Below are 72,089 nucleotides of genomic sequence, written 5' to 3' on the forward strand. Positions count from 1 at the left end.
ACACGCGGAGATCGAGGCTCCTGCAGGCTCCCGCCTATCTTGTCCTCCACCCGTTTCCCCACTACTGGAGTCCCAGCCCCTTTCTCCCCCTTCCCTCAGAAGCCCTGGCGGCCCCTCCCAACCCCTCTCCTCCCTCAACGAGCCCCCTCCTTACAGGGGGTCTCCTCCCCCCTTCGCTTCCGGGGATCCAGGCCAGCACCTCCAACAGCACCAGCATCAGGGGGAGCCCAGCGGAGCCCATGGGCGGCGCCCCACAAGCACCCCAAAGAGGGGGGAGGAAGACGGAGGTGCTCCCAGCCCCAGAGACAGAATCAGGGTGGTGGTGGTCTGGATTGGGGGGGGGGGAAACGTTTTCCTCGAACTTTATAATTGGGAGTGTCCATAAGAGCAGAAGGACCAATGGGATTTCTCCCTTCTTGAGTGTCATCGGTCTCTGGGCAGAGTCTCCTTTGATGTCACCCGATGGAGGAGATTGTTCGGCGCAGAGAAAGAAGCAGAGAAAGTGTGTGTGGGGGGATCCCTTCAGTCTTGGGGGAGGGGGCGCAGCTCAAGAGGGTATTTCACGACAGCCCCGGAGGGAGGGTGGACTTCCCTTTGCCCTCCCCCCGGATCCTGTTTGTGGGGGGGCTACAGTGGATGAAAAAGGGGAGGAGCAGCCCCACAGCCAGCGAGGACTTGGAGGGGGGTCTCTTAGGCAGCTGACGGGGGAGTCCTTGGGCGCCTTCACACACACACACACACACACACACACACACACACACACACAATCATGCAGGGTCCTGGGAAGCTTCTGCCTTTTGGGCCCTTCCTGGCAAAGGGGCTGCTGGAGGGGAGGTTTTGCCTCCAGCGCTGTGGGGTTTTCTGACCCACTGCAAATAGGTTGGTTTTGGTTCAAGAATCGCTCCTTCCTTCCTTCCTTCCTTCCTTCCTTCCTTCCTTCCTTCCTTCCTCTGATTTCCATATCCTTTCCTTCCTTCCTCATTCCCATCTCCTTCCTTCCTTCCTTCCTTCCTCTGATTTCCATATCCTTTCCTTCCTTCATCATTCCCATCTCCTTCCTTCCTTCCTTCCTTCCTTCCTTCCTTCCTTCCTTCCTTCCTTCCTTCCTTCCTTCCTTCCTTCCACTTTATTGAACTCCGTGGGAATTGAAGAGGTATAAACTATGACATAAAAAAGAAATAAAATAAAACTGCCCCCCCATAGATGAACTGGACCAGCCCCCGATTCCTGCCTAACCTCCAAACGGCGCTGTTTCTGCCTTTCCGCGGGCCCCTCCCCACCTCGGCCACAACCATCAAAGGGAGGGGTCTCTCTCCGTCCTCCTGGGGGGGGATGTGGGGAGGGAGGGAGGCTCCCGCAATCTCTCTTGCCCTCGACCCCTTTCCCAAAGTCACGTCTGGGGTCCCAGCCCCTTTCTTCCCTCCCCCTCCCCACCCCAGGAGAACTGAGGGCCCCTCGGAGCCCCTCAGCTCCCCCCGCCCAGCCCCTTTCTCTCCCCCTCCCCACAGGAGCACTGGGGGTCCCTCCCAGCCCTTGCCCCCACCCACCCAGACCCTCCTCCCCCTCCTAGCCCCTTCTTCCCCCTTCACTTCCAGGGATCTCGCCCAGCGCCCTCCCCCCAGCAGCAGCAGGGAGACCCAGCAGAGCCCAGGGACGCCCCCAGCCTCAGAGGCGGAATCGGAGGGGGGGATCTGGAGGGTGGGCGGGGGAAGGCGTTTTCCTCGGACTTCAGAACTGGAAGTGCCCTGAAGAAGGGGCGGAACCAATGGGAATTCCCCCTTCTGCAGCGTCATCAGTCTCCGGGCAGAGTCCTTTGTGACTTCACCCACCGGCAGACAAAGTGAGGACGATCCTGGGGTGCCGGGAGGGACCCCCCCCCCTCCATCCCCAGGGAGGCTGCCCTGCTCTCCGCCCTGCCCGGCCCTGGCACCTTTGGTGGGGTGGGTTGATGGACGGGGGGGAGTTTGTCTGAAGGGGAGCAACCGAGGGGATCAGGGCTCCGAAGAGGGAGGGAAGGAGGGAGGGAGGGGGCGCTGGGTGCGAATGGGGCAGGAGGGGCTCAAACCGGCTCCGATCCTGGAGAAAGAGGCCCGGATGAAGCCAGGAGAACCTCCAGCTCCAGCAGCTTCCCAGCCACGGAAGAGGCTCTCCGGGGGAAGCCAGAATAGGGGGTCTCCCAGGGGTCCCCTCCCTCTGGCAGGGCTTGGAGAGATGGAGGAGGAGGAGGGGGTCCTGCCCCTTCCCCTCCCTGGGATTTGCCCACCCTCCTCCCGAACCGGTTCTGGCTTCGGATCTAAACTAGTCTGGATAGTCAATCCAGAGACAGGGGAGGTCTCAATTTGGGGAGGGGGAGGGGAGGAGGGAGCGTCCTCTTGGAGAGGTAAGAAAAAGGAGGCGGAAGAGGAAGGAAGGAAGGAAAGGAAGGAAGGAAGGAAGGAAGGAAGGAAGGAAGGAAGGAAGGGAGGGAGGGAGGGAGGGAGCAGGAATACCAGGGTTTTTCTACAATTTAAATTTTATTCTTTTACAGTGAAGGGAAGGGATTCAGAGGAAGAGTAGTGGAGATGAAGCTGCTGTGGGTTCAAAGCCAGAAGAGATTTGGGCTTCTGGACTGACAGGCAGGCCCAGAGTCCCTGGGGTCAGTTTATAGGGAACGGACCGAAATGGAACGGAACAGACAGAATAGGGAATGGAATGAAACGGAACAGAACAGAACAAAATAAAATATGGAACGGAATAGAACAGAACAGAATAGAATAGAAAATGGAATAGAAAGTGGAATGGAACAGAACAGAACACAATAGAATAGAAAATGGAGTAGAAAATGGAACAGAACAGAACAGAACAGAACAGAATAGAATAGAAAATGAAATAGAAAATGGAATAGAAAATGGAATGGAACAGAACAGAATAGAATAGAAAATGGAATGGAACGGAACAGAACAGAACAGAACATGGAATGGAATGGTTGTGGTCTACCTTGTCAAAGGTCTTACTGAAGTCTAAGTCTACCACGTCCACAGCATTTCGCTGGTCTGCTACCACTTTATTAAAAAATTCAAACGCATTAGCCAACATATCGACTATTTTTAATCTAAAATGCTCCTGATCAAATTAATCATAAAAGGCATAGAAGAACAATGAAAGCCCCAATCGCCCTGGTCACAGCCCTTTATTCCCTGAGGCTTTTCAGCTCAGAATCCACACAAATCTCAGAGAGACTCTGAATACGAGGCTATGGAAAAGAATACAGCTTTATTGTTTGATCAAAGAAGAGCGCGATGTCTCAATTTCTTGTCACACGCACAGCGAGACGGAGGAGAAAAGGCACACACATTATCTTTTTTTTTTTTCACTTTTAAAGCTAGGGCACTTTCTCAGGGTAACAGGCTAAAAGGTTCTCTTTTTTCGTTTGAATACGTGTTTTCTTTATCTATCAGGTTAGGTCAGTTACAGCTTGTCACAGGCTACGCTTCGAGTACACAACTGCTGGCAAGCAGCCCAGAACTTTCTCCTTGGGCGGATACATTTGCAGCAGAAGAATGATACATTGCAAGCTATAACCAATACATTTAAAATTAGAATAGGAAGAGAAGAGAAGAGAAGAGAAGAGAAGAGAAGAGAAGAGAAGAGAAGAGAAGAGAAGAGAAGAGACGAGAAGAGAAGAGAAGAGAAGAGAAGAGACGAGACGGAGCCTTGTGGTGCCCCACTGCTTACTTCTCTCCATGTGGATGTGGTGCCATTGGGGACTACTACATTGAGTACGGCTTGTCAGCCAGCTACAGATCCATCTGATGGTGATGTTGTTTAGCAAGGAGCAGCCCCGCCCACCCCGACTGAAGGGATTGTTCTCCCCTCCCACTTTCTCCGCTTCTCTCTCTGCGCCGAACTATCTCCTCCATCGGGCGAAGTCAAGGGAGGCTCTGCCCGGAGACCGATGACGCTGCAGAAAGGAGATTTCTCATTGGTGCCTCCACTTTCCTGGGCCCGCCCAGGTCCGAAGTTCGAGGGAAACGCCTCTTCCCCCCCCCCCAAGCCAGACCCCCGATTCCGCCTCTGGGGCTGGGAGCCTCCGCGTCTCCGTCTCTTCTCTCTCTGGGGCGCTTGTGGGGCGGCGTCCATGGGCTCCGCTGGGCTCCCCCTGATGCTGCTGCTGCTGCTGGCGGGGGCGCTGGCCCGGATCCCCGGAAGCGAAGGGGGGGAGGAGACCCCCGGTAAGGAGGGGGCTCAGAGGGGGGAGGAGAGGGGCTGGGACCCCATTAGGAGGAAAGGGGGTGGAGGGTGGGAGCCTGCAGAAGCCTCGATCTCCTCGTGGTCTCCGCCCCCTCCCTCAGGAGGACGGAGAGGGGTCGCGAGAAGGCAGCCCAGGTGGGATAAGAGGCAGCTGGGCCCCTCTCTCGCCCCCCCCCCGTGGCTGGGTGGGAGGGGGACCTTGCGCACACCGAATTAGCGCCTGAGCCCCAAAGTTTCTTGCAACGAAAGAGGAAGGAGACGGGAATCGAAAGTGAAAGAGGGAAACTGAGGCATTTTCAGAGCTGAATCCAGAGAAGCCACCAAAAGTATAAGAAAAAGAGGGTTTTTGGCAAAAAGTGTTTTTGCAACTTCAGTTTTTCTTCTGAATCTCCATTTTTTTTAAGGGAAGGGAGGAGTTGAGCTGGATTCCTTCTTGGGGGAGACTCTGAATTTGGGGAGGGGACCCGGAGCCTCCCACCCCATATTCCCCCATTGCTGAATTCGGACTTGGAAGGGAGGGGGAACTGAGGGAGAAGGATATTTGGGGGGGTCTGAATTGCTCCCCAAAACTGTCCCTTTAGTGAAGGGGACTGGAGCCCCTCCCTTTGAGACAGTCTGGGGGGGCTGCAGGGGGGTCTTTTGGGGAGGGGACAGGAAAGAGGCCTCGAAAATCACCCAAAGGCAGCTTGTGGGGATGAAAATGGGGGCGAGGGGGGGAGAGGAAAAGGGAAGGGGGGGCTTGAAGGGTGGGGACAGCCCAGGAGCATGGGTGTGGGTATCCTTATTGTGATTCCCGCCCCTTATGCCCCCGAAAGGAAGAGGGAGAGAGAAGCATGGGTATTATTTTCCCTTCCAGCCCAGAGGGGGGTCTCTTCCCTCCCCCCATATTTCCTGACAGTTTGGGGGGGAAAGAGGCCCCACCGGGATCAAAGGTTCCCTGCAGACACTTAGACCAAGTGCTGGACCAGCTAAACTTCTGCCTGTCTTTTTCCACCCTGGGGAAGATGGGGGGGTCCCTCACTAAGCTCCTCCCCTCCCTCATTTTCCTCCCCCCTCCCGACCCCCACCAAGGGGGAATCCCGCTGGGACCGACGGTTCCCCATCCCTCCTCCAGGGGGCGCCTTCCGTTAGCCTCTCGCGGCAGGTTTCCCTCCCCTCCTCTGACAAGCCTGTGTCTCTCCTCGAGGGGAGGCTGGGAACCATGGGCCCTGGAATCCCTCCTGATCCCCTTCCTCCTCCTCCTCCTCCTCCTCCTCCTCCTCCTCCTCCTCCTCCTCCTCCTCCTCTTCCTCCTCCTCCTCCTCCTCCCTGCAGCCCATTTCCTGCACCAGGGGACGTGCGAGTGCCGCTTCCTCTCCTCTCCGGAGCTGGCATCAAACGCCCCCCTAAAATGCAGCCCCCCCACCCAGACTGAAGGGATCCCCCCCCCCTCCAACTTTCTCCGCTTCTCTCTCGGCTTCGCACTATCTCCTCCTGTGGATGAACTCAAGGGAGGCTCTGCCCGGAGACCGATGACGATGCAGAAGGCAGAATTCCCATTGGTCCTTCCGCTTTTCTGGGCCCTCCCGATTCCGAAGTCCGAGGAAACCGCTTCCTCCCCCCAAGCCAGACCCCCCGATTCCGCCTCTGGGGCTGGGAGCCTTCGCGTCTCTCTCCCCGCTCTCTGGGGGCGCTGGTGGGGCGGCGTCCATGGGCTCCTTTGGGGTCCCTCTTCTGTTGCTGGCGGGGGCCCTGGCCCGGATCCCCGGAAGCGAAGGGGGGGAGGAGACGCCCGGTAAGGAGGGGGCTCGGAGGGGGGCTGGAGGGGCCGTTAGTGTCCCTGGGGAAGGGGGGGAAGGGGCTGCAACCCCAGAAGTGGGAAAAAGGGGTCGAGGGCAAGAGAGGCGTGAGACTGCAGGTGCCTCGATCTCCGCGTGGTCTCCCTCCCTCGCCGCATTTTCCCCCGCAGGACGAAGAGGGAGCCCCCCGTTGCCTAATTATGGCCGAGGTGGGCGAGGGTCACGGGAAGGCAGCCGAGATGGGATAAGAGGCAGCTGGACCCCCTCTCTCTCCGCCCCCCCCCCCGTGGCTGGATGGGAGGGGGACCTCGCGCACGCCGAATTAGCGCCTGGCTCGTTTTTTTTGGCAAAAGTGTTTTTGCAACCTCGGTTTTTCTTCTGAATCTCCATTTTTTTAAGGGGAGGGAAGAGTTGAGCTGGATTCCTTCTTGGGGGAGACTCTCAATTTGGGGAGGAGACCCGGAACCCCCCACCCCACAGTCCCCCATTGCTGAATTGCATCCTGGGGGGGGAGGGGGGAACTGAGGGAGAAGGATATTGGGTGGGGGGTCTGAATTGCTCCCCTACTCAAAACGATATTTTTGTTGAGGGGGGCTGGAGCCCCTCCCTTTGAGATGGTCTTGGGGGGCTGCAGGATGACAGAAAAGAGGGCTGAATCCCCAAATCACGCAAAGGCAGACAGTAGGAGTGAAGTTGATGGGAAAGAAAATTTGGGGGTAACTAGGGAATTTGGGGGTTCCCTTCTCTCCAAGATCCCCAGACCCCCAAGCCATCTAGGTCAAACTTGAGCAGTCCCCCTCAACAGAGTTTCAGCAGCCCCAGGAAGGCTCCCCACCCCTTTGCCCCCCAATTCAGGAGACCCTGAGGGCCCAGATAAACCCCTGGGGGTCCTCAAGGCCCCTCAGAGAACCAGGGACCGGCTTTCAAAATGACCAAATGACCGCAAGGAACATCCGTCCTTCCACCCTCCACCCTTCGGTCAGAACTGAAGAAGCTTCTCGGATAAGAAGCGAAACGTCTTCAAGGAAAGAACCAGGAAAGTCCAGCTGCCTTTCGGAAAAGGCCCTTTGGGCCAAGCGAGACTAGGGGGAGGGAGGGTCTCCGGAGGTACCACCCTGGCTCCCCCCCCCCGCTGGCCTCGGCCCTTCCGTAATCTCCGCTGTCCCAGCCTGGACTCCCCATGGGGGGGGGGTCTTAAGGGAGCTTAAAGGGGCATCTAGTCCACCCCTCCAGGCACATAGAGAAAGGGGGATTGTGGTTCAGATTCATGGGAGGGGGCGAAAAAGGAAGTCCACAACCCCCCCCTGGACACCCCTCTAAAGCTGCAGCCCCCAAGAATGAAAATCTTCCCCTCCCTCACCTTCTCCACCTCTATTGGGAGGGATATGGGGGGTCTGAGTTGCTCCTGCAAACTCCCCCTTTAGTGAAGGGGGCTGGAGCCCCTCCCTTTGAGGTGGTCTTGGGGGCTGCGGGGGGGAGGGGGACGGAAAAGTGGCCTGGAAAAGCACCCAAAGGCAGCTTGTGGGGCTGAAGATGGGGGGAGGGGGGAAAGGAAAGGTGGGGGTTGAAGGGTGGGGAGAGCCCAGGAGCATGGGTGTGGGTATCCTTCTTGTGACCCCCCCTTCCCTTCTGCTCCCAAAAGGGAGAGGGAGAGAGAAGCTTGGATATTATTTCCCCTCCAGCCCAGAGGGGGGGTCTCTTCCCTCCCCCCATATTTCCTGCCGCTTTGGGGGGGGGGATGCAGCGTTCCCTGCAGACGGACGGAGGCCTGGACCGGCTGAACTTCTGCCTGCCTTTTTCCTCCCTGGGGAGATGGAGGGGGGTCCCTCTTTCCCCCTCCCTCATTTTCCTCCCCCCTCCAGATCTCCACCAAGGGGGAATCCCGCTGGGACCGACAGTTCCCCATCCCTCCTCCAGGGGGCGCCTTCCGGCAGTCCCTCGCGGCAGGTCTCCCGTTGCTCCGCCTTCCCGTCGCTCCGCCCCTCCTCTAGGAGCCGCTGGGAACCATGGGCCCTGGAGTCCCTCCTGAGGGCTTTCTTCTTTCTGCTCCACCGCCCCCCCCCATACAGCCCATTTCCTGCTCCAGGCGAAGTCCGAGTGCCATTTCTTCAACGGGACGCAGCGGATGCTACTCCTGTACCGGGTCTTCTACGACCGGCAGGAGATGGACTACTTCGACAGCGACCTCGGGAAATTCGTGGCCGTCACTCCGCTGGGGCAGCCCATTGCGGACCAGTGGAACAGCGATAAAGTCCTCCTCCAGATCAAGAGGGCCGAAGTGGATCGCTTCTGCCGACACAACTACGAGACTCTCCAGGGCGGCCCCGTGGTTGGCCGGAGAGGTGAGTGGGGGAGGGGGAGTTCCATGGGGGGTGGGAATGCAGGGACCCCCCCCTTTTCCTTTCTTTTCTTAGGACTCTCCCGGAGAAAGATTTGCCCCTTTTTTATTCTGTGCTTTCCGATCAATCGAATTTATTCATTGGTATTTATTTATTTATTATAAATTTTTACAATTTTACAATAAAAACCCCTTTCCCAATCCCTCCCCCAAACCCTCCCCCATTCTTCCCAGAGCTGAATACGGGGTTAACCAGAACTTAAAAGAAAAAACTTTTAAACTCAATACACCTCAAACAAATATGATTACATTCAATAAACGAATTGTTAAATACTTTAACTCCATTATATATAAAAAACAGAAAGAGAAAAAGAAGAAAAAAAAGAAAATAAGAAAAATAATGAAAAGAAAAAAAAACTATTCTACACTTCTAAATAATATCTTAAACTTTAAATATAAATTATTCAAAAGCTAAATAATATTTTCTAATATCATACTTATATTGTATAAAATTTATCCATCTTTTCCACACCAAAAGATACTTCTCTTGCGATTGATCTTTCAAAAAAGCCGAAATTTTTGCCATTTCAGATAAGTAAGAAACTTTAAAAAACCATTCCTGCAAAGTAGGCAAAAATTCCTTCTTCCGATATTGTCCTATTAACAACCTTGCCGCTGTAATTAAGTTTAACATTAAAATAATTTCTTTGTCATCACAATCAGAAACAATACCCAACAAAAACAATTGTGGAGTAAATTTTATCCTTTTTAAAAATTCTTTGAATATTCCACCATATCTTAATCCAAAAAGCTTTTATATTTTTACATGACCACCAGATATGATAATACGTTGCATCCAAGCAACCGCATCTCCAACATTTAGGCTGCAAATTTGAATACATACGAGACATTTTTTGTGGATCAAGGTGCCATCTATAAAACATTTTATAGAAATTTTCCCGTAAATTTTGCGCTTGTGTAAATTTAACATTCCTCACCCAAATAATCTCCCATGTATCTAATGAAATCGGTTTATCAAAATTTTGAGCCCATTTAACCGTACAATCTTTAACTAGTTCTGCTTCTGAATCCAATTCCACTAATACACCATAAATTCTTTTTATATGGGTTCGACTTTGATCTCTAATTTGTTTTAGCAAGTTCTCATCCTCTCTAAATAAACCCACTTTATAATCTATCTTCCACCTTTCCAATAATTGTCTGTACTGAAACCATGAATAATTAATATGTTCTTGTGCTAATTCATCTATGGATTTTAATTGCCAATTTTTACCATCCCACTTAAGTAATTGTATATAAGAAATACTATCCATCTTTACTCCTGTCCTTATTCCTTCTATTGCATGCCATGGAATAGCCCATAATGGAATTCTTGAGTCAATTCTATAATATTTCTTCCAAACCCGAAGTAAAGAAGTTCTTAAAATATGAGACTTAAAAACCCTGTCAACCTTTTTATTATAAATTAAATAGGCATGCCATCCATATAATAAATCCCACCCCTCCAAAAGGAGTATATCTACATTTGTTAAATTAACCCAATCACTGATTAATGTTAAAACCACAGCATCATTAAACAATTTCAAATTCGGTACCTTGAGTCCACCTCTCTCTCGTATATCTTGTATAATTTTAAGTTTTACTCTTGGTTTTTTCCCTGCCCAGATAAATTTATTGATACCTTTCTGCCATTCATCTAGATTTGCTTCTTTCTTCAAAATAGGTATCATTTGAAATAAAAAAAGAAACTTTGGCAAGACATTCATTTTAATCGCTGCTATTCTCCCCAATAGGGACAATTGCAGCTTTTTCCAATTATTTAAGTCCTTTTGTATTTTAAACCACAGCCTTTCATAATTATTTTTGTACATTTTTGCATTGGAAGCAGATAAAATAACCCCCAAATATTTTACCTTATTAACAACCTCGAAACCTGTCAGTCTAACTAAGGTCTCCTTATGCAAGTTGGTCATGTTTTTTGACAATATTTTAGTCTTACTGTTATATCTTGAAACCTGAAACTTGTCCAAACTGATTTATCAATTGTAGCAACTCCATTACAGAATAAGTTGGTTGAGACAAAGTAACAACCAGATCATCTGCAAAAGCCCTTAATTTATAATCATTTTTGTTAATTTCTATTCCTTTTATTTTAGGTGATTCACGAATTTTGATCAGTAAAATTTCCAAGGTTAAAACAAACAGCAAAGGCGACAATGGACAACCCTGTCTGGTCCCCTTTTCAATTGGAAGTACCTCTGACAAACCTCCATTAACTATAAGTTGTGCCGTTTGTTTTTGATAAATGGCTTGAAGAGCCTGTAAAATTTTATCTCCAAAATTCATTTCCTCAACCAATCTTAACATAAATTGCCAATTTAACTGATCAAAAGCTTTTTCAGCATCTAGAAATATCAATCCTGCAGAAATCTGGTTGTTCTTATCCAAATATTCTATTAAATTAATAATTTGTCTAACATTGTTCTTCATATATCTTCCAGTTATGAAACCAGTTTGATCCATATGTATTAGTTGATTCAACACAGTCATAAGTCTGTTAGCTAGAATTTTCGAAAAAATCTTGTAATCTACATTCAGAAGAGATATAGGTCTATAATTTTTTGGTAGAGTAAGATCTTGGTCCTCTTTTGGGATCAAGGATATGAAAGCTCTACCCCAAGACAGGGGGGTCTCTGATCCCTGTAATATATTATTAAAAAGTTCCCTTAAAGGTTCTATCATCTCTTCTATCAAAGTCATATAATAAATTGATGTCAGTCCATCAGTACCTGGTGCTTTACCTACTTTTAATTGTTTAATTGCTGTAACAATTTCCTCTATAGTAACCAATCCATTAATTTCTTGTTTCTGATCTTCTGTTAACTTAGGAAAATGAGCATCTTGTAAATAATTATCTATACCTAAAGCCTGTACTTTCCTACCCATATATAATTTTGTATAATAATCTAGAAAAGATTTCTTAATCAATTCCTTCTGATATACCAATTTACCATTATGATTTATTTTATCTATAATTCTCAACTTCTGTTTCTTTCGCAATTGATAAGCCAGCCATCTCCCTGGCTTATTAGCATTACAAAATGTATTATGTTTCATATAAAGTAAATTGGCTGCAGTCTGATCCTCCTTTAACATATTAAATTGCGTTTTAAGCAAATTTATAGATTCCTTAACCTTCTCATCTGTAGGATTCAAAATTAGATCTTTTTCTTTTAATTTAATCTCATCTTCCAACTCCTTACGTTTTTGCACCTGTTTCTGTCTATAAGCCTTATTCATTTGTATCAGAACCCCGCGCATATAAGCTTTACTTGCATCCCATACCGTTGCCATTGAAGTTCCCTTATGCATATTTAAAACAAAATATTCCTTTAAAGACTCTTTAAGTTTCTGAACATTCATTTCTTGTCTAAATAAATTTTCATGCAACCTCCAAAATCTCCTCTCTTCTTTTTCAGTAGCCAATTCCATCCACACTGGGCTGTGATCTGTCAATGTCCTTGGAAATATCTTTGCATTCTTTACCCTAAAATATAAGTCTGTTGTAATAAAAAAAAAGTCAATTCTTGAAAAAGATTGATGTCTATCCGAAAAAAAGGTAAAGTCTCTCTCTTCCATATTATATTCTCGCCAATAATCTCGCAACTCCCAGTCCTCTTTCAAATCAAAAAAGGCCTTAGGTAATTTAGCCTGTTTAAAAGAAGTAGAAAATCCTTTTTTATCTCTATATGTGTCTATAACTCCATTCCAATCTCCCATTAATATAACAGATCTATAATCCAACAGAGTCAGTTTTTGATGTAACAACCTGTAAAATTGTTCTTGTTGTTGATTTGGGGCATACAAACCTACTATAAGTATTTTCTTCCCATACAATCCCACTTCAATCATTACATATCTCCCTTGAGGATCAGAGTCTACTAAACAAACTGATAAATTTTGCTTAACATAGATGACTACACCCCCTTTTTTCCCAAGAGATTAGATACTTCTAATCCCTTCACCTCCCTCCCTCAAAGCAGGGATCTTTATGGCGTAGTAGGCTATAACATCACCCTTAAATAAAAATGTATAAAAAATAAGGTTAAAAATTAAATTACCTTTAAAAAGTTTGAAATTCTACAAGGATGACAATGAAACATGCCAAAGGGAAGAAATAGATGCCTCTCCTTCCCATCCCTCCCATCAACTTCCTTCTCTTCCCAAGGTCCAAAGTTTCCCCTGCCCAGAAAAACTTCTTTCCAGAAAATTATACCAAATATTATATTTTTTGGAGGGGGGAGGAATCCAGCAATGTCTTGCCCTCTATATAGCTATATTTCAATATAATCGATATGCTATATAATATTTTAATATACTATTTATATTAATAAATCAATAATATTTCTTTATTGATTTACTTATCAACTTTTAAAACCGTCTCTCTCTCTAACAGAACGACTTTTCTTGGTGTACACATAAAATATAAAACCACCAAAATCATCTATAGAATTTAAGATTTAAAAGGCAGGAATGATTAAAATCCAGTGATAAAAATTCATGAAAAGGGGAGGGGGGCTTCAGAAGGCTGACCGGCCTCACGGCTGCCTCCTCCTCCTCTCTGCCCCCCCCAACAAAAGCCCCAGAGCCCCCTTTTCCCCCCTTTCCGGAAGGCCAGGAGTGGGGGAGGGGCTCCCTTCACCTCTGGGGCCTTTGGGATTTTAGGATAAAAAGTGAACTTCCAAAGGTCTGGAAAAGGGAATCAGGGAAGGCTCTTTCCTCTGCTGGGCCCTGTCCCTCTTTTAGTTCTTTTTATCCTTTATTCAGAGTCATTTCTTCATCCAATGTTGGGGGTCTGGGAGAAAAGCCCCCCCCTGAAACCCCCTTTTTGGTCAGAGACTCGGCTTCACCTGCAGCTGAATCGCTTCCCTCTTCGTATCTGGGAAGGTTCCTCATTTGGGGGCAAGGATTCAAAAAACCCCCACAAACATTAAAACTGAATTTCAGGCATTCATTCAGCCCTGAAGCCTCAGATTGTTTAGTTCCCTGTTCCAGATTCCTGGCAAATTGCCTACGTTTGTTGGTCTAGTTTTATTTGTTTATATTAAAAAACCTTATTTATTTCTATCAACCGATAAGGTTTCATTGTGCAAAACAAGTGTTTCATCTGCAGTTGTTGCCATTTGTTGTTGCCAGGGTCTCCCAAAATAATAGGCTACCAAAGAATTAAATAAGATCTTTCTTCCACAAGAGAAAAACCGCCAGATCCTAAGAGAAAAAGGCATTTTACCAGGTGAAGCTGGGCATCTGCTCCTTCCGGAAATTATGGAATATTTAAGGGGAACCGACACAGATTTTGTTCTCCGCATATTCAGTCTGGAATTTATTTTTACTCCTAAATTCTTCCCTGCAAACCTAGGAGGATAATTAATTGTTCATAAAAAAATCCTGACCGGATCCCAGGATTCAATTACAAATAACCAAACCTTTAAAAATTGCAGGTTCTTAAACTTTATATAATGAGCTGTTCATCAGAGAATCCCTGAACGGAGAGAAACGTTGCTAGCAAAAGTTCTCTGATCTGGAGTGGATCTAAGAAGGACCCTCTTGGGGGGGTCACTCAGCCCACCTCCCCATTAATCCACCCAAGAGTTGTGCCATTTGCTGAAGGAGGAGATCAAGAGGGATCCCTTCCAAGCCTCTTCTGTAATCCTGGGATCTGCCTGATCTCCTCAGCCACCAACTGCCCCCACCTTCCCTTTCCCCAAGATCCCCCCCAGATCATTTTCCCCCTCCCTGTCCGGAATGGGGCAATTCACTGCAGGACAATTCAACAATTTTATTTAATTATTTAAAATAATTTTAAAAATGTTTTTTAAATTTTTGTCCTTCACATTTCATTTCTTTCCTCCCTAGGCCTCCCTTTTTTTTTTTCCTGATTCTCTTTCTCCATTTCTTCCATATTGTGTAACTTTTGTGCTGTGTTGAGTTGGCTGAGTTGTCCTAGACCCCTCCCTGCCCCCCATCCCAGGCAGGAGGGTCGGACCCCTCCCCACCTCCTTCCCCAGGGGAAATGGGGCTGGGAGGGAGGCCGGAAGCTGCAGGGAGAGGTTGGGGGGGGAAAAACTGGGCAGAAAAAACCAAAGGTTCAAGTACAGATTAGGCGAAATCTGGCTCAAAATCAGGGGGTCCCAATGGGGAGCCTCACACTGGAGGTGGTTGTTGAATTCAGAGGCAATCCCCCCTCCCCCCTCACACCTCTTGTTCCTCCCCATCTTTTAACTATAATTTTATCTTGACTGGGAATTCCATTTTGATTGCTATAGAAATATTTATCTGTTAGGATTTTAATGTTTTAATGCTGTAAGTCAGGGCTTTTCAACCTATTGATGACTGATTGTACCACTTTTAGGATATATGGCAAGATTCGAGTACCACCTAGCAAGGTGTCAAAAACTTGATGACCAAAAAAAAATCCCCGTGTTCAAAGTTGCAATTGCACTGAAATGACTTATGACCATTTTTGACACTTATGGCCATTGCAGCATGCCCAGGGTCATGTAATTTATATTTGGATGCTTGGCAACGGATTCATATTTATGATAGCCACAGTGTCCCAGGGTCATGTGATCCCCTTCTGCAACCTTTTGACAAGCAAAGTCATTGGCAGGGCTGCTGGTGGCCAAGTGCTAAGGCGGGACTTCCTTCCCTCCCTCCCTCCCTCCTTCCCTCCCTCCCTCTTTCTCATTCCCATCTCCTTCTGAAGGACGAATTTGACCCCCCCAATTTCCCTTCTTCCATATATTCATTGAACAAGGAAAAGCCGCCAGAGACAGAAAAGACAAGCCATTGAGGGAACTAGCTTAAAAAGGTGTATTCCCCTTTAAGAATTAGCTACTGGCTAAAAAGGAAAGTTAAGGAGTGCAGTTGGTACTTAAGGAAGAAAAAAATGTAGTAAGTATGGCTGCTGGCTAAGGCAGCCTCCCCAAATGTCTCCATTTGTAAGTACAGGCAAAATCCATTCAGGAGAAAAATACTTCAAAATCCCTTGCAGCAAATCTTACACCTAAGAATAGCAGAGCAGTAGAAGCTAACATGAGACATCAGCCATCAGCCAAATAGAAATTGCCAAACACTCCTTAAGAACACAAAATCCCCAATGCACAAATCCCAGAACTTCAAAGTCACAAAAGGACAAAAGAATCCTTCCACTCTCCATCTCCCTCCTTGCCTCACCTCTACCCGTGCTGCCTTTCTTCATTGCTGCCTTTCTTCATTGCTGCCTTTCTTCATTCCTCGTGGAGAGCAACCCTCCTCCCTATGTTCCTTGCCTCTTGGTTGCTCCCAGCACAGGTGGCTGCCACAGAAGTTGTAGATCCACTTGTGGCCAGCCTGCTTGATCTCCTCTCCTCTCCCCCCACCCTCCTCCTTCTTTCCATTCTGTGCAGCTAGAGCTGACTCCACCTCCTCCCAAGGCTGCTTGTTTTTCTCTCTCTCCTTCTCCCGACCCAAACTGCCTCCTTTTATAGCCTCTCCTGTCTCCGCACCCTCCTCTTCCTTTCTCATGGGGGAGGGGGGTGAGCCAGAAGTGAGCCTGGGACCTTTGCCTCACCCCAGCCACTCTGCAGCTCCAGAGGACTCTCTCATAGTAAGTCCTTCCCTGTGCTGGCCCGTTCCCTCCCCCACTACACTTGACTGGGCAGGGCAGCATACCATCTGTCATGTGCTCATGTACCACAGGTGATACACATACCACCAGTTGAAAAGCCCTGCTGTAAGCTGCCTAGAGTCATTTTATCATGAGATGGTGGCAAACAAATTTAATAAATAAATAAATGTTCCGGTATTCTACCTATTTTTTAAAAAATGTGGTTTTCTTTTGAATGGGATCCCTGCAATTCTCCAAAACATGCTGTGTGTCTTCCCTGTCTTCTGGGTCTCTTTCCGTCTCCCCCAAATCTGGCAGGAAATTCCTTCCGTTCCGGAGCGTTTCCAGTATTTATTTCTGTTGGACTTGTGCAATTTGATGATGGAAACTGATCCCAACCAGGAACGATTTATGTTTTTCCATCTTTCAGGATCCCATTTAACTTCTTGCTGCAATTTGCTTTGGAAATGACTTAAAACAAATACTATTTTCAGGACTGAAAAGGGCTCTTGGCCTGAATTAACCAACTTGGTCTCCTGTTCTGGTCCCTCCTGTGTCTCCCCCCCATGTCCCTTCTCCTCCTCCCCCTCCTACCCTCCAGCCAAGCCCACCGTCTCCATCTCCCCCACCAAGCTGGACCCCGCTTCCCCCCACACCATCCTCCTCTGCATCGCGAGGGGCTTCTACCCTGTGGAGATTGAGGTCCGGTGGCTGAAGAACGGGCGGCCAGAGGAGGAGGGCGTGGCCTTCGGGGAGGAGCTCCAGAATGGAGACTGGACCTACCAGCTCCAGGTGATGCTGGAGACCCAGCCCCAGCGAGGGGACGTCTACACCTGCCAGGTGGAGCATGCCAGCCTGGAAGCCCCAATCACCGTCCAGTGGGGTGAGCCACTCCCCTCCCCCTCTGGGGACCTCCTCCTGTCCTGAGAAGGGGGGAGAGACCCTCTCTGTCGGGGGAGCTGGGATGGACCCTCCTGGGGGGCGGGGGAGCTGGCCCTGATCTTCCTACTCAGTGAAGCTCCTTCTCCTTCCCCAGAGCCCCGATCCTCCAATTCTGCCAAGAGCAAACTCTGGACGGGGATCGTGGCAGCCGTGATCGGGGTGATCTTCTTTGCCATGGGGCTCTCCCTCTACCTGAAGAGCAAGAAAGGTGAGTCTGGGGAGGCTGGATAAGAGATTGTGGGGAGGGGACCATCCAGGGGAGGCCTCTCAGCAAGCTTAGCAGATGGCAAGGAGGCCCCCCCTGGAAATTTGCTTAGGAAATTCTGTTCTTTGAGGGTCTATTGTATAAGTGAGCATCCTGCAAACTATTATGGGCTATCGATAGGGAGCCCCCCCTGAGTCCTCCATCCCACAAAGGGTCCTGATTGGGTCTTTTTCTCATTCCAGCAATTCCCATCCAGCCTCCTGCAGGTGAGTTTCTCGTCAAGTTATAGATGTTTCTTTAATATTTGTTAATTGTTCCTTTAAAAGAAAAATGTGCCCGAACAAAACCTCCTACCTGTGGATAACACAAATTTTTGAAATTTTGGGCAGCTTTTCATTACAGAGACCTGAAAACAGTGCAATGAAAAACAAGCACACACACATAAACACTAAAATCTGGCCCAGGAGATTTCCAGGTTTTGGGAAATTGCAAAAGAGAAGGGAAGTCTCCTTGTGACATTTCACACAATTTCTGGCAAAGCGACACCCAGGTTTTCTACTACTCCCCATCCTGGCCCCATCTTCTTTGTTAATATGAAACGTCTGAGGGGAGGGAGACCTCCTTTCTTGATTAACCCCCCAGCTAAGTCAATTGGGGTAAATTCCATAAGCCTCTGAAAATGAATTGTTGATCCTTTGCATCCTTTTCCTCTCTGAAAAAAAAGGGGGTGGAAACTCCCTCACTTTGTTCCTACCCATCAACCACCCCCCTGCAATGTGGGCCTGTCTGGGGGGGGTGGCTGAAAGAGAGGAATAATAAGCTATTTACACTGGTTTCACTTTATTTTCTAATTTTCTCCCCATCTCTTTTTTTCTACAGCACTCATGAATTAATTCTGCCATCCTTCCTGCTTCCTTGTGGGAAAGGAAGGGGCTTTTTTCCATTAGCTGATGAATTTCTGTCTCTTTTTTGCAACCTCTGAAAAATGGAGGGTCAAGATTTTAGATTGGGGGGAGGAGGAGAATGGCAGCCTGGAGCTTTTCCTGCTGAGACCACTCTGGCTTTCTTGTGAGGGAGAGGTGGAGTCCATCTAGACTGACCCCAGGGACTCTGGAACTGCCTGTCAGTCCAGACACCCAAATCTCTCCTGACTTTAAATCCACAGCAGCTTCATCTTCATTACTCTTCGTCCGAATCCCTTCCCTTCGCTTTGCTATAAAAGAATAAACATTGTAGGAAAAATCCTGGAATTCGTCCTTCCTTCCTTTCTTTTCCTCCTCCTCTTTCCTCCCTCTTCCCCGCAGGAGGGTTGTTGCTTCTCCCCTTCCCCTCCCCAGATTGACACCTCCCCTGCCTCTGATCAACCATCCCAACTACTTCAGGTCTGAAGTCAAAACTGGTTTGGGAGGAGGGTGGGCAGATCCAGGGAGGGGAAGGGGCAGGAATCCCCTCCTGCTCAGGGCCCCCTTTCTGTGCTTCTCTTCAACCCTACATTTGAGGACCATGATGCCTGGAGGCAGGGTCCCCTTCAACCATTTGTGGGGAGCCATTGGGGGACACCCGTGACTCCCCCTATACTCACCCAGCCATTTCTGCCATTTTTCTCCTTCACAATTGGAGGGTCCTGCCCCATTTTGGCACCCAACGCCTCCCTCCCTCCACCTGAGACCCCAGAGGCCTTTTCCAGGACTGCCCACCTATCGCCACTGCTGCCCCACAGCCCTTCCTGCCTTCGGGTCTGAAGCCCCCTCCCTCTGGGCAGAGGGTCTCCAACAGAGAGAGTCCTGGGTGAGTCTTGTGTAGCCCCCAACCGGAGCTCATCTGAGACCCCCCCCACAAAAAAGGCCCTGAGTGGTCTTGTGGCCAATGGCCTTGATCTCTGGGAAGGTCGCCCTGATGTCCATCTCCCTGGTCTGAGGGCTCCTGGGCAGGGGGTGTTGGGAAGGGTGTCTTCCCCAGGGCCTCTTGGGGCCAGAGCAGAAAGTCCAGCCGAAGTCATTCCTGGTGTAGGAGACATTTGCCATCGGGGGGGGGGGGAGGGAGAGCAGCTCTGCGGAGAGAGGAAAGATCAAGGGGGCAACTCTGAATGGAAGACCCCTCCCTTCTCCCCAGCACCCCTAGATGCCCCTAGATAGCTCTCCCACTGTGCCTTGCCCCCTCCAGAAGCCATCCAGACTGGTTCTGCAGGATTCCCCTGTTATCTATCTCCAAGGGCTGATTTTTCCCCTTCCATTCCTCATCTGGGGCACATAAAGAATAGGTCGGTGGAGGAACTGTCTCGAACACAGAGAAGACTTGGGCTCCTGTCAGTAATACCCCCCCCCCCAGAAGGAGAGCCTACGGCACCTGGAAAAGGGGCAACACCACATGTATCAATTGCAGAAAAAAAATCAGACCAGACTTCCTTAAGATAAACAAAGTTGTGTGTTGGTGATTGAGGATTTATTGCTCAGAGGAACTGAACCAGCAATTTGTAGAATGGACAGTCAGACTAGCAGTTAGCTGTTTCCCAGGAACAACTATCAAAGATGTGAGTGTGAGAGGCTTACTAAAAATAATCCACAGATTATTATTCCTTTCTCCTCTTTCATGTGGGGATGAATGATACACAAAGTCTCTGGAAACAATATCAAGAGATTATGAGCAGGTAGGGATCAAAGCCAAAGATATGGGAGCACAGGTCATGTTCCCTTCTGTACTCCCAATAAAGGTCAGCATCCAATGAGGATACGCACAGCCTTTGAAGTCAACTCCTGGCTTAGAGGATGGTTCTGTCGAGAGAACTTTGGATTCTTGGACTATGGTCTACAATACCCACATGAGGGGCTTCTGGCAGGGGATGAGCTACACTTCACAAGAACTGAGAATGTCGTCTTTGGAAGCCAACTGGCTTGTCCTATCTGAAGGGTCTTAAACTGAAACCGAAGGGGGAGGGATACGGGCAATCCATTGGGCAATCAACCAAATGGAAAGGAAAAAGAAGAACTTGGACACAAAAGAGGGGATGTGGAAACCAAACAGGATCATTCAAAAGGGACTCAGATGCCTCTACACCAATGCTCAAAGTACGAGGAATAAACCAGGGAAAACGTGAAACCCAAAGGCAGGTCTGACGTTGCAATCACCGAAACTTAGTGGGATGAAACCCACAACTGAAAGACACAATTTAAGAGATTTAATGTCGAGGAATTGCGCAGCAGCTATTCAGATGAAGTGGGAGACAATGACACAAACTTGTAGTTTTACATCAATATATATAACATTTATATTGCACAGCAGCTGTCCAAATGACACAAACCTGTAGTGTTATATAAATCTATTTAGCATCTATATTCACAGCAGAAAAGATAATCAGCAACACAGGAACATCATGAGATAAACCAATCAGCAGACGGAGCAAAGGGCGGGGGAAAAGGGGGAAACGCCCCCTTTACACTCACAGCAACCAATCATTGCATACATAACCTCATACAGGAGCCAGCACTCTCCAACCAATCAACTACAACTCTGTGTCCCGGCCCATTGTCCACTTTACTGTTCCATCTACTAAATTTAGTATTTTAATATTTAAAGTGTTGAAAAGAAACAGACTTAATAAAAGGTGGAGTTGCACTATATATAAGAAATAACTACAGAAATGCTACAGAACAAAGACAAAAATCTCCTTGAAAGCATTTGGGTTAAAAAAGGGAAAACAGAACGACATCACCATTGGTGTGTACTATAAAGCCCCCAACCCAACCGAGGAAATAGATGAACTTTTTCTTAATCAGTTAACTAAGGCATGGAGAAAGCAGAGCAAAATAGCAATGGGGGACTTTGACCACCCTGACATCAACCGGGAGACAGTTTTTTGCGCCTAGTGGGAGATCCAGCAGGCTCCTGATGAACCTAGCAGACAACTTTCTCCCCCATAAAGTAGAGAAGGGAACTAGGGGGTCAGCCCCACTGGACTCCAATCTCCCTAAGAGTCCTAGGCTACCTTAACAGAGGGAGAGGATCAAGATCGCCTGAAGTTTTAATAGCACTTTACAAGGCCTTGGTAAGGCCACACTTGGAATATCACAACCAGTTTTGGTCGCCATGATCAAAAAAAGAAGTTGAGACTCTGGAAAGAGAGCAGAGAAGAGCAACAAAGATGATCAGGGGACTGGAGGCTAAAACATACGAAGAACGGTTGCTGGAATTGGGTAAGTCTAGTTTAACGAAGAGAAGGACGAGGGGGGACAGGATAGCAGTCTTCCAATATTTGAGGGGCTGCCCCAAAGAAGCGGGAGTCAAGCCATTCCCCAAAGCCCCTGAAGGCAGGACGAGGAGCAGTGGATGGAAGATCTGGATTTAAGGAGTAATTTCCTAACAGTGAGAACAATTAATCAGTGGAACTGCTTGCCTCTGGAAGTTGTGATGGCTTTATCACTGGAGGCTTTGAAGAAGAGACTGGACAGCCATTTGTCTGAAGTGGTATAGGGTCTCTCTCCTGCATGGGCAGGGGGCTGGACTAGAGGACCTCCAAGGTCCCTTCCAGCTGTGTTATTCTGTTACATTTTTGCACAGCAGATTCTGGATGCTTCCCATTTGGGGCGTCTCCCCTGGGCACTGAAATCAAAGGTGGAGAAAGGCCAGGAGACTCCAACCACTTTAATTCAAAGCCTTTGGGCCAAATCCTTCCTTAGAGACTGATCCATTTGCTCCCTTTCTTTCCCTCCTTTTGCTGCCTAGGAAAGATTGTCTCCTTCTGTTTCCCATAAGACCCCCCTAACTCTATCCCTATCCTATCCTATCCTATCCCAGGATTTCTCTCTCCCCATCTCTCTCTCTCTCTCTCTCTCTCTCTCTCTCTCTCCCCATCTCTCTCTCTCTCTCTCTCTCTCTCTCTCTCTCTCTCTCTCTCTCTCTCTCTCTTGTTCCCTCCCTCTTTCCCTCCCTCCCACTCTCTCCATCTCATCTCTCTCATCTCTTTGTATCTATCTACATCTCTCCCTCTTTATCTTATCTGTCTATATATCTATCTATCTACCTCTGTCTGTCTGTCTATCCTCTTTCTCTCATCTCTCTCTCATCTATTTATTATCTCTATCTCTCTATCCCCCTCTCTCTTTCCTTCCCTTCCTTTTCCCTCTTTCTCTCCCTGCCACCCCCTCATCTCTCTCATCTCTTTATGTCTATCTACATCTGTCTCTATCTTGTCTGTCTGTCTGTCTATATATCTATTTATCTCTCTTTCTCTGTCTCATCTCTCTCTCATCTATCCATATCTCTCTATCTCTCTATATATATCATCGATCTATCATATCTATCTATCTATCTATCTATCTATCTATCTATCTATCTATCTATCTATCATATCTATCTATCTATCTATCTATCTATCTATCTATCTATCTATCTATCCATCTATCTATCTATCTATCTATCTATCTATCTATCTATCTATCTATCTATCTATCTATCTATCTATCCATCCATCCATCCATCCATCCATATATCTATCTATCTATCTATCTATCTATCTATCTATCTATCTATCTATCTATCTCTATCTATCTATCTATCTATCTATCTATCTATCTATCTATCTATCTATCTATCTATCTATCTATCTATCTATCTATCTATCTATCTATCTATCTATCTATCTATCTATCTATCTATCTATCTATCTCTTCTATCATCTTTCTATCATCTCTATCTATCTCTCTACCACCCCCTCTATATTATCTCGCTATCAAATTTATACAACCACTCATCTCACAACAAGTGACTGGGTTGGATACACAAAGCTAAACACAGATATATACATGAAATTATTAAAAAAATACATTAAAACAACAAAAAAGTTTAAAAAGAAGAGTCAGTTTTTTCAGTGCCCTTGTAACTTTGAACAGCCATGAAATGAACCCTTGTTTAGTCCTCACCATCCCCAGCGCTTTCACTGGTGGGGAAAAGACCGGAGATCTCCTTTAACCGGATAGGCTAATGATGATTACCTGCCATCAAGTTGGTGTCAACGTTTAACCCCCCATGGAGAGATTTTCTCTGGGGAGACCCCTCCCCCCACTCCCCCAGGTCCTCCCTCAGCATCCCCCTCCCCCCACTGCAACAGAGCGCCTCCCCCTCCCTGCTTCTCCTCCTTTGCCTCTCTTTCCTTCCACCTTTCCCGGCATCAGAGCCCCTTCAACCTCTCCCCCCCCCGAGAGCCGACTCTCCCCGTAACGTGTGAAGGAGGAGAATCGAGAATCGGAGCCTTCGGGTCCTTTGGGGATTTTTCTCCAGCCCTCCCTCGGTTTCTTCCCTGGGCTGTCCGGGGTCTCCTCGGGGGTCGGGAGGGGCCCCTCAACCGCTTCAAGGGGGGAGGGCAGAGGACCGAGGGCGAGACTCAGCCACGGGGGAGAAGCGGGAGAGTCCCGGAGCTGCCCCGGGGAAGAATCCGGGCTTGTTGCCTGCTGGATCAGGGCCAGTTCCTCGGTTCCGCTTCGGGGGAGCCCAGCGCTTCAGGCCGGGGGCGGGGACGGGAGCGAAACTCCAGCACTTCTCCAGCTGTTGGGGGTTGCAGAAACAAACAAAGTTCCTCTGTGTGTTTGTGTGGGGGGTGTGTGTGGAGGGCTGGAGTGGCAGGAGGAACTCAGAGAAAACCAAAATCTTGCTGGGGAAACATGAAAAGAGTCCAGGAGTTCTGCTTTGATCAGGCGAGCGATGGAGCCCCCCCCCCAGACGCTGCCTGAATCTGGGACCCACTTTGTGCGACTGGCTGGATGTACACAACTGTGGTGCAGCCTCCTTCGGCTGCGGGAGGGGGGGACCCGGCTCTGGCCTGCCGAGGCTGGTGCTGGGCCTTGGGGGTGTCTCACCCTTCCAGTCCCCCCCCCAATTTCCTTTGGAAGGATTCAGGCCCCCTCTGGACCCCCAAAGCTCTTTTGAACAGAATCGGGAATGGAGGATCTGCCTGACCCGCCTTTGTGTAACTGACCACAACCAGAATGTCGTAGAAAAAATGGTTTCCATGGATGTAGTGAAACATTAAAAAAGAGAATGTGTGGTTTTTGGGATAGTTTGGGGGGGGGGGGAAGGTTTTCAGACTTTAATGCTTAAGGCTGTAATCCTATACTTGAGGGTATATAGAATTACTGAAGTCCACAGAATTTCTATCCACTGTCCGGGTTATTTTATAAATTATAAATTTATTCTTTGGTTCAATATGCTGTCCATCCATCCATCCATCCCTCCCTCCCTCCTTCTTAAAATAGTATTGAGATCTTTCACAAGGGAGAAAACCTGCTCGGATCCTCTTATTTTTTATTTTTTTTTATTTATTTATTTTTAAATTTTTATTTTATTTTATTTTATTTTGAAAATGTCATTTTATTTATTAAACATATTTATGTAGCCACCCGCTCGGATCCTCTTATAGATCCAGTCCATGGATATGGATTTTTTCTTCTTCTTCTGGCAAAATATCCCCTCCACTCCCACCCAGAGGAACGGAGCCGACCTCAAGAGGATCGATTCTGGGGAGGGGGTCCCAGGGCTGATTCCTCCCCCCATAAAATCCCCCCCCCCTCTCCGCTTCCCCGCTTCTCCCTCTGCGCGGAACTGTCTCCTCCATCGGGTGAAGTCAAGGGAGGCTCTGCCCGGAGATTGATGACGCGGCGGAAGGGAGAATTCCGATTGGTCCTCCTGCTTCTTCTGGGCCCTCCCAGTTCCGAAGTTCGAGGGAAACGCCCCCTCGCCCCCCAAGCCAGACCCCCCGATTCCGCCTCTGGGGCTGGGAGCCTCCGCGTCTCTGTCTCTGGTCTCTCTGGGGGCGCTTGTGGGGCGGCGTCCATGGGCTCCGCTGGGCTCCCCCTGGTGCTGCTGCTGCTGCTGGCGGGGGCGCTGGCCCGGATCCCCGGAAGCGAAGGGGGGAAGGAGACCCCCGGTAAGGAGGGGGCTGGGCGGGGGGAGGAGGAGGGTTGGGGGAGGAGGGGGCTGGGAAGCACCGCCGAGACTCGTGGGGGGCGGAGAGGGGGAAGAAAGCTGCTAGCTCTTCAGGGGGTAAGAGTGACGGGAGCCGGCGACAGCCTCGATCTCTGCGTGGTCTCCTCCCCCTCCCCTCCCCACTTCCCCCCCCCAGGAGGGCGGAGAGGGACCCCCTCTTTCCCGATTGCAGCAGAGGTGGGGAGTCGCAGCCGGGCCACTCTATCGCCCCCCCTCCAAAATGGCCGAGTCGGAGCGGCTGCGTGGAAAGAGGAAGGGGAGGGAAAGCGAAAGCGAAAGAGGGAAACTGAGGCATTTTCAGACCTGAATCCACACAAGGAAAAAGCTGCATTTTGGCCAAAGTATTTTTCCTTCTTCAGAGACTTCAAGTTTTCTTCCCAAATCTCAAATTTGAGGCTTTCAAAGTCAGGCCGGAGTTGAGCTTCGGTCCCTTCCGGGGGAGGCTCTGAATTTGGGGAGGAGGCCGAGAAACCCCCACCCCATAATCCCCCGTTGCTCTATCGGGACCTGGAGGGAGGGGGGAAGCGAGAGAGGAGCATTTGGGGGGGGGCTCTGAATGGCTCCCCTATGGCTCCCCAAAACAATCCCTATCGTGAGGGGGGCTGGAGACCCTCCCTTTGAGATGCTCTGGGGGGGCAGCTGCAGGGGGGCTTTGGGGGAGGGGGAGAGGAAACAAGTCTGAATCTCGAAAATCATCCCAAGGCAGGGAGTTGGGCTGAAGGTTGGGCAGAGGGTCCCCAACAGAGAGAGTCCTGTGCGAATCTCACGTGTGGCCCCCAACCGGAGCTCATCTGAGACCCCCCCTCAAAAAAGGCCCTGAGTGGTCCAGTGGCCAATGGCCTTGATCTCTGGGAAGGTCACCCTGATGTCCATCTCCCTGGTCTGAGGGCTCCTGGGCAGGGGGTGTTGGGAAGGGTCTCTTCCCCAGGGCCTCTTGGGGCCAGAGCAGAAAGTCCAGCCGAAGCCATTCCTGGTGTGGGAAACATTTGCCATCAGGGGGGAGGGAGGGAGAGCAGCTCTGCGGGAGAGAGGAAAGATCAAGGGGGCAACTCTGAGTGGAAGACCCCTCCCTTCTCCCCAGCACCCCTAGATGCCCCTAGATAGCTCTCCCACTGAGCCTTGCCCCCTCCAGAAGCCATCCAGGCTGCTTCTGCAGGATTCCCGTGGCTTCGATCTCCAAGGGCTGATTTTGTCTCCCTCCCACTCCTCATTTGGGGCACATAAAGACTAGGTCGGTGGAGGAACAGTCTCAAAACCTTACAACATAATGCCTCTCTTCACACTATTATGAAATCGTTATGCAGTCAACATCACCTTAGATGCAAACTAAATACGGCTACCCCATATTTTCCTGGAACATAATTATGGGCTGCCACCTGGGGGAACTCGGGGACGTATGTGTTGATGTACAGGAGCAACAGGCTTAGTTCCTTGCATCATCAGGAAGAGCCAGCAGGTGTAGGAATTTCTCACTCTTCCGTTGGACTCTTTGACTCAGCTGAACAAGAAGGGCTGGAGAAGAGAGGAGAACATTGCAGGGTTTACTAGACCCAAACCTCCTTTCTTCTCCCTCCCAGTGACAGAACTGGAGTTAGAAAGGGCTCTTTGCCTTGAGGGGGGAGCCCCTTTCTGAGGACTCCCCCTGCCCACCTTGCCCTCACAGGCAGTGATTATTAGTGGGTCAGTGAGGCTACAAATGGCAAAACTAGCCAATCTGAAAAGAAAGTCAATTATTAGTAATGTAGTTCTTTGCCCAAGAACCGCAGGGAGCAGGTAGAGGCTAGCTGTATTTCTGAAAGTGCATTGAAGTCTAGAAATAATGTTGAGCTCCTGGTGTTACCCCAGAAACAATTATCTTGTGTAATGAGTACTGTATGTGCCGAGAGGGAAATGGGAACAAACTGACATGTTGTTTAACAATAAAGTGTCAAGCTGTGAAGATCCTTTGCTTTAGAACTGCCATGATGCTTCTAGCTGATTTCTGTGTTACGTGTACCCTGCCTGTGTTGTAAAAAATACTGCATTAAAAGGTTAATAAAGAATGGATATATGTTAGACCTACTTTGGTAATTACTATTTGTATTTTAATAATTATTTTCAGTGAAGTCTGATTCATAGTTGAGATTTTAACATTTTATAGGATGATTTATGCCACAAGTTAAATATTTACATCCCCTTATAAATGTAGACATTGCAATAAAAGAAGTAGAAATTGTGTGAATGAAAGTTGAGAGGGGGGAGGAATTGATAGGTTCAGGCTTGTATGGATACTGGTTGTGCAAATTATGTTTTCACCTGTGTACATTGTTAGATCACACCCCTTTATTAGCATAGGTGTAATAGTGTCCACAATAGTATCCCTCACAAGTTGGCTGTGTTTGTTTGTCTGCATCAGGTCCTATGTGACTCACCCTCTGATAATGTGGTTTTATTGTGTAATCTATTTATTTGTTTAGATGGTATCTAAAATCAATTTCATAACATCTGTTGGTCTGTCTGTTTAACAAAAAGATTGGGCCAGGAAAGGATCCTCTCTCTCTTGCAGATTTCCTATTGCTGCATCTTCATTTCCTTTATCAAGATCCAGGCTGTGCTGATATTAAGTCATTCTTATTCTAAGTTGTATCCAATGCTATTTCAATTGAGAAAAAATAACCTTAAGAATTTTTCTTCTGCTCCTTTCCGAGATCTTAGTGAATCAATCTGATTTTATACTATTTCTGCCGAAGAAACTACATTAGCTGGAAGACATCAGTGGCAAAGTAATCGCAAAGCAATAAATAAATAAACCAAAAGGGAAGAATGAGACTGTGTGAAATTATAGCATAATATGTGGTTGAAGAGCAGGCAACACCTCCCTCCCTCCCTCCCTCCCTCCCTCTCTCCCTCTACCTCCCCCTCCCTCCCTCTCTTTCTTTCCCTCCCTCCCTCCCTCCCTCTCTCTCCCCCTCCCCTCCCCCTCCCTCCCTCTCTCTCTCTTTCCCTCCCTCCCTCCATCTCTCTCCCCCTCCCTCTCCCTCCCCCCTCCCTCTTTCTCTCTCTCCCTCCCCCCCTCTCTCTCTCCCCCCACAAATGTTTTAGACTTTGATGGGTAGCAATTTGATTTATATAAAGAAAGATAAAGTGATAGCAGGCGGCACTCTCAGGTCATTGGCCATGTCTTGAAGATATCCATGGTCGTAGATGGAGATGGCATTATTTTCCAATTTCACTATACAAATGAGAAAAAAATAATAAGTTGATCAAAGTGAGTTTAAAGTCAATTCTTTGCTTTGCAAAGCTTTGTGAATGCAAACAATATCAGGCAGAGCATCTCATTATGTACTGTATCTGTAGTATTTCTATTAGAGGAGAGTTTTCTTACCTTTTACAGCACCTCCGTCGCTGCCAACAGTCCTGCCGCCCAAGATAAACATGTTTCGGAGGACATCGTTTGCGAAAGCATTTTCCTCCTAGACGACGACACCGTGGTTGGGCATTCCCTATGAAAAGAAAAAGAGGAGACACGTAAACGATGAGTAAAGATTCCTTAATATTTAAATATATTTTCCCTTCCAAGACACTACCTTCTTCTACAGAACTGCAGGATTCCTTTATCAATTTATATTTTTATTCATTTAGAACATAAAAATATCAAAATAAAAAGCAAATAGTAAGGAAAAACAATAGGAAAAGGGAAAATGTGGAAAGTTGGGGGAAGAAACAAAAGGCGTTGACTTCCGATTCCCTGTTGCAGTAAAATAAGACATGAAAATCGAATCTCAACTTTTTGCATTTCTGTATTAGTGTGAACTAGTCATTTCTCTATCAACAAATCAGTCTAATCAGTAAACTCCAAAATCATAGTATCATTTTTTTCCACCTCAAGCACAAAGTCCAGAAGCAGTTTCCAAGTAGAAACAATAGTACTTTTATTCTTTTCTTTTATCAAACTGTCAGTTTAGCCAAATTCACTCAGTCAGCTTTCAGGCCCAAGGTGGGACTAGAACTCAGTACCCAGAGTTGTCGTGTTTTGCTCTAATCACTAGACCAAACTGTTTCTCCATTGTGCCTCCTTATTCAAACAAAACATATTTGGCTGAGAATTTGGTAAACCAATACTAAAGTGAAGCGTACCAAAAAAAATAAGCTACAATAATAATAATAATAATAGTAATAGTAATAGTAATAGTAGTAGTAGTAGTAGTAGTAGTAGTAATGTTGGAAGGGACCTTGGAGGTCATCTAGTCCAACCCCCTGCTCGGGCAGGAAACCCTACACCATTTCGGACAAGTGGCTGTCCAGTCTCTTCTTAAAAACTTCCAGTGTTGGAGCATTTACTGCTTCTGGAGGAAGGTTGTTCCACTGATTAATTGTTCTCACTGTCAGGAAGTTTCTCCTTAGTTCTAGGTTGCTTTTCTCCTTGATTAGTTTCCATCCATTGCTTCTTGTCCTGCCTTCAGGTACCTTGGAAAATAGCTTAATTCCCTCTTCTTTATGGCAGCCCCTGAGATATTGGAATACTGCTATCATGTCCCCCCTTGGCCTTCTCTTCGTTAAACTAGACATACCCAATTCTCGCAACCGTTCCGTATATGTTTTAGCCTCCAGTCCCCTAATCATCTTTGTTGCTCTTCTCTGTACTCTTTCTAGAGTCTCAACATCTTTTTTACATCGTGGTGACCAACACTGGATACAGTATTCCAAGTGTGGCCTTACCAAGGCATTGAAGAGTGGTATTAATACTTCACCTGATCTTGATTCTATCCCTCTGTTAATGCAGCCTAGCACTGTGTTGGCCTTTTTGGCAGCTGCAGCACACGGCTGGCTCATATTTAGGTGATTGTCTACTAGGACTCCGAGGTCCCTAACAAAACCTCAGTAAAGTTATTTCAAGAATTGTGAATCAAAAGAAAAATCAATGGCATATTTATCTTTATCAAGATCCAGGCTGTGCTGATATTAAGTCATCAGACAAAGTCATTCTTATTCTAAGTTGTATTTAAATGGTATTCAAAATGGTATTTAACTTGAGAAAAAATAATCTTAAGAATTTTTTTTCTGCTTCTTTCCAAGATCTTAGTGAAAAGCTTAAATCTGATTTTATACTATTTCTGCCCAAGCAACTACATTAGCTGGAAGACATCAGTGGCAAAGTAATCACTACAATAAATAAATAAACCAAAAGGGAAGAATGAGACTGTGTGAAATTATAGAATTATAGCACAAATTATGGCAAATTATAGCACAAGTTATAGCAAATTATAACACAAAGTCCAGAAGCAGTATCCAAGTACAAACAAAAGTACTTATATTCTTTTCTTTTATCAAAACTGTCAGTTTAGCCATCTCTGCTAACTCCATCAGCTTTTGTAACCGTTCATCCAAGATGGGAATGGAAGCATCCTTCCAGGAATTCCAGGATTCCTAGGACTACAGCAAGTTTTCTCTGACCACACAGATCCATCTCTGCTGATCTCCTGCAGCAGCTCAAATAAATCAGCCATTAACCCAGGTTTGAAGTCTGACTCAAAGATGAATTAGCTGGTAAGCCTACATCTATTAATGTAGGAGGGAAGAAATAATTCTATTTCATATGAAGAATAGACCTTACTGTGATATATTTCTCTCCAATATTGCCAAGGATCCTTGCTGAGTTACAGTGGCCAATTGCATTGTGTGTTTTGGATGAAGACCTTGACTGAGCTGAGAATTTGGTAAACCAATGTTAAAGTGAAGCAAATCAACAAAAATAAGCTACAATAACAAAAACCCCAATAAAGTTCTTTCAAGAATTGTGAATCAAAAGAAAAATCAATGGCATATTTTTCAAATCTTTGGAGGCTCATGTTGTCAATTGTCTATACTGTTCAAAGCTATTTCTGTAAAGTAAAACAAAAAGATGTTGGAGATTATCCTGCTTTCAGTGATATTCGTATTTATTTAAAAAGGTGTGAATTACCAATCCTTTGTAAATTATCAGTAATTTTATTTCTTACCTGGTTCAGACAGGAATGCAAGGAAAAGAAATGCGAACAGCAGATAAAGGATCTTCATGCTGAGACTGGTTCTGGACAAAATCTTACTCCTTGGACAGACTTGGCTCTCTATTTATGGAGTTGTAATGATTGCATCATATCACCTCAGTGAACTGTTGCAAAATAGTTCTTACCTAAGGCAACGGTGCATCTTCCTTGTATTGAAACACTCCTGTTTGTTAGCTGTTACAAAAGCCCTGAGAAGAGCAGCAGACTTAGTTGAACATCTAACCTGCTATGGCTATAAAAGATGGGAGGCTCAGGACTTGCAGTGTCTGAATGGGTCAAAGAAAATTCCTTACTGAATTGCTGCCCAAACTCTACAGTCCACGATGATAATGCTCGGCCAGGTTCACCAATGGCTGGACTATGGGAAGAGCCCTTAGAAGTAAGTGGTGGAAATCTGGGGTTGGCACTGCTATCATGGGCGACACATTTTTATGGGTGGGTTTTGGGAAAACAGCTGCTCTGCTTCCTGGTGGGTCTTTGTGGCACTCAGATGAAGCACAGACTGATTTGGCTTTCGTTGAAGTATTCCTCCCTCATCCAGGTGATTTCTATTTCTCTGAAGACAGAGAATATATGCAGAGTTGGAAATATCCCTGCAGTCTTAGTTGAGGGTTAATAATAATAATAATAATAATAATAATAATAATAATAAAGTTGGAAGGGACCTTGGAGGTCATTTAGTCCAAGGTAGGAAACCCTATACCATTTCGGACAAATGGCTGTCCAGTTTCTTCAAAAACTTAAACTTGTTTCTCTCCTTGATTAGTTTCCACCCGTTGCTTCTTGTCCTGCCTTCCGGCGCTTTGGAAAATAGCTTGACTCCCTCTTCTTTGTGGCAGCCCCTGAGATACTGGAACACTGCTATCACGTCCCCCCATCGTCCTTTTCTTCGTTAAACTAGACATCCCCAATTGCAGCAACTGTTCCTGATATGTTTTAGCCTCCAGTCCCCTGATCATCTTTGTTGCTCTTCTCTGTACTCTTTCTAGAGTCTCAACATCTTTTTTTACATTGTGGTGACCAAAACTGGAGGCAGAAGTCCAAGTGTGGCCTTACCACTCCTTATTAGGAGTCCTGTGAGACACAGAAGATCAACTGAAATTGAGAAGGAGAACTGGGTTCCAAAAGCTGTGAGTGTTGGTTACATTGAATGTTTCCTGCTGCTTCAGTTACAAAGGATCTCATGGGGGCCATATTTTTTTATTACTTATCTCTGCATTTCAGTGGTGAGAACAATATGGCTTTACACTTAGGCAAGAAAAAAGGAATGCACAGGTATAGAATAGGTGATATGTGGCTCCATAGCAGTAACTGTGAGAGTTTGGCTCCAGAGGTTTTGGGTGCTCCATCACTGGAGGTTTTTAAGAATAATTTGCAAAGCCATTTGTCTGGAATGGTGTAGGGCTTTCCAGCTTCAGCATGGGATTGGACTAGCAGGTCCCTGCCAACTCGGTTATTCTGTAAGTTCTGTTGGTTCTCAGGTGTCGCATCCAGTTGCCATGGATGCTGTAGAGATTTAGAGATGGTTTCAGAGTGAAGCACAAGCATTTTCCCGTGCCCTGAATAACACAGTAACTTAAAATCTGTTTTCACAAAACAAAACACTCAGACTTAGTTACATATAAAATCATCCTAGTTTCACAAACTAAACATGACTTTTCAACATTTGCCTATTTTTCAACAACTTTTTCTCTTCTCTCTTTTTTTCTTCTCCCAATCTGTAATACAATTGCTCTGAGAAAGGATCCTTACAGTGAAGGATGAGAAGAATAGAAAACAAAAAAACCCCACTGAAAAATTTAACAATTTCTGTGTTAGATGCAGAAATATAATACAGAAAATGTTAAGTAATCAAGATGCAAAGAATTGTTGCAGTGAAAAAGCATCCTTGGAGGGTCTCTCAGGGAGTCAATATTGAGCCTGGTTGTTGGTGAGCAATGGGTTGAAAGTTCCCAGCAATGAGTGGAAAAGGTGGTTGTTGAGCCATATCTCCTAAGCTTTGCCTTGAGGGCTGGAGCCAATTTCTGTGGACTCCCATCAAATAGCCTTGATACAGGACCTGATAGAAGATGAACATGCAAACTTACAAATCAATTAACCACAGGTGCACTAAAGAGTAGGAGACCAGTGAGACTGAAAATGGCAAAATTGGCAGCCCTAAAAAGAAAGGAAATTCATATTTAATTATGTGGTTCTTTGCCCAAGAGCCACAGAAAGCAGTTAATGAGGAAATTGTGGAAGTGCCTTGAAACCTTGAAATAATGTCAAACTCCTGCTATTTCCCAAGAAACGGACAATTACTTTATGTAATGAGTGGGTGCAGCAACGGTAATGAGGAAAGCACAGATGCAAACTGACTTGTTGTTTAGTAATCAAGTTAAGTAAGGTAGAGAATAATAAAATAAGTGGAGACTAGGACTTAAATTTAGGTTTAAAAATAATTGAGGAACACTCCATAGTCCCTTCCATCCCATTTTTGTTCACTTGCTTGAGAGTGTGTTTGGGGCTCAATGGAGCCATGAGAAGTAGGATTGATATGTACCAAAACTGAAGAAAAAGGTGATGCCAATATGACATTTGGGTTGCATGTGCTGTTAAGAGGACTTGGATCCTATTCTCATAATAATTATCTGATTTTAGATGAGTCAAAGTCAAAAGTGATGGTTCTTGGAAAATGACAGCATTGCCCTATAGGGCTAATCGATGAGGAGGCAACAGAGCAAGTTCACACCTTTCCTTACCTGGGGGAATTTTCTCTGGGACTGGATCTGGGCTCCCTCAACATCAAAGGAGCTCACTTAGAAGGCACAAGTGAATGCACTGTTAATTTTTTAAAAAAAAAACTCATAGGTATGCAGCTTCCTTAGACTGGATTATTAAATGCAAAATACCACCGTTACTATTATGCACTTATATTGAGCTGAACTTTGGGATTTAATTTATATCACTATTAGAACAAATTAGATCACATATCTGAGAAGTATCTTGAGGGTGGATGAAAGGACTTCAACTGCTGCCCTCAGAGCAGAATTGGGAATTTATACAATTTATAAAATTGGGGTATATAAATATTTTTATTAAAATTAATGGTATGGAAAATAATAACAATAGTAATAATAGTGATGATGATGATGATATTGGAAGGGACCTGGGAGGTCATCTAGTCCAACCCACTGCTCAGGCAGGAAACCCTATACCATTTCAGACAAATGGCTGTCCAATCTCTTCTTAAACACTTCCAGTGTTGGATCATTCACAGCTTCTGGAGGAAGGTTGTTCCACTGGTTAATTAGTTAGTTAGTTTCCATCCGTTGCTTCTCATCCTGCAATCAGGTCCTTTGGAGAAGAGCTTGACTCCCTCTTCTTTGGGGCAGCCCCTGAGATATTTAAACACTGTTATCATGTCACCCCTCGTCCTTCCCTTTGTTAAACTAATAAGAGTGCCCAAATGCTATTAGAACAAACAAATTTCATTTAAAACATTCTTCATTTTATATTGGGAACTGTCATCTGCCTGTCTTTTTTGCCACTTGAGAAAAACCTAAAAAAATGCTGCAGAGAGAATCCAGGATGGTTAAAATAGAGAAAAGTAGGGCGTCTTCAGTAAGGCTGGCACACTGAAAGGCATCAGCTGCTACAAATGTACCTTCCAAGTATTGAGTTGAATCTTCCAAACTCCTTACAATGAATATACTTGTATTTGTGGAGTTCCAGAAATAGAAGATGTAGTACATCTATTATTTTGAATGACAATTATTTAAGAAAGAGGGAGATCAATATCTTGGATTGCACTTTAGAGAAACAGTCTATTGGGATCAAGCTGGCAGGAATAGCCAACACTCCAGAAGACAGGCTTAGGATACAAGAGGATCTGGACAGACTTCAACACTGGGCACTATCTAACAAAATGAAATTCAACGGTGAAAAAAGTAAGGTTCTACATTTAGGCAAGAAAAACCAAATGTATAGGTATAGTATAGGGGTACCTTGCTCAATAATAGTAACTGTGAGAGGGACCTCAGAGTCCTAGTGGACAATCACTTAAATATGAGCCAGCAGTGTGCTGCAGCTGCCAAAAAGGTCAACACAGTGCTGGGCTGCATTAACAGAGGGATAGAATCTAGATCACTTGAAGTGTTAGTATCACTTTACAATGCCTTAGTAAGGCCACACTTGGAATACTGCATCCAATTTTGGTCACCGTGATGTAAAAAAGATGTTGAGACTCTAGAAAGAGTACAGAGAAGAGCAACAAAGATGATCAGGGGACTGGAGGCTAAAACATATAAGGAACAGTTGCTGGAATTGGGTATGTCTAGTTTTATGAAGAGAAGAATGAGGGGAGACATGATAGCAGTGTTCCAATATCTCAGGGGCTGACACAAAGAAGAGGGAGTCAAACTACATTCTAAAGTGCCTGAAGGCAGAACAAGAAGCAACAGATGGAAACTAATCAAGGAGAGAAGCAACCTAGAACTAAGGAAAAACTTCCTGACAGTTAGAACAATTAACCAGTGGAACAATCTGACTCCAGAAGCGGTGAATGCTCCAAAACTGGAAGTTTTTAAGAAGAGACTGGACAGCCATTTGTCCAAAATGGTATAGGGTTTCCTGCTTGAGCAGGAGGTTGGACTAGATGATCTCCAAGGTCCCTTCCAACTTATTATTATTATGGATCATCGCACAGTCAGCCAGATGTTCAGACTGGATTTGGCATTTTGTCTACCTATCGAGTCCTTACCCAGGACCTGGGATAGGCAGATGTGGATGTTTGATGGTATTACAGATATCGTCGCAGGATGGAAGCAGTTCCTAATAAGGCCGCCTTTTGCAATTGACTAATAGCGAATTTGTCAATGCCAATGGTGTCCAAGTGGTGCTCCAGTTGTTTTGAAATTGCACCCAAGGAGCCTATTACTATTGGTACTACTCTTGCTTGCTTTTGCCACAGTCCTTCTACTTGTATTTGTAGGTCTTTGTATTTTGTTATCTTCTCCAGTTCTTTCTCTTCTATTCTGCTGTCTCCAGGCACTGCCACGTCCATTATCCAGACTTTTTTTGTCTTTCTTATCGACAATTGTTAAGTCTTGGGTGTTATGTTGCAGGTGCTTGTAGTCAGTCTGTGCAATCTTCTTGCAACAGCTTACCAAGTGGTCCATTCTTTCTTCAGCTTCTTTGGATAGGCGGCACTTACTCTCTGTTGCTGTCTTCTCAATTTTGACTTGAGCTATGCTAGATGTTCAACCATACTGGATAGATCTCGTCAGAGGAGTCAGAGGAGTCAGACAAAGAGTGTCTCTCCCATAAAAAAATATGGTGAGACGTAAATTACAGAATGCCATACCGGCTCGGATGTCGCCCGGGTTAACAAGGTCCGCGCTAGATATTGGAGTTCCTGGATATCTGGTGAAAAATGGGTTACAGGACTCAGGACTGTTGGCTGAGAAACCAGGGCCAGCAGCTGCAGAACTACTGGAAGAAAAGATGTTTACCCGTCGCAGATACACAGTGATGGAAAACAAAGAAATAATGATCTGTTACTAAAGATCAAGTCCAACAAGAAGAGGATATCTAAAATGAATGCACCAGTTCTGGAAGGAACAACATCCAGAATCAGAAATAACAGAACAGAGACTAGTAGATCAACACCGATTTATAATACGAAATAAAGTATTCACAGAAACAGAATTGGACAAATTGCAAAGGTTTACTCAGGGCAAAGAAATCAGAAAAAAATTCAGAATATAGAGGAAAACCAGGGGGAGTTGGCAGTGAAGGAATCCAGCAGAGATATACAACTGTTCTCATTTGGAAACCAGGCATCTCTTCCTCAGGAAGAACAAAACCCTCTAACTAAAGAAATAAAAGAATTGAAACAAAGAATAATTGAGCATCTAGAACAGTACAAAAACAACAGAATAAAGCTGCCTACATTGAAGCTTGTTCCAAAGAAACAGCTAGCACAAGCATTAAAAGATGCAAATACTGCAATATCAAGTATAAGCGCCAATTCACTGCAAGAAACAAACCAACTAATGGACAGCACAGCTGCAGTTATAACTGAATACCTGGGATGCAAAATCAGCAAAGAAGAAAAACAAACAAACAGTGCACCAGAAAAATGGAAGGTTAGACTAGAAAATAAGATCAGCAAGTTAAGGTCACATGCAAGCAAGCTAGAACAGATGGAAGAAAAGAAGCTGAAGAACAAGAAGACCAAAGAATACCTAATCAAGAAATACCACTTAGAAACAAGGAAGATCAAGGAAGCACTGGAAATAATAAAGCAACAAATAACAGCTATAGCCAGGAAAATCAGTAGATATGAAGCTCGAATTGCAAACTATAGGCAGAACCTCCAATTTCAATCCAATCAGAAACGTTTCTACCAATCCATCAATGGAGAAACTGCAATGAATCAGTCAGTACCTGACAAGGAAGAAACAGTGCAGTTCTGGAAGCAGATATGGGATAACCCAAAGAAATACAACAAGGATGTGGCTTGGTTAAAAGAGGTGAATACAAATAAAACAGAAGTTGAAATGAAAGAACTAGTAATAACAACAAAAATGGCAGAAAACAGAGCAAGGAAAATCAAAAATTGGTCAGCACCACGTGAAGATGAACTGCATGGGTTTTGGTTGAAACATCTAACTGTTATACACCCACTCATTGCCAAGCAGTTCAACAATATACTACAAGGTGGAGAAATTGAAAAGTGGCTAACAACTGGGAAAACCTACCGAATAATGAAAAATCCAGCAAAAGGGGCAACACCAGGTAACTACAGGCCAATTACCTGCTTACCAACAACTTTCAAATTACTAACTGGTGTAGTAGCTGATGCAGTGCAACAGCATGTAGTTGAAAATAATCTCTTTCCACCTGAACAGAAAGGAAACTGCCCCAATAGCAGAGGAACAAAAGATCAACTCCTAATAGACAAAATGATCTTGGAAAACTGCAAGAGAAGGAAGACCAACCTAATGTGGCATGGATTGACTACAAAAAGGCATTTGACTCTCTGCCACATGATTGGATAATCAAGTGCCTAGAAATAACAGGAGTCAGTAGAAACATCAGAAAATTTGTGCAAAGATCGATGGCACAATGGAAGACACAGTTGCAGATCAATGGTGAGAGCTGGGAGAGGTTAATATCAAGAGAGGAATATTTCAAGGAGATTCATTATCACCATTACTATTTGTTATTGCACTTTTTCCTCTGTCAACAATACTGAATAACTCAGGACATGGCTATCAAACATCAAAAACATCTGCCAGACTATCCCATCTCCTTTACATGGATGAACTGAAGCTGTATGGAAAAACATCATCTGAAATAGAATCGCTGCTCAACACTGTCCGTATATATAGCCAAGATATTGTAATGGAGTTTGGCTTGGACAAATGTCCCACACTTACTATCAAACAAGGAAAAGTAGTGAAAACTAAAGGAATCAAGATGCCCCACAAAAATAACATTAAGAGTCTGGATGACGAAGATTACTACAAATACATGGGTATCCTTCAAGCTGACAACATCTAGCACACTGAAGTCAAGAAAAAGATTAGAGGTGAATACATCAAGAGACCCCTTTATGGATTACTGCTTTGTCGTGGCGAAGGGGCTTGTGTAACTCAATGAAGCTATAAGCTATGCTGTGCAGGGCCACCCAAGACGGACAGGTCACAGCAGAGAGTTCTGACAAAATGTGATCCACTGGAGAAGGAAATGGCAACCCACTCCACTATCTTTGCCATGAAAACCCCATGGACAGTACTAAAAGGCAAAAAGATATGACGCTGGAAGATGAGCCCCTCAGGTCGGAAGGTGTCCAATATGCTACTGGGGAAGAGCAGCGGGCTAGTACTAGTAGCGCCAGAAAGAATGAAGCGACTGGGCCAAAGCCGAAAGGACGCTCAGCTGTGGATATATCTGGTGGTGAAAGGAAAGTCCGATGCTGTAAAGATCTTTTCTCCATAGGAACCTGGAATGTAAGATCCATGAATCAAGGCAAGCTAGACATAGTCAAAAAAGAGATGACAAGAATGAACATCGACATCTTAGGAATCAGACAACTAAAATGGACAGGAATGGGTGAATTTAACTCAGATGACCATCAGGTATACTACTGTGGGCAAGAATCCCTCAGAAGAAATGGAGTAGCCTTCATAGTCAATAAAAGAATAGGAAAAGCAATACTGGGATACAATCCCCAAAATGACAGAATGATCTCAATTCGAATCCAAGGCAAACCATTCAATATCACAATAATCCAAATCTATGCCCCAACCACTAGTGCTGAAGAGGATGAAATAGACCGGTTCTATGAAGCCCTACAGCACCTTATAGAATTAACACCAAAAATGATGTCCTTATCATCATGGGGGATTGGAATGCTAAGGTAGGAAGCCAAAAGATAACCGGAATAACAGGCAAGTTTGGCCTTGGAGTACAAAATGAAGCAGGGCACAGGCTAATAGAATTTTGTCAAGAGAATACGATGGTCATAACAAACACTCTTTTCCAACAACCCAAGAGACGGCTCTACACATGGACATCACCAGACGGTCAACATAGAAATCAGATTGACTATGTGCTCTGCAGCCAAAGATGGAGAAGCTCTATACAGCCAGTAAAAACAAGACCAGGAGCTGACTGTGGCTCAGATCATGAGCTTCTCGTTGCAAAATTTAGGCTTAAATTGAAAAAGTAGGGAAAAGCACTAGGCCACTCAGGTATGAACTAAATCATATTCCTGATGAATATACAGTAGAGGTGACAAATAGATTTAAGGAATTAGATCTGATAGACAGAGTGCCTGAAGAACTATGGATGGAAGTTCGCAACATTGTACAAGAGGTAGCAACTAAAACCATCCCAAAGAAAAAGAAATACAAGAAAGCAAAATGGCTGTCTGAGGAAGCTTTGCAAATAGCTGAGGAAAGAAGGGAAGCGAAAGGCAAAGGAGAAAGAGAAAGATACACCCAATTGAATGCAGAATTCCAGAGAGTAGCTAGAAGAGATAAGAATGCCTTCTTAAATGAACAGTGCAAAGAAATAGAAGAAAACAACAGAATAGGGAGGACCAGAGATCTCTTCAAGAAAATTGGAGATATGAAGGGAAAGTTTCATGCAAAGATGGGCATGATAAAGGACCAAAATGGCAGGGACCTAACAGAGGCAGAAGAGATTAAGAAGAGATGGCAAAACTACACAGAAGAACTATACAAGAATGAGCTTAACATCCCAGATAACCACAATGAGATGGTCACTGACCTCGAACCAGACATCCTAGAATGTGAAGTGAAATGGGCCTTAGAAAATCTGAGCAACAACAAAGCTAGTGGAGGTGACAGTATTCCAGCTGAGCTATTCAAAATCTTAAAAGACGATGCAGTAAAAGTGCTACACTCAATTTGCCAGCAAATTTGGAAAACTCAACAGTGGCCACAGGATTGGAAAAGGTCAGTTTACATTCCAATTCCAAAGAAAGGCAATGCCAAAGAATGTTCAAACTATCACACCATTGCTCTCATTTCACATGCTAGTAAAGTTATGCTTAAAATCCTACAAGCTAGACTCCAGCAGTATGTAGATCAAGAACTACCAGAAGTACAGGCAGGATTTCGAAGAGGCAGAGGAACTAGAGATCAAATTGCCAACATACGCTGGATCATGGAGAAAGCTAGGGAGTTCCAGAAAAACATCTACTTCTGCTTCATTGACTATGCTAAAACCTTTGATTGTGTGGATCACAACAAATTGTGGCAAGTTCTTAAAGAGATGGGAGTACCAGACCATCTCATTTGTCTCTTGAGAAACCTATATGCGGGTCAAGAAGCAACAGTGAGAACCGAACACGGAACCACTGATTGGTTCAAAATTGGAAAAGGAGTCCAGCAAGGCTGTATACTGTCGCCCTGCCTATTTAATTTGTATGCAGAGCACGTCATGAGAAAGGCAGGGCTAGATGAATCAAAAGTTGGAATTAAGATTGCCGGGAGAAATATCAACAACCTAAGATATGCAGATGATACCACTCTAATGGCAGAAAGTGAAGAGGAACTAAAGAGCCTCTTGATGCGGGTGAAGAAGGAGAGTGCAAAAGTTGGCTTGAAACTCAACATTAAGAAAACCAAAATCATGGCATCCGGCCCTCTCAATTCCTGGCAAATAGATGGGGAAGAAATGGAGGTAGTGACAGATTTTATTTTTCTGGGCTCCAAGATCACCTCAGATGGGGACTGCAGCCAAGAAATCAAAAGACGTTGCTCCTGGGGAGGAAAGCTATGGCAAATCTAGACAGCATTCTAAAAAGCAGAGACATCACCCTGCCAACAAAAGTGCGTATAGTCCACGCCATGGTTTTCCCAATTGCAATATATGGCTGTGAAAGTTGGACCATAAGAAAGGCTAAGCGCCAAAGAATTGAGGCCTTTGAACTATGGTGCTGGAGAAGACTCCTGCGAGTCCCTTGGACTGCAAGGCGTTGCAACCGGTCAGTCCTAGAAGAGATCAACCCCAACTGTTGTTTAGAAGGCCAGATCCTGAAGTTGAAACTCAAATACTTTGGCCACCTAATGAGAAGGAAGGACTCACTGGAGAAGGGCCTAATGCTGGGAAAGATTGAGGGCAATAGAAGAAGGGGACGACAGAGAATGAGATGGCTGGATGGAATCACTGAAGCAGTAGGTGTGAACTTAAATGGACTCCAGAAGATAGTAGAGGACAGGAAGACCTGGAGGAACGTTGTCCATGGGGTCGTGATGGGTCGGACACGACTTCGCATTTAACAACAAAATTGTACAAAAGATTTTTTGTTTAGACACAGAGCCTCTACTTGCCTTCACAACTACGCAGCAGAAGCCTCTAAGCAATTAGGATGATGTCATGAAAAGATAGGTCTCTTTTGATGATTGCTTTTCCCAACTGTATATCCCAATACTTATTTATAACACTTACAAATGCTATGGTGAAAAGATTATTTGCCGCAGAACCAGTTCTTAAACACCCTGATCCTGAGGAACCTTTCATCATCCAAGCTGATGCTAGTGATGTTGCAGTGGGTACAGTCCTCCCACAAAAACAACTTGGGGGGGGGATCTGCAGCCCTATGCCTACAATTCATGATAGCTTTTGGAAACAGAGAGGAGATGGGCTGTTTGGGAGAAAGAAGGTTTTGCAGTGAGATGGGCGTTATTAACTTGGTGCCATTTCTTGGAAGGGAGCAAAGTGCCTTTCAAAGTATAGACTTATCAATATTATTATTCAAAATAATATTGAATTACCTAGAGAAGACACAGTTGGATTTATCGCTTTCACACCAACACCCCACTCACTTTACATAAACATTGTTCATGGGGTCGCGATGGGTCGGACACGACTTCGCAATTAACAACAACAACATCAAGAGAGTGAAGAAGATCTTAAAGTCCAAACACAATGGAGGAAATACCATAAAGGCAATCAACACTTGGGCAATTCCAGTCATTAGATACACAGCTGGAATAGTGAACTGGACTCAAGCAGATCTAAAAGCAATGGATAGGAAGACCAGAAAAATAATGACAATGAATCATGCCCTTCATCCACGCAGTGACATTGACAGACTTTATCTACCAAGGCAAATAGGTGGGCGTGGAATGCTACAAGTACATCAGATGGTTGAAGAAGAAAAAATAGCTTTGGAAGAATATCTGAAGAACAATGATGAAGATGCACTGAAATTAGTATATCAGGAAGGCTTACTGACTACTGGAGAGACCAAACTGGCCTACAAGAAAGACCAAATGAAGAACAGAATAGAGGCATGGGAAGACAAAGCACTACATGGCCAATATGTTAAAAAAAAGTAGCTGGGAAAGCAGATAATAACAAGACCTGGCAATGGCTAAGAGCTGGAAAATTGAAGAAAGAGACCGAGGGACTAATTCTGGCTGCACAAGACCAAGCCTTAAGGACAAATGCATTATTATTATTATTATTATTATTATTATTATTATTATTATTATTATTATTATTATAATAACAGCTTCTCTCGGTCACTTATCAAAAATCTCCTTCCTTTAATAGTGGTTCTTCTTTAATGACTGAATTATTCTGGACTACCAATATTAGTACTGCTAAAAATAATTGTATATTTTTGATTTTTTGCACCTTTTTGAGGACTATCCCCTTCCTTAACACTAACAATATTAAAGGATGATGGGTGGTTATCATTTGCCTCTAGTTTTGGATCAATATTGGCTTATGTTTCAGCTAGTTTGTAGAGAAAAAAATGATTAAATGGAGAAAAAGTATTTTTGTTGTTGCTATTGATGATGCTAATATTAACATGATCATGGTTTTACTCTAGTTTATTCTATAAAAAGCTAGTACGCGTGATTTGCAATATTGAACTGGTGAAGGAGAATCCCCAGAACCTGCACAATCTCACACTTGGCTACAACACCCATGACAACTATGATAACACCCTCGGCACTTCAGATGCCTTGCTGGACATGCTCTCTACTGGAAAAGCCAATGTTCCCAACTACAGCTGTGGAAGGGAGGAGAAGCTTTTGGCTCTTTTTGATGGAGCTGACAGAGACAGCTCCATCCAGATGTCAACATTAGCAAGCACCTACAAAGTCCCACAGGTTTGTGTTTCTCCTTCCCTTTCTGTAAAGTGAGTGGGGTGTTGATGTGTAAGTGATAGCTCCAATCGTGTCTTCTCTAGATAATTCTATATTATTTTGAATAATAATAATGATCAGTCTATACTTCGAAAGGCACTTTACTCGCTTCCAAGAAATTGTGCCAAGTTAATAATGCCCATCTCACAGCAAAAGCCTCTTTCTCCCAAACAACCCATCTCCTTTCTGAAGTGTAGGGCTGCAGAACCCCCCTAAGGTGTTTTTGTGGGAGGACTGTGCTCAAGGCAACATCACCAGCATCAGCTTGGATGATGAAAGGTTCCTCAGGATCAGGGTGTTTAAGAACTGGTTCTGCTTCAAATAATTGTTTCACCATGGCATTTGTAAGTGTTATAAATAAGAATTGGGATATACGGTCAGGAGGAAGAAAGGATCAAAAGAGACATGTCTTCTCTTGACATCATCTCAATTGCTTAGAGGTTTCTGCTCCATACTTGTGAAGGCAAGGAGAAGCTCTGTGTTCAGTCAAAGGATCTTCTGTACAATAGGAATGTGCAGTACTCATCGAAAACTCACATTGTTTTACACGGTCTTAGCCAAAATAATGATATCCTCAATGATGACCAAATCTCAGAATTTTAAAAAGAATCCTAAGGGATTACCTTTCCTATTGATGATAAAACATATATGTATTATGAATCTTTAGGGGCCACTAACATTAACCAACCATTTTATTAAAAATCTACAAATAGACAACATATCAACTATTTTTGCCCTAAAATTCTCATGATCAAATTCATTATAAATGGTCTGAAGAGCAATATGGCCTCTGGAGAGGATTTTCTAGCAGTTGAACAGTTCAAGAAATAACCTGACTGGTGGGACCCTCCATTGACAGGTACATTTACACTTATAAATAATATCAGCCACACCCATTTGGGTCAAAGATGGCAATTGTAATTCCTATATATAAGAAAGGGAATAAAAAGGAACCTAGCAATTCCAGGCCCATTTCTCTAACAGATCTTGTGACTAAAATATATGCAAACTTCTATTTGAAAAGAGTTGATAGTAGGTGGATGAAAAGTGTATTCCTTGTTGAAGAACCAGCAGTCTTTAGGCAGATGTGATCCACTCTTGACAATTCTTTTCTCTTGAACCATCTAACTATAAAAATATCAGTCAGAGGAAATAATGGTTTGCTGACTTTATAGCATTTGACACAGAAACAAAGAAATATAATGGAAGAAATTGACTGCCCTTCAAATGGAGCTCAGAATGTTGACCCTACTCAAAGCTCTTTCTAGAAGCTCTGACAGTGAGAACAATTAATCAGTGGAACGGCTTGCCTCATGAAGTTGTGAGTGTTCCATGAATGGAAATTTTCAAAAAGAGGCTGGGCATTCATTTTGTCTGGATCTCTTGCTATGGGCAGGGGGTTGGACTAGAAAACTTCTGTGCTCCCTTCCATCCCATTTTTGTTCATTTCCTTGAGAGTGTGTTTGGAGCTCAATGGAGCCATGAGAAGTAGGATTGATATGTACCAAAACTGAAGAAAAAGGTGATGCCAATATGACATTTGGGTTGCATGTGCTGTTAAGGGGACTTGGCTCCTATTCTCATAATAATTATCTGATTATGGGTAAGTGAAAGCCAAAAGTGATGGTTCTTGGAAAATAACAGCATTGCCGTATAGGGCTAATCAATGAGGAGGCAACAGAGCAAGTTCACACCTTTCCTTACCTGGGGGAACTTTTCTCTGGGACTGGATCTGGGCTCCCTCAACATCAAAGGAGCTCATTTAGAAGGCACAAGTGAATGCACTGTTAATTTTTTTAAAAAATCATAGCTATGCTGCTTCCTTAGATTGAATTATTAAATACGAAATACCAATGTTACCATTATGCACTTATATTGAGCTGAACTTTGGGATTTAATTTATATCCCTACTAGAACAAATTCGATCGTATCATCTGAGAAGTATCTTGAGGGTGGATGAAAGGACTTCAGCTTCTGCCCTCAGAGTAGAATTAGGAATATATACAATTTATAAAATTGGGGCATATAATTATTTTTAATAAAATAAATGGTATGGAAACTACTACTATTACTACTACTACTATAGTATTTATTTTTCTAAATTTTAAATTTCATTTAAACATTCTTGATTTGATATTAGGAACTGTCATCTTCCTGTCTTTTTTGCCACTCGAGAAAAACCAACTGGATGTAATACATCTATTATTTTGAATGACAATTACTTAAGAAAGAGGGAGATCAATAATAAAGCTCTTTTCAGAAGAAAATTACGTTCTGATTGTGGTAAATTCTGAGGTTATAAAAAATACTATTTTCATTCTTTATGCTTATTATATTGTATTTATTTTTCTAAATTCTGTTTTTACATGCAGTCTTGTTAATATTCTTTGTTTTATATTCTGTATCTTGATGTGGCCTAATGACTAATCAACAGGAAATGTTCTAATATGTGCATGAGAAAAATATTGGATTTAATCAAAGCTAAAAATTGGGACTTGGTAGGACCCCAAATATAACACAGAATTCTTCATTGTTTTTTCAGGTCAGTGAGAGAATTGCTTCAGAGACTCTGAGTGATAAAAGTCAGTTCCCTTTTTTCCATCCAATGTTCCCCAAAGAAGGGATCACGTATCCAGCAATTGTCCAAATTCTCCTCCATTTCGGATGGACCCTGATTGGTCTCTTTGCTCCAGACACAGAGAAGGGAGAGAATTTCATGAGGACTTTTAATCCTATGCTTGTCAAGAATAGAATTTGTGTTGTTATATCACAACAATTCTCAACAACTGGACATACAGCATTCCTCAGGGATGCCCTTTCTAAGTGGAGACAAGTCAATGTCTTCGTTCACTTCATAGAATTTGATTCTCCTTTGGACAGAATTCTTGCCTTCCATTCAGCACTTGAAGGTTTGCCTGGACCCATTGAAGGGAAAGTCTGGATCATGACAGTGGCTGGAGGATATATCATGAAAAAGGATAGGCGTTTCAAGCACGTCCATAGTATTTGGAGCTTTCCCTTTCAGCTGAAAAAGAGTTGGGATAACGATAATGCCTATAAACTATATCTCTTTGTGGAACCTGCATTTCAAGCTGAGTATTTTCACTGCATTGTTTCAAAACACACCTTTTCTGTCAAAGGCCGGAGAAAATGCACCCAGAAAGCACCAGTGGAGACCCAAGAGAAAAAGAATAGGATGCAGATCCAAAATAATCAGTCTATCTATTGTGTCATTAAGATCCTGGCCCATGCATTAAGTGCTGCATCCCAACCCCAGAGGAGAAGGAAGAAGGATGAAAAGAGTTTGGGGGCTCCAAGGCTGCAGCCGTGGAAGGTATGGGGTCCCAACAAGGATCCATCAAACTAAATTCCTTTTCAGGCTCTTTTGTGCTCTCTGGGCTTGGCGGTTTAAGACCTTAAGCTCCTGTACAACATCTCCTACTTATCAGAAGAGTGCTGCATCCTCCCTTCAACAACCAAGACCTTTTATATATTCAAAAAAGTTCCCAGACTTTTTCTGATTTTAACCTCCTGTAAACTAGGATAAGAAGCAATGGTTGGAAACTGATCAAAGAGAGACGCAACCTGGAATTAAGGAGAAACTTCCTAACAGTGAGGACAATTAATCAGTGGAACAGCTTGCCTTCAGAAAGCATGGGTGCTCCATTACTGGAGATTTTTAAGAAGAGACTAGAAAGTCACTTGTCTGAGATGGTGTATGTTCTCCTGTTGAAGCAGGGGGCTGGACTAGAAGACATCCAAGGTCCCTTCCAGATATATTCTATTCTGTTCTGTTCTGTTCCATTCTGTTCTATTCCAACATGGCTCTTCTCCTTGATGTCTTTCCTCAAGGTTTAAAGCAGCTCTTTTGATCTCTTCCTCCCCTTCTTTGTCCTTGACTAAAGCTAGTGAAAATTTTGTGCAGTGTCTTCTCCAGTGCCTACAAGAGGACCTGGTATCATTCCACTGGATCAATAATGACACTATTGACAAATTAATGATACAGTTATTATCATAACATTAAAATATTACTACTACTTTATTATAATCAGTACCTATTCTACGCATACAAATGAAATATTAATACCGATTATAGCTGCCATTCATTACATTCATACAATCGTGTATCAAGTCCTGGAAGCTAACAATTAGTTAGTTTCCTACTGAATTTTACTCATGCACCACTCTCTAACACAAAATCATATTTTTATTTTCTGGAAGCTGTAAGGCCCTGCCTCTGCTGAATCTCTCCAGAAAGCAAAACTCTTGAAACTGGCATCATTTCAAAAGGAACTTTTATTGAGAGTCACTGATAGCAAAACAAGCCAGGCAGAATCTGAAGGTCCCAGGTGAAAGTGTTAGACTAAACCCCATTGTTCAAAAGCCCTCCCAACTGCCCAGCCCATAGGAGCCAATCCAGAGGTGCAAAGAGGTTGTGAGAACTCCAGACAGAAACTGTGGTAAGATGTTCCCAGGCATCTCTTCCTTGGTGAGGTGAGGCAGATGACCTCGTGCAGCAGAACCGAGTCAACAAAGCAAAGCTAAACATATCACAGGAGAGCTACAAAGGTCCCCCCTCCCATCAGGATGGCAGCATCCTGACAGGCATCTGTAGGGACCTGAGAGAAGCTGGGAATTTGTAAAGGAGACCCAAAATAACTTTGTCCATGTGTTATTATAACTTTTGTATCACAAAAACATGATTTATCTACTTCTTTTATTAATGAAAATATAGAAGAAACAATGACCAAGGTCTAATTGTTTTTTGTAATTGTGTTATTATAATTTTTGTAATAATAATTGTGTTATTATAATTTTTGTAGCACAAAAACATGATTTATCTACTTCTTTTATTAATGAAAATATAGAAGAAACAATGACCAAGGTCTAATTGTTTTTTGTAACTCACCAATTTTATCAGTAATATTAATATTTACTTGAGTACAATTTTTGAGACAATTGTATCCAATTAATTATCTCATACCATCCAGCACTCAATTAACTAGATCCCCATTCATCACATCATGAAGCATTTTGTTAATTCTTTCCTAACAACAAGTTATACCACTAGCATTTACACAATCTGTTAAGGAAGTATATTGTTCATCCATCGATTTTCGATGAGGACCTTGACATCTTGTGGGTTATGGGCCATCAATGATGTGTCCGCAGGTTGCTAATAAGACCGATGTTAGCATGGAATGTTCTGCCACATACTGAACAAAGAAATGTTGACACTGTTACTTCAGCATTCACAGCTCTGGCTTTGTGGAGAGCTCACTTCTCTTGTGCCATGATTGTCCTTCTGTGTTCATATGTCCGGCAACCCTGGTACACCAAGGTGTGCCATGTCGGTCGATCATGCGCCAGAAGTTCCGAAGAGATGGTGTTAATATCCAGGGATTTGATAGAGGCTTTCAATGTGTCTTTGTATTGCTTCTTTTGTCCCCCATGCGATCGCTTTCCTTGAGACAGCTCACCATAAAAGAGCTATTTAGGGATGCGATGATCTGGCATCCTTACAACATGGCTTGCCCAGCCCATCTGGGCTTTCATCAACAGAGTGTAAACTGATGATAGGCCTGCTCTGGAGAGGACATCTGTGTCTGCTATCTTATCCTGCCACTGAATCCTCAGAATTCCATGAAGGCAAGTTATGTGGAAGTAGTTCAGTTGCCTAACGTGCCTCCTGTACACTGTCCAGGTCTCACTAGCATACATCAGGATGGTTAGCACTGCTGCCTGGTAAACTTTAAGCTTAGTAGCAAGGCTTATTCCACGGCGGTCCCACACGTTAGTCCGCAATCTGCCAAATGCAAAACTTGCCTTGGCAATTCTACAGTTGACCTCGATGTCAATTGTCACTGCACGGGAGAGGGTACTACCAAGATACGTGAATTGGTCCACTGCTTGCAGCTTTTGTCCCTTTACTGTGATGGTAGGTTCTTGATATTGGGCTTTTGGAATTGGCTGGTACATCACTTCAGTTTTCTTTGTGTTGATGAAGAGGCCAAAGTTGTCACAAGTGGCTGCAAATTTGTTCATGCTGGCTTGCATTTCTGCTCCAATCCTGCATTAAGGGCACAGTCATCAGCAAAGAGGAAATTTCGTAGCACAGTCTCCTTTACCTTGATGACAGCCTGAAGTCTTTGCAGGTTGAACAGTTTCCCATCAGTTCTGTACCTCAGATTAACTCCCACTGAGCTGTTCTGAAAGGCGTCTGACAGCATGGCTGAAAACATCATGCTGAACAGGGTTGGTGCCAGCACGCAGCCTTGCTTAATGCCGTTAGTGACAGGGAAGGCCTCTGAGGCTCCACTGTTACTCAGAACACGAGCTACCATGCCATCATGGAACTGCCGTACTATCAGAATAAATCTGTCAGGGCACCCAAACTTCGACATAATGCGTCATAATCCTTCACGACTAACTGTGTCAAAAGCCTTGGTGAGATCCACGAAGGTGGTGTATAGTTCACGATTCTGCTCCTGACATTTCTCCTGGAGCTGTCGAGCTGCAAAGATCATGTCCACCATGCCACGCTCTTTGCGAAAACCACACTGTGTCTCAGGTAATATACCCTGTTCCAGATGGTCAATCAGGGGATTTAGCAACACTCATGCAAAGATCTTGCCTGTGACGGAGAGAAATGATATTCCTCTATAATTATCGCAGACTTGTCGATTTCCTTTCCTCTTGTAGAAGTGCACGATGGATGCGTCTTTCAGTTCCTGAGGAATGGAACCTTGTTTCCAAAAGGATCGGAACAACTGGGTAAGTTTTTCAACAAGCACAGCACCACCTGCCTTATAGACTTCTGCTGGGATTGCGTCAGATCCTGGTGTCTTACCACTGGAACACTGACTGATGGCCTGTAAGGTTTCAGCCTCTGATGGTAGGGCATCCAGGCTATAGTTGATACCTGGGGTATCCTGTCAATCGCCTCATTATTGATGGTGGATGGACAGTTCAGCACAAAGTGGAAATGCTCAGCCCAACGCTGTAAAATCAGGGTCTTCTCAGTGATAAGAGTTGCACTACTTGAATCCAGTAAAGGAGAGCTTCCTAATGGCTGAGGTCCATACAGGGATCTAAGGGCTTCATAGAATCATTTGATATCACTTGTATCAGCAGACTTTTGGATTTCATCTGCTTTGGCATTCAACCAGGAGTCCTGCATCTTGCAGAGCTTGCTCTGTAGAATCCTGCAAGTGTTTATAAAAGTATTTTTCTTTGCAGTTGACGATGGGTCATTCTGATGAGCAGGGTAGAGATGGTGTTTTTCAGCAAGCAAGGCCTTAATCTCTTCATTGTTTTCATCAAACCAGTCCTGCTGCTTCCTATATGAGGGTCCAAGAACCTTAAGTGCAGAAGAGTGCAGGATGTCCTGGAAACATTCCCAGTCCTTCTCAGCATTTTCCTGTATTTTCAGCCCCAGGAGTTGATTGTCAAGATCTTTTACTAATGGAAGCTACTACGTCGGGGTTTTCCAGTGTACTGACGTTGATCTTTTTCATCACAACTCTGTTTCCCCGTGGACGATTCTTTGGCTTGATGTGAATGTTTAACTTGGAAATGATGAGTCTATGGTCAGTCCAGCAGTCAGCACTCGGCATAGCCTTAGTTACTCTTACATCTTGCATGTCTTTCCTCTGCACAATGACATAATCAATGAGATGCCAGTGCCTGGAACATGGATGCATCCAGGACATCTTTTTATGAGTAGGTAGGCGAAAGATGGTATTAGTAATGACCAGATCATGAGCAGCACATGTCTTCAATAGCAACAGGCCATTGCTATTACACGTGCCAATTCCATTTTTACAAATAACACCATCCCAGGTAGAATGATCGGACCCCACTCTCGCGTTGAAATCGCCAAGTAAAATCAGCCTATCGGTGCACTTCATGGATGAAAGTAGGGCATCAAGATCTTCATAAAACTTGTCCTTTACTTCATCTGGATTTGTCATTGTGGGTGCATAGGCACTGATCAGTGTGGCTTGCTTTCCACTTAGTAATGGGAGATGCAGTGTCATGAGTTGATCATTCACACCCTTAGGAAGACTGGCAAGTTGGCAAACAAGATGGTTCTTAACCGCTAAGCCAACTCCAGACTCACGACGTTGGTCACTGCTACGTCCACACCAAAAAAATGTGTAGCCGCCTCCTGTTTCTGTGAGCTGACCTTCATTGGCTAGATGAGTTTCACACAGGGCCACAATGTAAATGTTAAATCTTGCAAGCTCTCTGGCTACCAGAGCTGTTCTTCTTTTTGGGCGATCTGCTAATGGATTGTCTTGAAGAGTACGTACATTCCATGTACCAATAATAAGTGGTAACACCTTGTGTTTCATCTTAAATTTTGTATTTCGACCACATGAGATGGGATCCCTTCCAACCGTGGTAGGCTGGACAGGATTTGAAAGAAGCAACAATATTTAGGGAACACTTTCTAGCCCCTTCCTCATACTACAGAGGTGAGCAGTGTGATCCTAAAGAGGGCTGCTCAGTCGCTCAGATAGATGCCGAATCCAGCTGTTGCTTCATCAGCAAGAAGCGACCATTAGACCTGAGCTGCCTGTGTACAGGTCCACGTTCACAGTTCCCAGTGATTCCACACCTGCTGCTTCTTCGCTCGCCTATCGCCACAGGACTTTAAGATTTATCAGAATTAGGGAAAGTCAAGATGTCAAGACCTGCGCGTGGATTGGATTTAAGTGAGGGAGAGGTGCGCATAGTCAGCCTCACTCTCTCTTTCCAGATTCCATCTTATTCAAATGGCAGGACAAAAGTTGAGACAGTTGGAGATCGGCTGGGTGCAGTGGTTGACCAGGGCATCTTTCGTGTCTTGCCATGCTCTCAGCATACCACGTCGCTTGCAGAAACTGCCTTCATGACCGTTGGTTCTATTTTAATAGGTCTCATCCACTCACTCCGCCAGAATCTGTCTTCACATGCTCGGGATAGACAAATCCCTTGCTCACCAAGTGTCGAAGACACAACGGCTACCCTCAACCGGGTTTGGCCAGCCTGTCGAGGCTGTTGCCCGGGGTGTGGCCGCTGCGCATGTTACAGCTACTAGGAGCCACAGGTGAGAGCTGAATGTCAGGTGGGGACCAAAGATGTATGAGCTGCCCTAAGAGGCACGACATGCCCTACACCAGAGGTACTACCCCTCCATGAACACCCCATATACCCCTAAGGAAGTATAATGATAATGTGAATGAGTTCGGGGACCAGAAAAAGAGATGCAAGGAAGGATCAGATAAGATAGTTTTGCTGGGGGGGGGGAGACCCACAGCTGCGTAACCGGCAGAGAAAGAAACTCAGAAAATGTCCACCTTAATTTTTTTGACTGTCAAAAGAGATGGTGAAAGATTAATACTTTCACAATGCAAGATTTTGTTAATATAGACATACAATAAAGTAGAAATACTTCATCTTGTCATTTTTCCTATCTCCTCTACCTGAATGAAGATTAGCCTTGCAACTTCCTTCTTAACAAATCCTTGCTTTCTGGTAATTACCCTATTGTTTGCAAGGAGTTTATGAATACTCTAGTTATTTGTGTGGTTTTGTTTACTTGATTGATGACCGTTGCTAGATTGTTTTATATGGTTGATAATTTTTGTCTATTATATTTTGTCAATATACATTTTATCAGTATACTACATAATTTAGAAATATTGCTGAATCTTTGTACTTAAATTTTAAAGATAATGGTAACAATTGTTCTCCCAACTCATAATATTTGCAAGTTAAAAAAAACCATAGAAGAAAGATTCAAATGTAAAAAGTGAAAAGAGATTAAAAAACCAAGATTTCTGCTTTTAAATTCCTGGATGTTTCCATTCTAGTTCCATCCATTTCTAAAGAAGAGGGAATTGTACAATCTTTCCCTGCTGAAAGTGTACGTGGATCAGAATGGAGACGTAGCAGCAGACCTGACGATCATTAGTAGTGTGGTTCTTCCCAAGGAGGTTCCCATCTTCAAGCGAATGGGGAGTTTTGAAAAACAAAGACTTACAATCAACCAAGATGCTTTGTCACAGTTAAAGTTGCTCAACAAGGTGGGGAAAATATTGATCTCTTTTTTCCAAAGCTGTTTCAAGTGGGCTAAACCCAGTCAAAAAAGTGGGTAACCTTCACTGAGAATTGAATGTGTGGAGTAAAACGTCTATAATTTTCTTAGGCAGATAAGCATGCTTCAGTTCTATTGACCAAGATTTCCCTTCTGATGCTGTCATGCTGAACCCTGTTGTAAGCTGATCCAAAATGAGATATGGGGCATTTATTATTTAAGACACAAATCATTGCCATTTAGTGTCCCTTCTGCAGTTTAGTGTCACCGTAAAACTGGTGAGACAGGGCCTCATATGCTGGAGATTTTGGTGTTAATAGCTTCGGGTTCACTAGCTCTTTGTCTTCAAATATCAAAGGTAAAGGCAATTCTGTTGACCAGTCCCTGAGTTCAGATTTGGACTGAATCCAGTGAAGTGGAATCAAGAGTGGACGGAGGTCCTATTGGTCCAATAGTTAAATAAGCTTCATTTTGCCTTGTCTCCCAAAATTGCAGGCTCAGAGTCTGGGATGTTTTTAATCAGCTGAGAACATGCTTATAGCTGCCTCTCTCTAACCTCACTGGGATAGTGGAATTTAGGAAGGAGGTCCAAGGCTTTCAGTTCACATGAAATAATAATCACTGGTCTTATGTGAGCTCATTTATGGATTGATTGATGAAATTTGTTTGCTACCCATCTCACCATGATAATGGCTTGAAAACTGAAGTACTGAAGCATCACTTTGGTGAAAAAAAATCAATTTAGGGACAATTTAGAGGGAAATATTATTTAGATTTGGGCACTGGCTTGTAAGAGTGCCCTTCATCTGAAAATGCCTTGAATGCAACTGTTTATCTTGATTGTTAGCTGCCTTAGGACACATTGAGAGACTACAAATCAAATTAATAATAAATATGAGTGTATATTTCCATGTCAGATTGTGTCACTTTATTGTATTCTTTCAACAGAAAGGACCTTGTGTTGGATACCTTGTGTTGAATATCCATTTCCTATACAGGGCTCACACTCATGACCCATGTGGTGCATCAAAAGATGCCTGACTCACCCTTTTTGAGGGACACGTTATTATGACATCACCTCCATCTCATCTCACTATAGTTTTAGAAACTAGTCAGCCAGTTTTAGTTTTAGTTCACCAGCATGGCAGCCATATAATCTGAACAAGTATATATATGAATGAAGATTATCTTTAAGGTTGACAATCTATAAGGAAATTTCCCATTTTATCTTAACTGGGAGATATTTTTGGACAGCTTTCAAAGGGAAGCAGCTTTGCAATGTTTTCTGCACTCCAGAAGAATCCTTTCCAGATCCTATTAGTCAGAAATTTCTTTTTTCATCACAGTTTTATTCTATTTCAATAAATCCAATGAAATGAAAATTTAATAAATTTTGATAATAAAGTTTACTCCAAAATTTAGTATTTTAGATATTATATTTTAAAATAAAGTATGTATGAAGAATGGAGGAATGCATGTTAATTCCACTATGAGGAGGAACCCACCGGTTGCCACTTAATAGCTAAATATTTTCTCAATTTCCTTCCTCCAGACTTTGTTAAGTAGAAAGCTACTTTATTGTAATCTGATAAATCAGAAGAAAAAGGGAGGAACTGAATTAATCTTCCTGCAATTGTATCTCCTGCAACCATTTTGAAGTGGTCAGAGATTTCATATTTGCCTACGTGAAGCCCAGAGACGACTTGGCTGATGTTCATGTCTACCTCCATCTTACATGGGTGGTGAATCCTAACATATTTTCTTTGGCATTTCTTCTTTTTCTGTTTAGTCTCTGCCTCAGTCTAAATGTGCGGAAAAATGCCATCCTGGATTTGTCAAGCAGGCTCGAGAAGGAGAGCCAGCTTGCTGCTACAACTGCATTCCTTGTCCAGAGGGGACCATCTCCACTCAGGAAGGTGGGTGACACCAAAGGGAAACTTTGATCAATATGCATGTTAAAGATACATGTAAGTTTGATTGTTTTGTTCTTAATTTTTATGGTGTCCAATTTCTTCCCTAAAAGGGATTTATAAGAAAAATATCTTGAAGGGTATATGTATTCTTTGTAACTTGAGGAATGGTTTTAGATCAATGGGTTTTGTTTACCTAAACCAACTTTACAGGCTGATAGATGCATCGATCAATCATTCATTTAATCAGTTAATCTTTAGTATGATCATTTATCCTTATAAGCTGAGATATCTAATTGGGAGGAACAATAGAGGGAGAGATGTTGGGTTAAAGGAACAATGAAAACCAAACAGGATTCAGCATAAAGTCATCAAGTAAATATTTCCTTTCTACCTTTTCTTATCTTTCCAATTTTCTTTCTTGTTAAATATTGTAGTAAGATATAACCCCCCCTCCCCCAAAAAAGCAATATAGTTGTGGTCCTAAAAGGAAAAAAATTCTAACATGCAGTGTTGGGATTAAAATGAGCAGAAAGAAGGGGGAAACAGAGATCTAATAAAAGATTAATCTACTAAATATCTTTTGATTCCAATGTTGAATTCATTCTCTTTAAAATGGTTGCCGGATCGAGAGAATATGGAAACATATTGCTTCATCTTCTCATTTTTACAGGAAAAAAATACAGATAACACACTCAGTTCCTGTTGTTGAATTAATCTTCCATAAGATGTTTTTTTCAGATTTATTCATCAAGTTTATATGGCTATTTCACACAAAGTGACTGTTAGTGAATAAAATTAAACCAATAATAAAAAATAAAATATTGAGGTATAAATGCTAAGAAAGCAAGAGAGAGTACATCAAGATGCTACCAACCATGCAACCAGCACACGGGGCCCTGTTACCAGGAGATCCCCAGGACCACTGAAAGAATCACATTTTAAGGAATTTCTAGAAGGCCTAATACTTAGGAGACACTCTCAATTTCAGGACAGTCAATGGATTTTTTTTTTGTGAAGGGGGCTGTACAACCTGTCCTGAAATAGTCAGTTTGGCAACCTATCTCAAGTGGTTCTCCATGGATCCAGCCATGTTAGACAAATTTATCCTCTGTCCAGTATTTTTGGAGCTGTGTATTGAGAGCATGGTTGGTGGCTCAATCATCAGTAACTGTGTTTAAACATTTTTGGGATGTTTAAACATATGTCCATCATAGGATTTTTTTAAAAAATGAAATAAAATATTAAATAAATAAGAAAACAAAAAACTCTAAGGGCAGACTGCATGCCGCACTAGGTCTTTTTCTGCAATCAGTTTTCTGTTTCTATCTTTTTATCCCATACTCATAGGGTTGCTCTTGAAAACCACCTGGAATTTATAAAACAGTCCAGAATGCAAAGGCATGCACAGTGTGGAGTTTCCGTGTGTTCTTCCATAGGAGACCCCTGCTGTGCAGGATCCACAGAATCCCAGTTTCTTTCCAGGTGCAATTAAATTCACCTTTCAAACCCTCCATGAGACAGAACCAGGGTATCTGCAGGGCTTCCTATGCTTGAGGATATTTGCTTGTCCCACCAGAGCAGATATAATTGGCATGCAAGCAATCTATTCCCGAAAAGATTCCCACTTGATGGATCATCAGAAGCCTGCCTTTTCTGCTGCAGTTCCTGCCTATTGGACTTACTCCCACTTAAAATTGAATAGGCCCCCCCATTCTCTTAAACTTGTGGAGACTCGCTACTTCTCCCAACCATTTGGGATAGGGTAAGGTCAGTACAGGATAAGAATCTGGTGGATTACCTCACAGAAGGGAGTTTGCAGCATCAGATAGTTCTTCTTTTAATTTTATGTAGTTGTTGTTCTTTTTATAGTTGTATTTATTGGGGTTTTTGTTGTTATAGTAGTGTAAGTATATTCCATTTACTGAGACTTTTCTGTCTCTCTTTATCACATCTTATCCAAAGTTTTTCTTGAAATTTGAAAGACTATAAAAGAAATATTACTTTCTTTTCTCAGATACCAAAAAATGCACCAAGTGCCCAGATGATCAATATCCAACCAAGTATCGAGTCCAGTGTATCTCCAAAAGAATAACTTTCCTGTTCTATGAAGAACATCTGGGCATCATACTCATGTCCTTTACTGTACTGTTGTTCCTAACCACAGGCTTTGTTTTAATCATATTCATTAAATACATTGAAACACCTATTGTCAAAGCCAACAACCGGGACCTTTCCTTCGTCCTCCTGGTCTCCCTTCTGCTTTGTTTCTTATCCTCCTTGTTCTTCATTGGCTGACCAAGGAAAGCCACCTGCCTTATTCGACAAACAGTGTTCAGCATTGTCTTCTCAGTAGCCGTGTCTTCTGTGTTGGCCAAAACGATCACAGTAGTGCTGGCATTCCTAGCTTCAAAACCAGGTAATAAAGTGAGAAGATGGTTGGGGAAGAGCTTGGCCAACTCCATCATCCTTTCTTGTTCTGCTGTCCAAATTCTCATCTGTGCCATATGGTTGGGAGTTTCTCCTCCATTTCCTGACTCTGATCTGCACTCCCAGCCTGAAGAGATTATTCTTCAATGCAACGAAGGCTCTGTCACCATGTTTTATGTTGTCCTTGGCTACATGGGCTTCCTTGCTACCATTTGCTTCACTGTGGCTTTCCTGGCCAGGAACCTGCCTGGAGCTTTCAATGAAGCCAAGCTGATCACTTTCAGCATGTTGGTCTTCTGCAGTGTCTGGGTCTCCTTCCTCCCCACCTACCTGAGCACTAAAGGAAAATACATGGTGGCTGTGCAGGTCTTCTCCATCTTGGCCTCCAGTGCTGGACTGTTGGGCTGCATCTTTTTCCCCAAGTGCTACATTATCATCCTGAGACCACATCTAAACACTAAGGAACATCTAATGACAAAAGCAGGAGAATGACGGTGAAATTATTTCTTAGACTTATAACTTTTCATTATGCATTATTATTGGTTTATATGCTTTGGAATTGCTTGTCAACTTATGTTTATTATAATTGAAGGAAATAAATATGTGTAGTTTGATAGTTAAATGCAAATTCAAGATAATCATCAAATAAATTAATAATAGATAGATAGATAGATAGATAGATAGATAGATAGATAGATAGATAGATAGATTATATATTTTTAAAAACTGTTAGTTTTCCTCCTTTTCCTCAGTGCACAACTCAACCAATATTTGGCTTAAGCAACTCTTCAAGACAAGAGACATATGAGTCATTTCCTGGGCTTTATAGTGGTGTAAGCTTGGTGTTGACCCGGATGTAGAGGACAGTGAATATTTGTAGATGGTCTCATCTCTCTGGCCACTTGCAGACCCATGATTGCAAGGTTATGAAAGGACAGCAATAGAAACACCCAATATTCTAACCCACCCGGGAACATAGGGTGCCTTGGGGAAATACCCAAACCACCCAAAAGGGAACATATTAGCTACTTCTGCTTTCTTCCTTCTTATCTACAGTTTGCCAGCCTTAAAGGGCAAAGTCTCTATCTTATGTGTGTCAGCTTTGCTGGGTGAATTGCTTATGTAATGAAAGTAGGTATAAAAATAAGGCTTTTTCGATATTTGGGGCTTATCTCTCTTTTTATAGAAGCCCGTCTTTGCTCAGCTAAATAAACATGTAACTTTTGAAGGCATCTTCTGGTTTCCTGTATTTTTTATCAAGCGAAACCACAGAACCTGCATATCAATACTGCATTGGCCATCACATAGATGGTTTCTGGTAAATCTGGGTGAGTTCACATAACACCCTTAACTTAGGTTAAGGAAAGGGAACTGCTACATTGGCATAATGTATCATGCCAAAATATCTAAACCAGATGCTAGCTTAGCATGATGAACTTTCTTCACACATTGGCACAGGACAAGGTTTCCAGCTACTGAAATTTTATTTTTTAAAATTTAAATTAAACTTTATGTTTAAAATTTTAAAATCTCGGTCAATATTGTCTATAGATGACCAAAGTTCCCTGCTCCTTAGAAGTTTCTTTGGGAATCCAAGGGAAAAAGAAGCCGTTATTAATCTGGTTCCCTCTGAAGCCCAAAGCCTTTGCCCCACCCTGTGGTCAGTGCCAGGCTGAGATGTACCCAGCTTGCTAAAAATAATGCAGAAATGCCTGAAAAAACCTGGATGGCCTAAACATGAGTTGTGAACTTCACCCGTTAATTCAGTTGATGACTCCACCCAGCTCAGGAAAGAGGGTTTCTCCCCAATCCAGATTAAGGAGAGCACAGGCGTCCATGATGGCCAGTGGAGTTTGCCTCAATCGGTTCAATTCTGAGTGCATGCACAACTGTCAACCATCTGGTGAGACATTCACACAACACACTTCCAGGGTCTCTGCAACTGAGTCCTGCAAAGTGTACATTACACTTTATACAACCCCCTTAACCTGATCACTTCACCAATGGCTGCATTCAAAGTTGCAACTTTTAACCATGGTTTATTTCTGAAGGTTGAACCTGGGTACGGCCCTTATCTTCTAGTAAGGGCCACATTCACACAAAATACTTCAGCAGGCTGGGGAAATTTTCTTGCAACCTCCCTGAGACAAAAGAAAGCTTTAGGTGCAACCTGTTTAGAGCCTATAGTAAACCATGGATGACCACAGCCAACCCCCGGGCTCTCACCTGAGGCAAACCCACAAAGTAGGTGGCCACATTTGCAACTGAGGAGAGGTTTCCTCCCCTCTGGGCACAACTTGGCTTCAGGGAGACATGGCAGGTAACATCATGGACAAGAGAAACCATGTTACACATCAACTTGGCATTCAAAAAAGACAGCCGGTACTTGGAGCCACCAAAGATCTGGTAGGCAGGCACTGAGAGTGGAAGCTGAGGACAATACAGTGGGACAACTTTCAAATAATAGACCTGGGATATTGGTCATCCTGTGCTCCTCATTGTAAGGATGGACCTGCCCATCCCATTAGCTCCCCCTGTCACTCAAACCCCCACTTCTCCCTTATAGGCCAAGCTATATATATTAACATCACCCCTCCAAGTAAGAAAAATAATCAACAATCGACCAAGATAAACAAGAACACAGGGACATGAAACTATAAGCACATGGAAGTCTTCTAGGGAGGACAAACAAAGCCTCAGAGGTCTGAATGTCACAGGAGCTGCAGAACACCAAATGCATCTATGCAACCAGAGGAACAGCCACCAGGTCCCCCTAAACCAACTTCTGGGTGGGTCTGGCAAGAAATCAGGTCACACCATCCTCCGCACTGTGGGTGCTGTCACCATAATCTTTCCTCCAAATATCCTCTTTTGCGAACATTGAGTTAATACAATTCTTATTGTTTTGATAAATAACAATTGAATATATCTTTTTTTTCCAATATTCCTAAAAATAATAATCATAGTATAATATTTCTTTTCTATTCAGTCATTCTGGTTGCCTTCTCATAGATCCTGTTACAATCCTTATTTTAGTTTATTTCTCCCACCAAATTCTAGATATTCTTACTGGTGAAGATTTTCTCAAAAATTAATTACATTTACATTTACAAATTTAACTCTCCATATAAGCCATCTCACACTTTTACATTTCTTAAGAAATAGATAAAGTGATAAAAAAGAAAAGAAAAAAAATGAAAGGACAGCAAGAGTAAAGAAACATAAAAAATAACATACTACTTAAAATATATATCTCTCCTAGGCTAATATATATTTATTTCCTCAATTTTTTATTCTTTTTAACCATAATTAAGAATATATTTAATCTTTAATCTTTAAACATTCCATTCAATACATCTAGTCATCTAGTCTTTTTACTCTTATTTAAAACATTTTTATCCATTCTCTCTGATAAGTCCCATCATCTATTTTCTCAGTTTCCATCTTAGTCTTTTTCCTTTGCCCAGGGTCTTTCTTAATCGATGTATTTTGCTGAATCAAAAGGTTTTTCCGTATGTTCGTAAATGCTGGTGTACATATAAAAAGTAAATCAGAATCTTTGTTAGGGGCATTTGCCCACTCATTTTTATTGGGAATCTTTTCCCTTCTTTTTTTCTCTGCTTCTCTTGTCGCTTTTTGTGTCTCCAGTTCCAGTGTTTTCCCTGGTATCTCTGTAGTACGTTTTATCCAGTCTTTTTTCTTATTCTCAAGTTTGTTTTGTAGTGTTGAAATATAAGTTGTCTTTTTCAAATCTGGTATTTCTTGTAAAAAATTTCCACTTGGATTAAATCATACTCTTTTGTTTGTAGAATTCCATCTTTAAGTCTCTATCCTCGTATTTATGTTCAGCCATCTGTTTTGTCTGATCCTTCTCTGTTGTGTTTTCCTGAGGGTTTTTTGGGTATAAAATTGAATTGGAGATGAGTTGATTTATATTTTCAAAGCTATTCTGAATTTCTTGGTGATCTGAGCTCATTATTATTTGAATTAGTTGCAACATATCATATATCTTCTCTTGAAAAATATTCATTTTTTCTTGATAAGTATTTCATATAAATCTCTGATTTTCCATGATGACCGAAAGTCCAGATTTCCCCCTCACCTCTGGAAATAGCTTTGAAGTTAGAGTTGAATAAATACTTACAGTCCAGAGAGTTCAAAAAAGTTCTTTTTTCCCTCAGGTTTGTAAGTCTCACTTTATCTTCACAGCTGTTCTCTATCCTCAACAATAACAATATTAAAGGGTGATGGGTGACTATCATTTGCCTCTAGTTCTGGATAAATATTGGCTTATGTTTCAGCTACTTTGTAGAGAAAAAATGATTAAATGGAGAAAAGGTATTGTTGTTTTGATGTTGATGATGCTAATAATAACATGATCATAGTTTTACACTAGAATATCCTATGAAAAGTTTTTCATAATATGCATGATTTACAATATTGAACTGGTGAGGGAGAATCCTAAGCTCCTGCATAATCTCACACTTGGCTACAACATCCATGACAACTATAATAACACCTCGGAACTTCAGATGCCTTGCTGGACATGCTCTCAACTGGAGAAGCCAATGTTCCCAACTACAGCTATGGAAGGAAGGACAAGCTTTTGTCTCTTGTTGATGGAGCTAGCAGAGACAGCTCCATCCAGATGTCAACATTAGGAGGCACCTACAAAGTCCCACAGGTTTGTGTTTGTCCTTCCCTTTCTGTAAAGTGAGTGGGGTGTTTGGGTGTAAGCGACAGATCCAACCGTGTCTTCTCTAGCTAATTCAAGATTATTTTGAATAATAATAATGATCAGTCTGTACTTTAAAAGGCACTTTACTCCCTTCCAAGAAATGGCTCTAATTTAATAATGCCCATTCTACCGCAAAAGCCTGTTTTTCCCAAACAGCCCATCTCCTCTCTGTTTCCAAAAGCTTTCTTGAAGTGTAGGCGCAGAGCTGCAGATCCCCCCTAAGGTGTTTTTGTAGGAGGACTGTGCCCACCACAACATCACTAGCATCATCTTGAATAATGTTCTCTATTGTTAAAGCTTTGAAGTCACAAGTAGAGATTAGTTTTTTCCCCAGATTTTACCATGACTGTCATAATCCTCATCCACCAGTGTGTCAGCACTAGTTCATTTTCAGATTTTATTCCTACATGGAAGTTTCAATTCGCTGCTTCCAATAGCAAAAGGGTGGGGCAACCCCCCCTTCACTTCGGAGTTTTTTTTTTTTGCTTCTTGGGAATTTCTCCCCTTCAGGAAAGGTTAAAGGTAGGATAGAGAAAATGTTGGAATATTCATGAGGAGGAAGAGTCATGTGGTAACACAGTCAGCCAATGTGAAGAAAGTGCTACTGTGCAAAAAGTGCATTGAGTTAGGAGCTGGATTTCCAGTCTCAAGTTTTGTCTCTGGTCTGTCTCTGTAAGAAGTCTTCATTAGGCTATGTTGCTGTAAAGAAGAATGGTATTGTAAATATTTTTATATAAATATAAAGTTATTTGAATCAGCTAAATACAGTCATCTGTGAGAGCTTCTGATTTATTTTTTCACCAATAGAGAAATTAAAATTCTCTAACAGATTATGGGCACAGAGCTTACTAAGGACTGCATTGTAATTTAAAGCTGGAAGAAATTGCCGGTGTTTAGAAAGTATAAGAATTAAGTATAGAAAGTATAAGAATTAGCAGAATGGCTGCAATAGAATTTAAGGAAAGCTGTGTGCCTCGTTTGGGCCAGAAGAATTACATTTTGTGGGCTGCTAAAATGGAATGTTTGCTCAAAGCAAAAGAGCTGTGGTATATTGTAGAAAATCCACCACAAGTATTTGCAGCTGCTGATCAGAAAAGTCATGATCAAGCAATGGCTTATCTCATCTTGAATTTAGATGATGAACAATTTCTAAATGTTGCAAATTTAAAGACTGCAAAGGAGATTTGGTTGAAGTTGAGAGCTGTGCACGTGAATGTTTCTGCATACAATATAGTGCAATTGTCAAGAAAACTTTATAGGGCCTGTTTGCAACCAGATGAATCTTTGGAACAGCATTTAAATAAAATGCAAAGTTTATTTTTGGACTTAGAACAACGTGGGATTATATTCCCTGAGTCCCAGAAGGTTTTATTGGTGTTGAACAGTTTAGATAAAACCTGGGACACTGTTTCTGCAATATTTGAATGTAAAGAAGAGCAAGACTTAAATTTTGAGGCTTTAAAGGCATGTTTGCTTAATGAAGAAGAAAAACGCCATTTTAGAAGCAGCCACGAGGAGGAGAAATTCCTGAGGAGGGGGTCCAGACTGCAAGTCTCCAGAGAAGAAACAAGCAGATCGGACCCGGACCAAATTGCAACAAATGAGAGATTTTGCAAGCAGAGAGCTGTTCAGAGGGAAAAGACTTGCTACATTTGTGGAGCAAACAACCATCTGCAAAGGAACTGTTTGCAGAGGAACAATTTGCAGAAAAAGACATTTGTGCAAGGAAAAAGGACTGTTTTGCAAAAGGAACATTTTGGTGTTGCAAAAGTTTGCTATAGCAACAACAGAGACAAGTGGCTAATAGATTGTGGGGCAAGTCAAACAATTGTTAATGACTCTGAATTATTTTGCAGATTTGTTCCAGTAGCACAAGAAGCTGTGGCTTTGGCAAATGGCCAGAAAGCAAAAGTCATCAGAAGAGGCGATGTAAAAATTCCATATTTGGAATCAAAGTTTACCAATGTGCTTTGTGTACCTGAGATGGAACATAATTTGTTAAGGGTGTCTAATTTAGACAAACAAGGTTTTGAGGTCATTTTTGTAAATGGGAAGTGTCTCATCAAAAGGAATGGAAATATTTGTGCAGAAGGCATAAAGGAAGATAATCTATATGTATTGCAGGGACAAAAGGTTCAATGTTCCCATATATTTAAGAATGTTGCAGAGCATGATTCATGTGTTCATCTTCTGCATAGAAGACTTGGCCATGCAAGCTTTAAAGTTTTGCAGCAAATGCAAGATTTTGCAGAAGGGCTAAATTTGAAGGGATGCAAAACATATTTGGACTGTGCAGTATGCAAAGCATCAAAGTCAAAGGCATTCCCAGTTAGTAAATGTAGCACAAGACAAACAAAAAGAGTTCTAGAGCTGGTCCATGCAGATCTTTTGGGACCTATGCAAGCCAGTTTGGGAGGAGCAAAATATGCACTGGTAATTGTTGATGATTATAGCAGGTATTCGTCTTGCTACTTGCTTAGAAGGAAGACAGAGGTGCTACAACAATTCAAACAGTGGGTAAGTTTTGTAGAGAGAAGGTACAGATAACAAGTGTGTCAGTTGCAAACTGACAGAGGTACTGAATTTATTTTCCAAAGCACCTGAAGGCAGGACAAGAAGCAATGGGTGAAAACTAATCAAGGAGAGAAGCAACCTAGAACTAAGGAGAAACTTCCTGACAGTGAGAACAATTAATCAGTGGAACAGCCTGCCTCCAGAAGCAGTAAATGCTCCAACACTGGAAGTTTTAAGAAGAGACTGGACAGCCATTTGTCCGAAATGGTGTAGGGTTTCCTGCCTGAGCAGGGGGTTGGACTAGATGACCTCCAAGGTCCCTTCCAACTTTACTACTATTATTATTATGTCAACTAAATTGCAACAGATGTACAAATCCTTACACAGCAGCAGAGAATGGTGTAGTTGAAAGAAGGAATGGTGTTTTGCAAACAATAAAAGATTCATTATTGGAGGATTCTGGTATGAGCAGGTCATATTGGGGAGAAGCCATATTGACTGCCAATTATATAGTTAACAGGCTGTGGAGTTCCTCCATTAATAATACTCCATATGCCATTCTATATGGGAGAAAGCCATCACTGGCACATTTGAGAATTTTTGGAAGTACTGCATGGGTACATATTCCAAAAGCAATCAGAAGAAAGGGACAGCAAAAGGCAAGAAAGCTCAGGTTTGTGGGCTATGAGCCAGGGTCAAAAGGATATCGCTTTAGCGATGGAAGTAAAAGAATTATAATTTCAAGGTCTGCTAATTTTGCAGAACAAAATTGGGACAGAATTAATGCAAATTCTGGGTATGTCTCACTTAATGACGGTGATCTATTTAACAACAATAACTCATCTAATGATGGAAAATGATTATTGAAGATGTCAATGTTCAGAGAGGAGATGCTGAACAAGGCATGAAGCCAGAAAGATTTGAGACTCAGGAGCAGTTAATACCATGTAGGTCAGAGCGATGTAACAAAGGAATTCTGCCTGACAGGTATTCTGCCAGCAAGGTAAAGGTTTGCAATGTGTGGTATGAGCCAAGAAGTTATAAAGAGGTGTTGGCATTACCAAAAGCTGAACAAGAAAGATGGAAGGAGGCCATGGATAAAGAGATGAAATCCATGGGAGACCATGAAGTATTTAAATCAGTGACTTTGCCACAGGGAACCAAAGCTGTGGGTTGTAAGTGGGTATATAAGAAAAAGGTATTGCCAAATAATGATGTACAGTATAAGGCCAGGTTAGTGGCACAAGGTTTTTCACGATTAAAGAAGTGTATAAAGTCAATAGGTCTGATGTCTCTTTCCTGTCATGAAGGGAGGAGTGTTGGAATATTCATGAGCAGGAAGAGTCATGTGGTAACTCAGTCAGCCAATGTGAAGAAAGTGCTACTGAGTCTGTGCAAAAAGAGTATTGAGTTAGGAGCTGGATTTCCAGTCTCAGGTTTGTCTCTGGTCTGTCTCTGTAAGAAGTCTTCATTAAGCTATGTTGCTGTAAAGAAGAATGGTATTGTAAATATTTTATATAAATATAAAGTTATTTGAATCAGCTAAATGCAGTCAACTGTGAGAGCTTCTGATTTATTTTTTCACCAATAGAGAAATTAAAATTCTCTAACAGAAAATCAATGTTCTTACCCAGATTCAAGCACACTGTTTACGATCAGCTTAAAATAGTGCTTTTGACTTTAGTTGCTCACAGCTTGGGCTAGACTCTAGAGTTAGGCTAGCCTTTCACCTGTTGATTTCTGAAAGGCTTCTCCTGGACTGATCGGGTCGACCGCCATCTTTCTGAGGTCCCTGGGACTTCCTTCCTTCATTGCCACCTCTCTGGGCTTCTGGCCCATTTAGGGTCCAATAACAGGAAAAAACTCAGCTGAAGGGCACGCAGTCCCAATAGCCTCAACTGCTGCACTGCGCGCAGGACCGGAAGTATCAGAAATTAAAACTTCTACCCAGTCTACAATTTTCTTTCTGTGTGCCAATGGTGCTATCCCAGGCTGTCACTTTTCTGCCTCTTAGCCAGTTCTCATTCAAAAAAAAAATAATGATATTTCTAGAACAGATGGCAAATGAAATTTCACTTCAGTTACAAGGAATTATAAAATCAGCTCCAAATTAGGATGTATACATGGAGATCTCATTGAAAAGAAAATCCCAAACTCTTAACATTAGGCTGGGGTCAAGGATACTGAGTGCTTCCATGGAGATAAAGCACAGGCAGCACTAGAGTTAAGTGTCACCAACCTAGACTGGCACCAAACTCCATAACTCTGGGTGATCTTCCCTAGCAGCCTCTGGAGGCAAGAGACCCCATTGAAGGACAGCAGAAGTCACTTTCCTGGCTGTTGACCTATCTCAATCTAGCATGACTTTCTGGACATGTCCTAACAGGAAGGACTAAGACCACTATAGAACACTGCCCCAAGGGGTCTATCTGTGACTTTTCTCTAACGTGCTTTTCTCCAGCTACCCCTCCTTACATGGAAAAAGGTCAGGGTCCCAAGAGCAGAAGCTCCTTCTCACTGCAATCATCACCCTCCCTATCTCTGAGACCTCTTCTCCTACATCTCCAGTGACTGCCTTTGATGTAAACATCAGACTGAAGCAAAATGGAAGGGATCATGCCTCAGAAAAGGATAAATATCACAGTTAAGCTTTTTGTGGCTCACATTACAGGACAGACAGGAGCTGTGCTCTTGAATATATTTTCTCTCTCTTTCTTGATTTCTCTGTTTGAATCAGGAAAGCCACTGGATATTCCACCCTGTCAGAGTACTTTGAATTCTAATTTTTTTTTAGAAGGAGGAAGGAAATTGATTCTGCCCCATGAATTATGGACGTCTTGCTTCTGCTTTTGCTTCTGATGCTGCTGGTGTCCCAGCCACTCTCTGGGAAGATGACGATGAAGTGCCCACTGACTTTGGACAAACAGGATGGGGAAAAGCCATGGAGCTATTATAGGCCAGGAGATCTTCTCATTGCTATAGTCTTCTCTGCATCAAATATAACACTGGCAACATTTCCTTTCAACATGGCTCCTTCTAGTCAGTTTCGGCTGTAAGTCAAGCGATGGAGTTTCATTCCCTCCATTTGCAGTTCTAACATTCTTCTTTTTTCCTTCTTGTTTTACTTACTCTTATATTGCAGGACTGACAATTTTTTTGAATCCTTTTTGATTAACACAGCCTCTCTCTTTTGCCTTATTTTCTGAGAGTAGAAACATGAGGCAAATGAAACCTGAAAGAAGTCCACATTATTTTCCTCTCTCTGTTCAATCCTAAATTCGTGATTGGAATAGTGACTTTGGTTGAAAGTAATGATTGAAATGGTTCTAATTTCCCCTGCCCAATGATTTCCATATTTTTACAACCGATTGATATGCAATGTTTGATTTTAAAGGACTAGAAGATGACTTGTTTTTAGAACAGCTTCTCTGGGTCACTTATCAAAAATCTCCTTTCTTTAATGGTGGTTCTTCTTTAATGACTGAATTATTCTGTGCTACGAATATTAGTACTGCTAAAAATAATTGTATGTTTCTGATTTGTTAAATCTATTTGAAGACTATCCCCATCCTCAACACTAACAATATTAAAGGGTGATGGGTGACTATCATTTGCCTCTAGTTTTGGATCAATGTTGGCTTATGTTTCAGCTAGTTTGTAAAGATAAAAGATGATTAAATGGAAAAAGTATTGTTGCTGTTGATGATGCTAATATTAACATGATTATGGTTTTACACTAGTTTAACCTATGGAAAGGAAAATATATTTCGCATGATTTTCAATATAGAACAGGTGAAGAAGACTCCCCAGCTCCTGCACAATCTCACACTTGGCTACAACATCCATGACAACTATGTTAACATCCTTGGCACTTCAGATGCCTTGCTGGACATACTCTCTGCAGGAGAAGCCAATGTTCCCAACTACAGCTGTGGAAGGAAGGACAAGCTTTTGGCTCTTGTTGATGGAGCTAGAGAGACAACTCAATCCAGATGTCAAGATTAGGAGGCACCTACAAAGTCCCACAGGTTTGTGTTTGTCCTTCCCTGTCTATAAAGTGAGTGGGGTGTTGGTGTGTAAGCGATAGATCTATCCTTGTCTTCTCTATGAAATTATTTTGGATAATAATAATGATCAGTCTATACTTCGAAAGGCACTTTACTCCTTTCCAAGAAATGCCCATCTCACCACAAAAGCCTCTTTCTCCCAAACAGCCCATCTCCTCTCTGTTTCTGAAAGCTTTCGTGAAGTTTAGGTGCAGGGCTGCAGATCCCCCCTAAGGTTTTTCTGTAGGAAAAACCGCAACATCACTAGCATCAGCTTGGATGATGAAAGGTTCCTCAGGATCAGGGTGTTTAAGAACTGGCTCTTCTGCAAATAATTGTTTCACCATGGCATTTGTAAGTGTTATAAATAAGGATTGGGATATACAGTTGGGAGGAATGAAAGATCAAAAGAGACCTGTTCTGATCCAGAATTAAGATGCTTTTTAATCCAAGGCCAGACAGATAACTCAAACAAAGATGATTCTAAAACAGATATTTAATTCAGAAGGAAATACTTGCAGTTGTGGTTGTTGCTTCTGGATAATACATATCTATTCATCTTTATTAGGTAAAATCATTAATTCCTCCACATCAACTTCTTATGTGGAATGGGACCATCTGAATCCTGCAGTGGCCCCATGCTTATTCTCAGACAAAGAAATTCCAAACTGGCACATGGCCAGGATATCTTGTGATGAGCTCAGAGGCTCCTCCTACTAATCTGTTAACATGGGATTGCTGACTAGCTAAAACTACATTACCAATAATCCATTTCTTAAGGAGACAGCACTTAACCCAATAAATGCCAAACATTCTAACATACAGATCTACATGATCCAGAACAAGACCTGTCTTTTCATGACATCATCCCAATTGCTTAGAGGCTTCTGCTGCACACTTGTGAAGGTGAGGATACTGTAAGAATAGAATAGAATAGAATAGAATTAGGATAGGATAGGATAGGATAGGATAGGATAGGATAGGATAGGACAGGACAGGACAGGACAGGACAGGATAGGATAGGATAGGATAGGATAGGATAGGATAGGATAGGATAGGATAGGATAGGATAGGATAGGATTGGAAGGGACCTTGGAGGTCTTCTAGTCCAGGGCTTTTCAACCGGTGATACAGATACCACCTGTGGTACATTGACACCTGGCAGGTAGTACACGACCATCCTAGAAAAGTGGTAGTGGGGGAGGGGAAGGAGCTGAACCAGTGGCAACACTGCACAATCCTGAGCGAGAGATGGCTGCAGCTGCAGGGCTGTCAGGGCTCAGCGGAAGCTCCAGGATCAGTGCCACTTTCCAGCTGATCCGTGTTTCTTCGGGACTGTCAGGGCTCAGTGGAAGTGCCAAGATCAGCACCAGGCTCCAGCTGGAGCTTAGCACTGATCCTGGTGCTTCTGATGAGCCCTGAAGAAGCACCAAGCTGGAATGTTACAGCATCTCCAGGGTCTTGTGATTTAAATTCAGATGCTTGGCAACTGATTCATATTTATGATGGTCACAGTGTCCCAGGGTCATGTGAAGTTACCAAACCTGCTGCAACCACCCAACAGATGGGGGAATAAAAACAAAACATCCCCACCACACCCCCACTGTCAATCCTCAACAGAAATGCTCACAACAATGAAAACCTCAGACAGGAGGAAGAGCGCCGCCAGGTTGGCAGGCAGGTGATTTGCTCAGCTGTGGCTTGGAGGGCACTTTTTTCAGTGCCATTGTAACTTCAAACAGTCACTAAGAGAACTGTTGTATGTTGAGGACTCTCTGTACTTTATAACTTTTTTCCTTTTTGGGGGGGGTCATCAAATTTTTACCACTTTGCTAGGCAACTGGTGGTACTTGGATATTGCCATATCCTAAAAGTGGTACAATGGGTGAAAAGGTTGAAAAGCCCTAGTTTAGAGGGTGGATAAAAGGAATTCAGCTACTGCTCTTAGAGCAGAATAGAGAATTTATACAATTTATAAAATTGGGGCATATAATTATTTTTAATAAAATTAATGGTATAGAGACTGATAAGAGTCCCCAAATGCTATTAGAACAAATTTCATTTAAAACATTCTTGGGCCATCTTCAGTGAGGTTGCAACACTGAAAGGCATCAGCTGCTACAAATGTACCTTCCAAATATTAAATCTTCCAAACTCCTTACAATGAATATACTTGTATTTGTGGAGCTCCAGAAATAGAAGATGTAATACATCTATTATTTTGAATGTCAATTCTTTAAGAAAGAGGGAGATCAATATCTTGGATTGCACTTTAGAGAAACAATCTATTGAGATCCTAATATTTTAAAAAATGTATTTTCTCTGTGCAAAAATTCAAAAATTATATATATATATATATATAATAAAGCTTTTTTCACAAGGAAATTATGGTCTGATTGTGGTAAATTCTGGAGTTATAAAGAAATACTATTTTCATTCTTTATCCTTATTCTATTGTACTTATTTTTCTAAATTCTGCTTTTACATGCAATCTTATTATTCTTCTGTGTTTTATATTCTGTATA

General features: G+C 43.1%; 1 protein-coding gene and 1 long non-coding RNA gene across 2 annotated transcripts; both read left to right on the forward strand.

Annotated features, from left to right (window-relative positions):
• The first annotated feature begins 5,762 nt into the window (after window positions 1–5,762).
• Window positions 5,763–18,409, forward strand: LOC120298212 (H-2 class II histocompatibility antigen, E-S beta chain-like). The gene is made up of 6 exons (XM_039321683.1): window positions 5,763–6,004; window positions 8,078–8,350; window positions 16,617–16,898; window positions 17,052–17,165; window positions 17,405–17,428; window positions 18,042–18,409. Exons 1-6 carry the CDS (start codon window positions 5,920–5,922, stop codon window positions 18,053–18,055), a joined length of 792 nt encoding a protein of 263 aa, XP_039177617.1. The 5' UTR covers window positions 5,763–5,919; the 3' UTR covers window positions 18,056–18,409.
• A 6,588-nt stretch (window positions 18,410–24,997) lies between these two features.
• Window positions 24,998–43,834, forward strand: LOC120298213. The gene is made up of 6 exons (XR_005554001.1): window positions 24,998–25,077; window positions 28,510–28,643; window positions 30,456–30,662; window positions 31,124–31,541; window positions 32,152–32,292; window positions 43,524–43,834. It is a non-coding gene; the product is annotated as an uncharacterized LOC120298213 (long non-coding RNA).
• The last annotated feature ends 28,255 nt before the right edge of the window (window positions 43,835–72,089 follow it).

Source organism: Crotalus tigris, unplaced genomic scaffold (assembly GCF_016545835.1).
Source record: "Crotalus tigris isolate CLP2741 ecotype Arizona unplaced genomic scaffold, ASM1654583v1 scf7180000023789.126614, whole genome shotgun sequence".
In the NCBI taxonomy this organism is placed as follows: domain Eukaryota; kingdom Metazoa; phylum Chordata; class Lepidosauria; order Squamata; family Viperidae; genus Crotalus; species Crotalus tigris.

Excerpts from the sequence above, each read along its gene's own strand:
- LOC120298212 (XM_039321683.1), top strand. The coding sequence starts at position 5,920 with ATGGGCTCCTTTGGGGTCCCTCTTCTGTTGCTGGCGGGGGCCCTGGCC. Across the intron at positions 6,005-8,077 it reads AGGGGGGGAGGAGACGCCCG|CCCATTTCCTGCTCCAGGCG; the intron begins GTAAGGAGGGGG and ends CCCCCCATACAG. Across the intron at positions 8,351-16,616 it reads CCCCGTGGTTGGCCGGAGAG|CCAAGCCCACCGTCTCCATC; the intron begins GTGAGTGGGGGA and ends CCTACCCTCCAG.